We start from the raw sequence: 72,089 nt of genomic DNA, 5'->3' as shown, positions 1-72,089 counted from the left end.
CGACATCTCCCTTCGTGCTTTATACTCTTCCTCATCCAAACAATAGAACAATAACAACCCGGCAAGGGAAATCATCAATAACCAACCAAATTTCAATGTTAAATTTCACAATATAAATCTCAACTTGAGTCAATACTCAACCAATACCTAATTACAGGTAAACATGATATGATTTGTTTAAAATGAAGAATAGTCAGTTTAAGCATGAACAGTGCGAATAAAGAATACAACGGTCACACATATAGGACTCAGTCGCATGCTATGGCCCGACGACAATGTATAGGTACTCGTCACCTTACCTATACGTCGTACTCAACAGCCAAACACATAGCAAATAAGGCAACAACACCTAATCCCTCAAGCTAAGGTTATCCTCAACACTTACCTCGATTCCACGGCCAAAATCAAGCCTAAATCACTGCTTTTACTCTAGATTCCACCTCTGAACCACTCATATCTAGTCATAGTTAACTTAATAATATCAATTATTGCTAAAGAAATCAATTCTAATACAGAATTGTAGGTTTCCTAGCATTTCCCCAAAAAAGTGAAAAATTGACCCCAGGCTCACTTGGTCAAACTCAAAGTTCAGACAAAAACCTGATTACCCATTCATCCCCGAGCTCGGATACAGAATTTGTTTTGGAATCCGACCTCAATTTGAGGTCTAAATCCCCAAATTTCGAAATTCCTCAGTTCTACCCAAAAACACCCAATTCCACCATGAAAACCCTAGATTCTAGGATAAAATCTTGTAAAAATATGTAATAGATTGAAAGAAATGAGTTAAGAATCATTTACCTATGATTTGGGGAAGAACTAGCCTTTGGAAAATCGCCTCTTGAAGTTTAGGTTTTGAAAATTTGGGAAGTTAATCAAAAATCCCGTCTAAGTCCCTTTCACACAACTGCAGATGTCACATTTGTGACCTGAGCTTCGCAATTGCGAAGCTCACAAATGCGAAGAACCATCGCAAATGCGAAGTTCCCCACACTTCTACTACTTTAACAATTGTGAAGTTTTGGTCGCAATTCCGAACAAGAACCTCCACCGATGCGATAAATTGATCGCATTTGCGATCACTGCCCTTCCTAGATTTACTTTGCAATCGCGAAGACTGCCTGGCCCAATTTATGATCGCAATTGCAATAAAAGCCTCGCAAAAGCGGAACCTGCAGGGTTTGCAATTGCGATGTCTGATCTTGCAATTGCGAGGTCAGAGTCCTACAACATATTGAGTCATACCAGCAATTTTACCTAATTTTCAAATCACTCTGTAGCCTATCAAAAAATCACCCGAGTCCCCGGGGTTTCAAACCAATCATGCACACATGTCTTAAAATATCATATGAACTTGCTCGTGCGATCAAATTGCCAAAATAACATCTAAAACTATGGATTTAACACCAAAACCCGTGGAATCCTTAACAACACTTGACATTCCTATTTTCACAACCAGACGCCCGAATAATGTCAAATCAGTCCCGTTGCTCACCAAATTTCGTAGACATGACTTAAATGCCATATTCAACCTGTACCGGGCTCTGAAACCAAAATACGGGTCTGATACCAATAAGATCAAACATTATTCAATTTCTTTGAATTCTTAGATTTTTAGCTTGACAATTTTTAACAAAATTCGTTACTCGGGCTAGGGACCTCGGAATTCGATTCCGGGCATACACCCAAATCCCATATTTTACTACGAACTCTTCGAGACCATCAAAACATCGGTCCGGGTCCGTTCACTCAAAATGTTGACCAAAGTCAGCTAAAATCACTTTTAAAGGAAAAAAATATTATTTTCTCATATTTTCACATAAATACTTTCTGAAAATGCGCTTGAACTGTGCACGCAAATTGAGGAGAAGTAAGATGAGGTTTTGAAGGATTCAGAACCCCGAATTGGGTTCTAAAACATGAGATGACCTTTTGGGTCATCACATTCTCCACCTCTAAAATAATCATTCATCCTCGAACGAACATATAAAAGTACCTAAGCTAGGGAAAAGATGGGATATCTGCTCTGCATATCAGACTCGGACTCCAGGTAGCTGCCTCAACAGGCTGACCTCTCCACTGCACACGAACCGAAGAATGACTCTTCAATCTAACCTGTCGGTCTAGAATAGCCATCGGCTCCTCCACGTAGGTCAAATCCTTGTCCAACTCGACTGTACTGAAATCTAACACGTGAGATGGATCGCCGTGATACTTTCGAAGCATGGACACATGAAACACTGGGTGTACAACTGAAAAACCCGATGAACCTAAGGCTTAACTTGCCCTTCTTCCCAAACTGCATCACACCTTCATGGGTGACACCCGAAGTAATACTCTCTCTCCGACCATGAATGCCACATCACTAACCTTACGGTCGGCATAACTCTTCTGCCTGGACTAAGCTATACGAAGTCTATCCTGAATGATCTTAACCTTATCCAAGGCATCCTGTACTAAATATGCACCCAATAACCGAGCCTTTCCCGGATCAAAAAATTCAACCGATGATCAACACCGTCTACCATACAACGCCTCATAAGGATTCATCTGGATGCTCGACTGATAATTGTTGTTGTAGGCAAATTCTGCTAACAGCAAGAACTGATCCCAAGACCCTCCAAAGTCAATAACACAGGCACAGAGCATATCCTCCAAAATCTGAATAGTACGCTCGGGCTGTCCATCCGTCTAAGGATGAAATGTTGTGCTTAACTCGACATGAGTACCCAACCCACGCTGTACTGCCCTCCAGAAATGCGAGGTAAAATGCGTACCCTGATTAGAAATGATAGACATAGACACACCATGGAGATGAACGATCTCACAAATATAAATCTCTTCCAACCATTCCGAAGAATAGGAAACTACCACTGCAATGAAATGCGCTAACTTGGTCAGCCTATCCATAATAAACCTTACAGCATCGAACATCCTTTTAGTCCGTGGGAGTCCATCAAAGAAGTCCATAGTGATACGCTCCCACTTCCACTCAGGTATCTCAATCTTCTAAAGCAAACCCCCAGGTCTCTAATGCACGTACTTTACTTGATGACAATTCAAATGCCGAGCTACATATGCAACAATATCCTTCTTAATACTTCTCCACCAATAATGCTGCCACAAGTTCTGATACATCTTAGCGGCACCCAGATGAATGGAATACCAGAAACTATGAGCCTCCTCCAGAATCAACTCATGAAGCCCATCTATATTAGGCACACTAAGACGACCCTACATCCTCAAAACTCCATCATTTACAACTGTAACCTGCTTGGAATCTCTATGCCGCACTATGTCCCTAAGAATAAGAAAATGAGGATCATCATACTGTCACTCCCTGATACGCTCAAACAAGGAAGACCGAGCGTCTGTACAGGCTAGAACATGACTGGGCTCAGAAACATCCACCCTCACTAACTAATTGGCCAAAGCTTGAACATCTAAGGCAAGAGGTCTCTCACCGACTGGAATATACGTGAGACTACCCATACTAGCTGACTTCCTACTCAAAGCATTGGTCACCACATTAGCCTTCCCGGGGTGATATAAGATGGTGATATCATAGTCTTTCAATAGCTCCAACCACCTTCTCTACCTCAAATTGGGCTTCTTTTGCTTGAACAAGTACTGCAAACTCTTATGATCCGTGAACACCTCACATGACATGCCATATAGATAATGCCTCCAAAATCTTTAATGCGTGAACAATGGTTGCTAGCTCCAAGTCATGAACTGGATAATTCTTCTTGTGAATCTTCAACTGTCGTGAAGCATATGTAATAACCTTGCCACCCTAAATCAATACCGCACCAAGTCCAAGACGATATGTGTCACAATATACTATATATGGCCCTGAACCTGTGGGTAACACCAGCACCGGTGCCATAGTCAAAGCTGTCTTGAGCTTCTGAAAACTTGCCTCACACTCATCCGACCACCTGAACTAGGCACCCTTATGGGTCAACCTGGTCATTGGGGCTGCTATAGATGACCCCCCCCCCCACACACACACAAACTAGAAGTAAAATCTCACCAATCTTAAGAATCTGCAGATCTCTATAGCTGATGTGGGTTTAGGCCAGTCTTTGACTGCCTCAATCATTTTCGGATCCTTATGAATACCCTATGCTGATACAACGTGACCTAAGAAAGCAACTTAACTCAACCAAAATTCACATTTCAAGAACTTAGCATATAACTGGTTGTCTCTCAAAGTCTAAAGAATGATCTGGAAGATGCTGCTAATGCTCATCTCGACTGCAAGAGTAGATCAAGATATCATCAACAAAAACAATCACTAAGGAATCCAAATAGGGTTTGAACACTCGGCTCATCAAATCTATAAATGTTGCTGGGGCATTTGTCAACCCAGATGACATTATTAGAACTCATAATGCACATACCGAGTCCGAAAAGTTGTCTTAGGGACATCGAATGCCCTAATTCTCAACTGATGGTAGTCAGACCGCAAATCAATCTTTCAAAACACCTTGGCACCTTGAAGCTGATCAAATAAGTCATCAATCCTCGGCAATGAATACTTGTTCTTAATGGTGACTTTGTTCAAGTACCAATAGTCTATGCACATCCTTATCAATCCATCATTTTTTCTTTACAAACAACACCGAATCACCCCAAGGCGAGACACTGGGCCTAATAAAGCCCTTATGCAACAAGTATTTCAATTGTTCCTTCAATTCTTTCAACTCTAGCGGGGCCATATGATATGGCGGAATAGAAATAGGCCGAGTGCCCGGAGCCAAATCAATGAAAAAATCAATATCCCTGTCGGGTGGCATCCCTAGCAGGTCTGCAAGAAATACCTCTAGAAACTAACGAACAACTGGCATGGAATCCATGGAAGGAACATCCGCACTAGAATCACGAACATAAGCCAACTAAGCCAAACACCCCTTCTCAACCATATGCCAAGCCTTCATATAGGAAATAACCCTGCTGGTAGAATGACCAAGAGTCCCTCTCCACTCCAATCGAGGCAACCCTGGCAAAGCTAAAGTCACGGTCTTGGCATGACAGTCCAATATAGCATGATAAGGTGATAGCCAATCCATCCCAAAAATGACATCAAAGTCAACCATATCGAGAAGTAGGAGATCTATGCTAGTCTCAAGACCCCCAATAATAACCATACACGAGCGATAGACATGATCTACAATAATAGAATCACCCAGCGGTGTAGACACATACATGGGAGCACTCAAAGAATCATGAATCACAACCAAATATGAAGCAAAGTAAGATGATTCATACGAATAAGTAGATCCTGGGTCAAATAATGCTGAGGCATCCCTACTACAAACTGAAACTATACCTATGATAATGGCATTGGATACCTCAGCCTCAGGCCTGTATGGGCATAGCATATCATCGGGGCTGGGCCCCACCACTCTAAACTGCATCCCTAGGATGACCTCCTACTGGCTGGCCTCCACCTCTAGCGGTCTGACCTCCACCTCTAATACCTTTACCTCCACCTCTAACTGTCTGACCCCTACCTCTACCTGATTGAGCAGAGGGTGGAACACTCGATGTCGGAACTATGGCACAAGAACTCTAATGCTGAGAACTGCTCAATTCTCGAGGGCAATACCTGGAAATGTGCCTCGAATCACTGCAAGTATAACAAGACCTCGGATGCTGAGACTTCTAACCCTGAAACTGACCTTGACGGCCTGGGTAACGACTCCCAAAACTCTGGAGCACAAGTGCACTGATAGGAGCTGGTGGTGCACTGTAGGGTAGCTGATCAGAATATTGCATATGAGAGCCCCGGCCACCTGAAGCACTATGAGAAGCCTAAAGTGCTGAATAAAACAGCATGGGAGGATGGCCTCTACCAAAAGAATCTCCATCTCTAGATGAGGCACCACTAAACCTACTTGAATGATGAGGCCTCTTGTCAGACCCCTGGCCACTCCCCTGAGCTAAGACTATCTCAACTCTCCTGGCCACAGTAGCCATATCCTGGAGAGAAATCTCGCTCCCTGTATCCTAAGCCATCTGCAATCTAATAGGCTGAGCAAGGCCCTCAATAAATCTCCGCACCCTCTCTCAATCGGTAGGAAGTATAAGAAGACATGACGGGCCAAATCAACAAAGTTAGTAACGTACTGAGTTACAATTATAGAACCCAGCTAGAAAAGCTCGAAACGCGTACGATAGTCCTCTCTCTGAGTAACAGGAAGGAACTTCTTGAGAAATAGTTGAGAGAACTGGTCCTGAATCAAGGCAAGCGACCCAGTTGGTCTCCACCATCTCTTGGTGGACCCTATCATCTGGAATACAGCAAAGTCGACCCCATTGGTCTCCACTATCCCCATGTTCTGTAACACCTTATGGCAGCGGTCAATATAATCCTATGGGTCATTAGAACCTGCCCCACTATAGTGAACCGAGAAAAGCTTGGTGAACTTGTCCAACCTCGACAATGCCTTAGAAGACATGACCGATCCACCAGCGGCCTGTGCCGCAATAACTAGCTGAACTACTCCAACTGGATGAGCTATCGGAGTCTGAAACTGAGGATCCATCTGCTCCGGAATGTGGGTAGCGGGAGTCTGTGATCCTCCCCCAGCCTGAGAGAAGGCTGGTGCCATAGGAAATGTGCATGTCTGAGCTATGCTCTCCATAAGGCCGACTAGACGGACCAAAGCATCCTGAAGCACAGGGTGGCTTTGAACCCCTCTGGGACCTGAGTTAGTCCTGTTTGAACTGTCTGTGATGGAATCTCATCATCACACTCAACCAAAGGCTCTGCTACTGGTGCTGCTGCTCGAGCTCTAGGCTAAGACCAGCCTCTGCCTCGGTCTCTAGAATGGCCTCGGCCTCAACCTCTATCCCTCGCAGGAGCTGCCACTGGGGGCTCGGGTTGCTGATCAACTAATGAAGCGGTACGTGTTCTTGCCAACTACAAAAGAACAAGAGTAGAAAGTTTGATTAGTATTAAGAAATCAAATCGCACGATAGAGAAGAATGAAAGTGAGCTTTTTCCTAAACTCTGTAGCCTTTGGGGGATAAGCACAGACGTCTCCGTACAAATCCCTCAGACTCTACCTAGCTTGTTCGTGAATTGGGAGACCTAGGCAACCTAGGGCTCAGATACCAACTTGTCACGATCCGAATTTCCCACCGTCGGGATCGTGATGGAGCCTAACTTTTAGGATGCTAGGCAAGCCAACAGATAAAGATCTAATACGCTAATTGTTGCCCAAAATAATAAATAACAATAAATTTGAACCAAAACAAGGTAAAGAAGTGTGGAAATTTATAACAACCTAAACACTAACACACGACTACCGAAAATCTGGTGTCATAATCCACGAACATCTAAAAGTTACTACAAATAATGGTTTAAAGGAAATACAAGAAAACAGGGAAACTAGGATATATGGAAGGGGACTCCAGGGTCTGCGAATGCCGACAGATCTACCTTGGGTCTCCTGATGGACTGAAGGCAGCAACCCAACTTTGATCAACAACGTCCGATACAATCTGCATAGAAAGTGCAGAGTGCAGTATCAGTACAACCTACCCCATGTACTAAAAATTGTCGAGCCTAACCTCAGCGAAGTAGTGACGAGGCTAGGACACGACAATAACATGAACCTGTGCAGTTAAGTCATATACGAGAAAATAACAACAAACAGAAATGTAGCAGATAATAACGGGAAGGGGGAAAACATTCTCAGGGGAATATAAGATCCTGACAATTGTAGAGTAAAGGAACACAGTAAATATCATGCTTTGCGCCAATGAAAGTAATAACATAGTAACAATTGCACTACATCATCCTTCGTGCTTTTACTCTCATTCTCACGATAAGAAACAGTAGAAACGATATGACATTACCCTTCGTGCATTAACTCTCTCATAATATGGAACGACATCACCCTCCGTGCATTAACACACACAGAATATGGCATGACATCACCCTTCATGCATTATCGCTCACTCACAAAATATTGTACAACATCACCCTTCGTGCTTTACACTCTTCCTCACCCAAACAACAGAACAATAACAACCCGGCAAGGGAAATCATTAATAACCAACCTCGTTTCAATGTTAAATTTCACAATATAAATCTCAACTTGAGTCAATATTCATCCAATACCTAATTCCAGGACAAGATAAGATTTGTTTAACATGAAGAAAATTCAGTTTAAGAATGAACAGTACAAATAAAGAATACAACAGTCACAATTATGCGACTCACTCGCATGCTATGACCCAACGACAACATATAGGTACTCATCACCTCACCTATATGTTGTACTCAACAACCAAACACATAGTAATTAAGGCAACAACGCCTAATCCGTCAAGGTAAGGTTAGCCACAACACTTACCTCGATTCAATGGACAAAATCAAGCCCCAATCACCACTTTTCCTCTAGATTCCACCTCCAAACCACTCGTATCTAGTCATAGTTAACTTAATGACATCAATTATTTCAAAAGAAATCCATTCTAATAAACAATTATAGGTTTCCTAACATCTTCCCCAAAAAGTCAAAAATCGACTCCGGGCCCGCTTGGTTAAAACTCAAAGTTCGGATCAAAACTCGATTACTTATTCACCACGAGCCCTAATATACAATTGATTTTGGAATCCAACCTAAATTTGAGGCTAAATCCTCAAATTTCGAAATTCCTAAGTTCTACCAAAAAACACCCAATTCCACCATGAAAAACTCTAGATTCTAGGATTAGATCTTGGAAAAAGATGTAATAGATTGAAAGAAATGAGTTAAGCATCATTTACCTATGATTTGCGGAAGAACTAGCCTTTGCAAAATTGCTTCTTGATGTTTAGGTTTTGAAAAATTGGGAAATGAATGAAAAATTTCGTCTAAGTCCATTTTACATAGCTACAGATGTCACATTTGCGACATGAGCTTCGCAATTGAGAAGCTCGCAAATGCGAATAACCATTGCAAATGCGAAGTTCCCCACGCTTCTGCTACCTTCGCAATTGCGAACAGGAATCTCTGCAAATGCGATAAAATGATCGAATTTTCGATCACTGCCCTTCCGAGATTTACTTCGCAAATGCGAAGAAGTATTCGCAATTGTGAAGACTTCCTGGCCCAACTTATGATTGCAATTGCGATAAAAGCCTCGCAAAAGCGAAACCTGCAGAGTTTGTAATTGCGATGCCTGATCTCGCAATTGCGAGATCAGAGGCCTGCAACAACTTCAGTTGTACTAGCAATTTCTCCTAAGTTCCAAATCACTCTGACGCCTATCGAAAACTCACCCGAGCCCTTGGGGCTCCAAACCAATCTTGCACGCAAGTCTTAAAACATCCTACGAACTTGCTTGTGTGATCAAATCGCAAAAATAACGTCTAAAACTACGGATTTAAAACCAAAACCCATGAAATGCTTAAGAACACTTGAAATTCCTATTTTTACAACCAGACGTCCGAATCATGTCTAATCAGTCCCGTTTCTCACCAAATTTCACAGACATGACTTAAATACCATATTCAACCTGTACTGGGCTCCGGAACTAAAATACGGGTCTGATACCAACAAGACCAGACATTATTCAATTTCTTTGAATCCTTAGATTTTTAGGGATCTCGGAATTCTGTTCTGGGAATACGCTCAAGTCCCATATTTTACGACGGACCCTACGGGACTGTCAAAACATGGGTCTGAGTCCGTTCACTCAAAATGTTGACTGAAGTCAACCAAAATCGCTTTTAAAGGCAAAACTTATTATTTTCTCAAATTTTCACATAAAGGCTTTCTGAAAAAGCGCCCGAACTACACACGCAAATCGAGAAGGCGTAAGATGAGGTTTTGAAGGCCTCGAAACCCCAAATTGGATTCTAAATCACGAGATGACCTTTTGGGTCATCACATAAACCAAAACAGAAAAACTAGCAGCTTCAGCAATTCAATCAAATCCAAAAATGATCTGATTTCAATCCGACTCACGCCCGGGAACACCGGGACCCCGTCCGAATATAACAAAAAGTTCTAAGACACATAACAGACCTACCCGAGGCTAAAATTCACATCAAACAACATCAATTATGTGAATCACAACCCAATTCAAACTTACTGAAACTATGATCTTCTGAATTCCAAAACAACTCCAATTGACTTTAAATTTTGCACACAATTCATACATGACATGACGAACCTATTCCAACTTCTGGAATCGGGATCTGACCCCGATATAAATAATTCAACTCTCGTTCAAACTTCTCAACCTTCCAAACCTTCAATTTTTTAACTTTTCCAATTCAACCCGAAATGATCTACGGACCTCCGAATCAACATCCAAACATGCTCCTCAGTCCAAAATTACCGTACGGAGCTATTGGGACCAATAAAACTCCATTTCAGCGTCATCTACAAAAAAGTCAAAATACGGTCAACTCTTTCAAGTTAAGCCTCCAACTTAGAGACTATGTATCCCATTTCACTTCGAAAATCACCCGAAACCAAAACCAAACACCCCCGAAAAATCACATAACTATAATACAACATAGAGGATGCAATAAATAGGGAATCAAGGTTAAAATACTCAAAACGCCCAGTTGGGTCGTTATAGAAGCTCACTATTTGCTTGCCTAGAGGCGACGTTGGGCGGCATTACGACCTATAGTTCAACTTGGGTCGTGACATTAATTACAAGGTTACTTTTTAATTTCTTTCCTTTTTGTTTTTATTTTAATTATTTTCTTCATAACTTTTTATTTCCATTATTTTAATTTTTTAATTTTTCTTTGTACATTATTTTTCTTTTTGTCACGACCCTAAACATGGACCCGGTCATGATGGCGCCTCTCGTGAAGACAAGGCCAGCCGACACTTTCCCATTTTAGTTTTTAAGCAATTAAACAATAAGAATTTAAGTCTAGAACATGATAAATAATCCAAAAGTGAGCAGTTAACAGTACAATTGCATAAAATAAACCCAACACAGCCTGATACCGGTGTGTCACTAGCCATGAGCATCTATCAAATTCGGATAATTGTCGTGTCCCCTTTTTCTCGCGAAATCGGGTTTATGTCATTTGGGTGGACAACTCGTTCATTTTCGGGAATTGGGTTTGAAGTGAAGAGTCGCCACCTAATGATTTGAGTGCATTAGGACACTAGGGAAGGTTTGATTTGAACAACCAGAGATTGGGTAAGGGCTTAAAATTATCTCAAGGGGAAGGTGTTCGGCACCCCTCAAGATCCACTAGTGTGGTTCCCGGCCAAGCTATTATTGTGACTTTAGTGCAAATAACACATAGGAAAATAAAGGCTTCAAATAAGAGAGGATTTTCACGTAATGGTTACAAATAAACAAAAGTAAGAAAAAGGAACTAAAAGAGTTGATTTTCTTAAAAGAAATGGTTTAAAAAGATTTAAAAGAAACAAAGAAAACAAAGGAAAGAGGGGTCCTAGGTTTATTAATAATATGCATCACCCCACACAACATCCGATAATCACTCTTCAGTGAGGTGCTACATGTGATGTTATTGCGTGGTCATCATATCATTATCTACCCTTTCCCACCCTATTAGGGTATTAAAGTGCGGAATGGTCTCGTTTACTATTGCATGCTATTACCCGCCCCAATCCTATCAGTCCCGGAGGCATTTAGGAGTACTAATCCTAAAAGGGAGGTATGTTGGGATTATTTGTAGTTTCATAAGGTAAAAATACTAAGGAGACAAACAAAACATATATGGAAAGTATGAGGAAGCATATAAACAAATAAAAAAGCTCAAACAGACCTCCTTTAAGTAGAGAAAAAGCAAGTAGTTAGCATGACTTACACATACTGTTTAGGGTCTAATTGAACTTAAAGGATCGAGGCAGACTGTTTTATTACATAGTTCAGATAAGAATCCCGACTCAATCCTGCCTGCATATAAAATCTGATTCAGTTTATTAATTTTCACCCTATGGCTTGCCTAAGTGTTAGACGAAGAGCCTATAGGCATGATATCTACTGATTCCAGAAACAATGAAGTAAACATGAATACATACTGGTTTAAGAAAAAAAATCATTTGTTATTAAAGAAAGGTGAGTTTTAGCAAAATAGCACAAGTCATTTGTGACTGGTTTTAAACTTATAAGCAAATGAAGTGGTTCAGATTCGATTAAAGCTCCTATAGGCATGCTTTCTATGTGTTGTCGATTTTGGGCGCATTTACAGACATAGCAAGAGTGCAGAAATCCTATAGGCATGGCATCTAAATGTTGTATTTCGTTTAAGCCTATGAATATGATATCTATATGTAGTTAGTTATTTAAGCCCTATAAACAGGTTTCCCTAGTGACAGATGCATATGCAGGATTCGGATTTCCAGTTAACTATGAGCATGGTTTCTATATGAGAGATGCAGAAATTTAACTATAGGCAGGATATCCATATGAATGCAGAATTTCAGAAAACTATAGGCAGGACATCTATATGGGTGCAGAATTCCTTATAGGCTTAGTATCTGCATATGAAATTGCAGAATTTCTATAGGCAAGATATCTATGTGATATGCAGAGATCATAAATTCCCTATGAGTAGGATATCTACCCCTTTTACATACATAGTTATTTCCCCCTTTTTTCCCTAGCCATCCCCAATAGTTTATTACAAAGTTACTACAGTCCAGAAAAACTAAAGTAAAGAAAATACATTAGAAGTTGAAAATTACAACCAAGGTGAGCCTGATTCAGACTTCCTGTATGAAGTATGAAGTAAACCAACTCCAAAGATCATGCTTCAAAGCCTTTCTACCACTTGGGTGTGTCAGAGTTCCCTAAGAGTTTCATAAGAACTTCGGGCAGTGCTTACATCCAAATTTATCGCCATATTAAGCCAAAGTGCAGTGTGGAAGGGCCAGCCCTCAGGTGTCCAAGTTCAGAGGGAACTCAAGGTCCCAAGGCAAGGCTCACAAGAGGGGGGCAGAACTTATAGACTAGGAAAGAGTGCAAGTGCAAAATTCTGAAAGGGGAAAAAGGGAAGGGAAACAGTACACATAGGGATATACGGAATGAGGGATTGCGAGAGCATAAGAAGAGTAGGCTGATGGGCATACCGAGCAATAGGATATGTTGGCGCACCCTCCAGCCTGTTTAGAGGTTAAGACCCCATTGGTTCAAAGCTCAGTTCATGGACAACAACTCATATTGCCATGCCCTAAGCCACCAATTACAAACACATATGGGTAATAGGATAGGGAGCAAAGATTCACAACAGAAATAGGCAGTAGAACATAGGCATAATAAGCTAAATGTCGAACTCTAAAGAAAATAATAAAGTAGGCATGGATACAAAGATTGTAAGTAAACACGTTGGGGTGATGCTGAAACATAAATCAGGACATACCAGTTTCGAAGAAATAAGTAGAAAAAGCAGTAGTCTTGTAAAAGCCAAAGTGCAAACAGGAAGACAGAATACTATAAGTGTGAGTTCAGAAGAGATTGTGAAATTATAAAGTCTGAAGTGTGTTTGTGAAAAGGATCGTGCCTTTTATAGTGTAGAAAGCAGGAAGAAATAAAGTATGAAAATAGTTTGAAAATTGCTTTTCAGAAGGAAGTTTGCACTAATTGCAAATTTGAAAACTATTTAGAGGAAAATTCATCATATATAAGGAGTATGTGAGCATGAAAAAAGACTGTCGTGTAAATCAATAGAAAAAATCCAGTGTAGAAGAGTTTTGTAAAAAGTTCAGTATTGTATGAAAACAAAGATGTCCAAACTCAGTTCAGAGACTCAAAGTCAGTCTGAAAGAGTTAAGTGTTCTAAAATAAAACCCTAGTTCAATCAAACCTTGGCAGAACCCCCAAATTCTAGGGTTTCCACCTTGAATCAAGTAGAGAGATGAGGAGGCAAGTATTCGAATCGAAACATATTTAGAGGTTTCAGAAAAGAACTGAAACTTCTAACATGCTTCTTCCAGCAACAGAACTCATGAATAGCATGCAAATACAGTAGAATGGTTCAAGGCAAACAGAGTAAAGAAACTAATTCGAAACATGATGAGAAAAGACTGATAAGAATAGTAGAAGAAAGCATGCTTAAGAAGATCCTTTTAAAAGAAACTTAAACAAAGTTCAATAGAAGAAAAATAGTAAGAACAATTAAGAACACGGTAGAAGAATACAGTAGGCGAAACATACTAGAACGTAGTAGAAGAAAATAGTAGGACATAGTAGAAAAGCATACAAGAACATAGTATAGAAAGCACAGTAGAAGAACATACAAGAACGGTATATAGAAAGCACAGTAGAAGAACATACATAGTAGAAGGAAAGCATAGATCACAGTAGAGGCAAATACAAACAAAAGAAAAGGAAAAGAAAGTCAGAGAAAAACTTAATCATTTTCAGAAAACCCTAAATCATAAAAGAAAGACTTTGAAAAGTAATTTTCGAAAGAAAAGTTAGGGAGAACGTTTGATAACTCAAAGAGAGCACAGATACACAACAGATCTAAAGAGATCAGAGAAAACCTCGAAGGGTTAGGGTTTCAGAAGAACCCTAGAAATGAAAAAGGCTGTTTACAAATGACTCCTACTATTCATGAACGACCTTTACTGTTCATGATTATGACATATACTATTTACTTTATGACTCTTACTATTCATGAACGACCTTTACTGTTCATGATTATGACATATACTATTTACTTTATGACTCTTACTATTCATGAACGACCTTTACTGTTCATGAATGCGACTAGTACTATTTACTTTACATTATATGTTTCCAGTAGTTGTCTTCTTCTTTTGTCTTCTTGTTGATACCTTCATTCTAGTTGGACTTCTGGTACATAGTTATCATCTCCGTTGCACTTTGAACATATGTGGTCTGGATATTTGTGTCCTACTAGTTTGCAGTATCTTGTTAATAACTCGTTTGAAATAAATTCTTTTTTCAATGCTCTGGTAGTTGGTTGCATTTCTGGTTTTATTAATGATAAAATCCATTTCTGGACTTCATCCATATCTCCTTGTCGTAGTTCCTTCTAGTTGGCATATATCATCAACTGGTCTCTGGAATAGTAGCTCCAGATAGCATTTCCTTGTAGATAATTGTTAGCTAGTTCTTGAATAATAGTTGCTATACCAATTATTCTTTTATTAGCATAGAAACTTGGTATCTCCATTTTCTGTATCTCGGGTTGTTTCTCTATCTCTTCTGGTATTATCATATCTCGTGTTAGTCCTATCTTTATCACCTGTATTATGGGTTTTATTTCATCATATAGTATTTCCGCTGGTGCTGTATAGAATTTGATGAAGAATAGGTTGCCTTTTGTAATTCTCTTGAAGGTGACAAATGCTTTGTATAGCTCTGGTATTCCAATTATTTCTTCTCCATCATGGGTATATACTGTGCTAAGTAGTCCGTAGTTGTAACATGTTTTTACTAGGTTTGCTTTTGTTTTTGGCTGGGCTATAAGCCTATTATATCCCTGTAGTTTTTGGGTTACATAATCTTGTGTTGGATCTGTAGTAGTCGTTGATCTAGGGTTTAGGTTCAGAAATGTCTGGATTTTATATATATTCTCAATATATGTTTGAGTAATATGGTTATATACCTTTTTGTTGTGGTGTAGGCTATTAGCATAGGTTGAAGTTTGTGGGGCTATAACTATTGCTTCTCTTGGCTTTTTTGATGTAAATGGCTTATCAAATACGGTATTTAGGTTTACATTGATATGTGGTTTTTTGCTAACTTGTTTGCTTGTACCTGCAGCTGTATATAAAGCAACTGTGTTATGGGTTTTTTGGAGTTTCCCAACGTCTCCTTCTACCTCTGGAAGTTTAGAGTCTTCCGATCGACTTAGCTCCGCATTTTTATAGTCATGCTGCTGACTTTCTAGCTGTTGTAATCTTTTTCCCATACTCTCCATCTGTAAGGATAGAGTAGTAAGGATTGTAAATATGTCTTTTGATTCTTGGCTTTCATCTGTTTGGGTACCTTTGTCTTGATAGGTAGTCTGCAATAACATTCTTGTCAGTTCGTATTACTTCAATTGTAAATGTAAAATTTTGTATATTTAATACAAGTCTCCTTATTTCCTTTGTAGTTACTGAATCTTGTACTTTCCGAGTTATCCACCATTTTACTTGTGTATTATCTGTTCTTACTATAAATTTGTTATAAACAATATATGGCTCAAATGCTAACAAACATTTATATAATCCAAATAGTTCTTTCCTATTTATTTCCCATTTTAATTGTGGTTCCGTGTATGATCCGGAATAATATCTACAATGGTGTTCAATTTTTTCATTATCATATTTATATTTTAGAACTCCTCCGTAGTTGTGATCACTAGAATCAGTTTCTACAATATATGTAAATTGTTTCTTTTCATCTGGAAAATATAGTTTTGGTAATTTTTTACACATATTTTTTATCTTCTGTATATGTATTTTATCTTTTTCGTCAAAATGATATTCTATGTCCTTTTTTAATTTTTTCTGTAATGGTTTTAAGTTTTCTGCTAATTTAGGAATATATTCTCTTACTTGGTTAACCAATCCTAAAAATGATTGTAACTTCTTTTTTGTATCAAGTGTTTCATTCAAGTTAATTATTTTTTGTACTACATGGGTTTGCATTTTTATTCCGTTTTTATCTATTTGTATACCTAAAAATTCTATTTGATTTTTCATTACTTCTGCTTTCTTTTTACTTAAACTTATTCCTGATATTTCTACAATGTGTATAAATTTTTCTAGTAGTTTTATATGTTCGTTCTCTGTTCTAGAATATAGCAATATATCATCTATATATATTATACAATTTTCTAATTGGTTGAAGTAATTATCCATAAAATGTTGATACCTACCTGGTGCATTTTTATATCCAAAAGGTAATACGTTCCATTCGTAAAATCCTTGTGGTACTGTGAATGCTGTTAACTTTTTAGATTCATCTTCTAGTTTTAAATGGTAAAATCCTGATTTACAGTCAAATTTACTATAATAGTTATATCCTTGTATTTGTCTAATTTTTAGTATTTTATTTGGTATCGGATAATTATATGTTTTTGTTTTTGCATTTAAATTTCTATAATCTATAACCATACGGCTTTTTCCTCTTTTTTGTTCACTATGCTTATTTACTATAAATGTTGGGCTAGTATGTTTACTATTACTTTCTTGTATGTAGTTATTATCTAATAATTCTTTTATATGCATTTTAAATTCTGTTAAATCATTAAAATTGTATTTTAAAGGTTTTTGTGTTATTATGCTATTTTCATCTATTAGTTCAATCTTTATTTTTGTTTGATGTTTTTCCCATCCTTGGAGTGGATTATCATTATATAGTAATTCTAGTTTATCTTGTAGTGGTTTTATCTTATTTATTGAGAAAATGATTATCTCTATATTATGGTTACTTTGTATTACATTTTCTAATTTTTGGGTAATCTTTTCACTTCCTTTAATCCAGGGTGTTGTTTTTCTTACTTTATTATTTACTCTTTTTGCTCCTAATTTTTGTTTACACGGGGTAGTAAACCACCAATGTGTTTTTGTTATAATATGTGGGTATAATTTATCTAAAAATGGCATTCCTAATAATATATCTTTATTTGTGAATTCGTAACTATATATTTCTTCTATGGGTAATATTTTATCCCATATTTGTATTTTTATATTTCTTGCTTTATATGTTATCATACTTCCTTCATTATTAAATCCTGTTACTACTATGGGGGTTTTTAGCTTTTCCCATTTACTTTCTGGTAAACAATTATGTCTACACATATTAGCTTCTGCTCCTGTATCCACCATAGGTGTATAATATCTATTATAATATCCTTCTACTATTATTTTGGCAAGTATGTATATCTTTGGTATTATATCAAAGTTCTTTTTATTATTATTTTCTTATTTTCATAACTTATTGTTAATTGCCTATCTTCTAATTTATATGGTTTGACTTTTTCTAACCATTTTATCCCTAGTGTAATATTTTTATCTCCTTGATATATTTTAAAATTTATTAATATTGGTATTCCTTCAATAATTAATTCTTTTTCAGTTGTTTCTTCGTTTTTTCTTAACGCTTTTGGTAGTTCTGAATTTTGTTGTTCTATTGTTACTATCTCTTGTTCTGGTATTAGTTCTCTTATAACATAACTCTCTTCCTGCCCTGTATTTATTAGTATTAAATATTTTCTTTGGTCCATTATTCCTGTTATATAATAATGATGTGGGTTTATTTCTTCTATTTTTTGTTCTATTAATTTTTGTGGATTGGTATAATTTATTCTTTTTGATGTACTTCTTGATGTACTTCTTGATGACGTTTCTTGCATTTCATTATTTATTCGTTTTGATGTGCTTAATCTTTCTTTTACTATTTCTAAATCTTCATCCATGTCTATTTCTGTATAACTGTAATCATTGTTATCTATAACTGATACTATTCTTTCGAATGGATTTTCTATTTTTATTTTATTTATTTTATTTTTAGCTGTTATCTTATGTTTTGTTGTTAAGACATATAGATTTTTACATCTTGCTGTGAATATTTTAGTTCCTGGTGCTAATTCTATTCCAGACATTTTCCAGTATAATACTAATGATTTATCTATATTTTTATCATCTACCGCTACTGAATAGTTAGCACTTACTATAAATTTAAATTTTTGGTATATTACGTTACCTCTTACAACACTTATTATACTCTTTTCTATAGGTTGTACAATCCTATCATTTGCCAAGTATATTTCTATAGGGGTATCTATTCCTTCCCTAAAACATGCTTTTATTAGGATCTCCGTTCCTCCTAAGTGTACATATTTTATTGGATTTTTTTCTTTTATATCTTGTATTTCTTTATTTAGTAGTCTTTTATTTAAAATCGGTATTTGTGCTTTACCTTTGATGTATTTACAATCTATTATATGTTCTCTTTGGCTTACTACATAGTATTCTTCTTTTTGTCTTTTAAACCAATTCTTTATTGTTGGTACTTCTAATATTTTGTCTATACTTAGATCCAATTCTTTTCCTTTTATTTGTTCAAATATATTAGCGTCAAATATTATTTTTTGTTCTGAAGATTGTTCATCTTGGTGTTCTTCTTGTTGTATAATTTGTATATCTTTTTCAGTCATAATTTTCTTCATCTGACTCTTCTATATCCTTGTTTATTTCATTTTCAGAGAACTCATTTTCTGATATCTCATATATGCTGTCTTCACTGCTTAATTCATAATCTACATATTCTATTTGTGTATATTTATCATTATCAATTAGTATTTCGGTAATTTGTTTCTTCTTTGGGTTTTTTGGTAATTTACAATCTTTGGCTAAGTGTCCTAGCTTTCCACAATTATAGCAAGTACATTCTGTTAGTTTTTTCTTTTTCCTATATGGTTTTTTATGTTTATAATTTTTTACATAATATCTTCTTCTTGGTTTCCTATATTTATATTTTGAATATTTTGATTTAAATTTCTTTTTCTTTCCTTCTTTTTTGTAATATTTATCTGTGCAGCCAAATTGGGGTGCTATTCTACTTTTGCAACATGCCAAATTTTTTACTAATATTTTTTCCATTTTCATGTTTTCTTTATATTTTTCACATAATTCTATAAACCAGTTTTGTAGAAATTTTATCCTTGCTCCTAATGTATCTGCTAGTCCTGCTTCGTTCAAATTTTTTATTATTTTTGAGCTAAAGGGTTCTGATAATTTTGTAAAATATAATTTTCTTATCTCTTTACTTTCATCTGGACTATATGTTCCTTTATAATAATAGTCTCTAAATGCACAAGTATATTCATCTATATAACACATATTACATATTGCTAATTTTGTCATTAAATTCCTATTTGTAATTTTTTCTTTATTTTGTTCTTCTACTTCTGTTGTCATGCTACTAAATTCATTTCTTATTGCTATTTCATATTTATTTAATATATCTGTAACTGTTGTTGTAGTTGTACCGTCAAGTTTTTTATTACTCCTTAATGTGTCTAAGCTTTCACTTGATAAATTTTGTAACCATAATTTTACAGTTCCTATTAATGTTCTTTCTATATATCCTGGTGTTTCCGCTATTGTTATTTTATTATCTATTAGTTGTTTTGAGATATATCCTATCCATAATTGTATTGTTTTATTTATATCTGCTACACAATCTAGATCTAAAAAATTATATTGTTCAGTTATCTGTCTTGGTGCCCATTTCTTATTTAACCTTTTATCCCATAATGTTTTGTTTCTATCATATGCATCATAACTTACTCTGTAATAGGTTGGGTTTAATTGTTTTGGATTTTTTATTCCTGATATGCTTGGTTTATCTTCGTTCATATCTCCTGTATTTATTTCTGGGTTTATTTTTATCTTTTCTGTTTTTGCTATAAGTTCTGTGTATGTTTCACTTGTTTCTGAATAGTTTTCTCCTAGTTCTGTGTCTTTATCACTTTGGTCATTTATTTCATTTATACTTATTTTTGATGGACTCTCCTGTACTTCTTCTAACTGTAATTTGAATCTTTCTATCTCATTTGTTAGTTTTAGTTCTTCTTCTTCTTCTTTACGTTTTTCCTTTTCTTTTAGTTTATTTGCATACATCTGTTTTAGCGTCTCTAATTCTTTTTCTAATTCTGTTATTTTAGTGTTTTTTACTTCCTCTATCTGTTGTATTTTTTCTTTAGTTTGCTGTATTTCTTTAATCTCTCGTTTTTATCTATTTCTTCGTTTTCTTTTGTTATTCTAACCATGGCGGTTAAACTATCCTCTAGTTTTACAGTTTCTTTTTCTAACATTAAGTTTAGGTTATTTCCTATTTTTTATATCTTCTTCCTAAGTTGGAAAATATTATTGTTATTCTTAATCCTTCTGGATTCTCATACGTTTTCTCTTTTAATGCGAATTCTTCTTTATTCATCTTTTATCCTTCAGATAACAAACATATTTATATTCTGTTTTAGATATTATATCGATTAATTTGGACAGCCTAGCTTTGTTTATTTTTGTGATACTTAGGTATTCATATTCTATATATAGTTCTTTAGTTTCTTCCTAATTTTTTGCGATTTCTTAGTTATTTTGATTGTTTCACTATTTTGCGGGTTTGTACTATTCATGTCAGTGTTATTTTTCATAATTTGCTTCTTAATATAAATGTTTATTTTTCATAGCTCTGATACCATTTTGGGGGGGAGGGAGGGGTTGTTTGAGTTCATCTTATTTTTTCATAGGATCTATCTTATGTGGTTGGAGAATTAAATGTTTTTTCATGATTATCTGCAGCTAACGAAATTAACCCTGAAATTTCTATTATATTTTCAAGTGTGTATTCTAAGTATTTAATATATTTAGTTTTTTGATATTCTTCTATATTTTTTTCTAATATTACTTTTGACATATTTATATGTTTTAGATTTTCTAACCAGTACTTAAAATATTTGTAACTATCAATTTTTGATTTGTTCATATTAATACTGAGATGTATACCTGTTGATACATATATCCATGGTTTCTATATTTCTCAGTGTTATTTCTTTTCTGTGTTGATAACTTTCAAGTTTATCTTCATAAAATTCAATTTCATTTTCTATAGTTAATAAAGCTTTATTACGTAATTTATTATATCTAATAATATCTTTGCAGGTTTTAATAATGTATTTAACACAATCTATTTTTCTATTTATGTTACTGAGGTTTTTAAGAAGTTTCCATTTCTGGGTATTATAGAATCTTATATAATGAAAAGTGTTATGTTTCATTTATAAACAGATTTTATTAACTTGATATGTGATCATTAGTCTGAATATAAATCTAGTTCATATAGATCTAATATATCTATTTCATGTGATACAATTAGTTCCGTAAATGCTTGTTCCATTACATATATTATTTCAAAAGTAACTAAAATATCGTAAATTTTTCTTTTAACATCGTTATTAAGTCTCTTAAAAATATATAACATAAGTATTTTATAGTCAATATTTTCTTCTAATAAATACGTGTGGTTGTTCATTTATATTTATTATTTATCATGTGTTTACTAAACATATTCCCTCTAACCTCTTTGTTTATCATAGAGTTTATCATATTTTAATAAGTTATACTGAACAATCTTTTCTGGTCACTACCATGTTTTTCATGCTTCAATCATTTACCCTAACAGCGCCTCAACTCTGTGTACTCCCCTAAACGGCTTCCTTGCCTACTGGTTTCCACTTTAGGATGGCATAGTCTGGGCTTAACTACTCTCAGCATTATTAGACAGGCAAACTTTCTCAAGATGTTCTTTATAACAGTACTATAACATGATAAACAATTATGATATTTAAGAGATTATAAGGAATATAAGAGTTTAGTTAAACATGATTATAAATAAACTTACCTGGTTTTGTAACTCGTTTGAATGCTCCATAGCTGTTTTAGATACTTGTAAATAACTCAGATATTTCTTACAAGAGAGAAGATAAGAGAGAATATTAGAGAGAGAAGGTAAGGGTGAGGATGTCCTCCTTCCTCGGATTTACATTCTATATAAAGAAAATTAAAACGACTCTTTCTTCTATTTCTTTCTCTTTTGTTTCCCACTCTTTTTTCTCTCTCTCTTTTTTGTTTTTCCGCTCTTTTCTTTCTTTCTCTTTATTTTTGCTCCCTTCTTTTTGTCTCTCTCTCTTTCTTTGTTTCTTTTTTTTTCCTTTTCCCGTTTTACGATTACGGTCGAATCCTATGGAGATTGCCTACGTATCGTGACCCCGCACGAATCAGACCAAGCGTAGTTCGTGAAAATAAATGCAAAAATAAAGGGTGGAAATAAGAATATTTTTTTTTAAATTTTCAATTTTCATTACTAAAACAAACTATTACAAATTAAACACTTTTCGGAATGCAACTAACAGACGCAAATTAAAAGCAAACACAGACTTTATGACTGCAAACATACTTGACCTGAAAAGACAACGGACAGACAAAAGACAGACTCAAAAGGTAGAAAACTACAGACACGGACTATGCATACTCTAGTGCTTCAAACTTAGGTGTCCGCGGGGCATCGTTCGGCCTCGTCGCGGGCCTAGGATCCAAATCCCTTTCAAGATGCTCTAATTCATTCATGGTTCGCTTCACATAGATCATTACTGCTGAGACAAAAGTAGTATAGGTCATGTCTTCACAAACCCGACATCTCCTGAAAATGGCATGAGCAATGGCTCTAATCGTGTCTTTTGTTTGCTTCTTTTCTATAAGCAAGCATCTTATCTGATCGCTGCACGTCTTTAAAGCTCGAGAGTCCTACAGGTGTTGATCTTGCAACTGCTGCACTTCTACCTCCATTTGGGCCAACAAGTCGTAACAATGTCCACTTTCAATTCCAAAATCTCTAGCCTGCCTAACCGCTTTACCCTCAAGGGCAACCACTTTTCTCTTTAAATTGGCAACAATTTTCTCATGGTCCCTTTTCAACTGATTCAAGTACTGGCGACGCTCCTCTGTTCTTGTAGCCCACTGCGCTTTAAGCTCTGCCATGATATTCTCAGATTTTTCTAATTCATCCCGCCGTTCCCTGACTTCATTTTCCAGCCTTTTTATCAATTGCTCATCTGATCGGCTCCTTGGATGCTTATCGACGGTTATCCTCAATTGCCGGATTTGGGCCCTAAGCGCCTCGTTTTCTCGAGCCAGTCTGTTCTTCTCACCTTGATCTGCGGCAACCTGTACACTGTTCTCGAATTTCAAACTCTCAACTTGCTGCTTCAGCTTACCAATCTCAGCTCGATAGCCTTCTTCCTTTGCTAACCAGTCCCACTGCTCTTGGGACGATTCAGCGAAATCTTCGAGATGAGGTATTTTAGCCGATCTCCCGCACGCCATGTCACCTCTGAACCAATCATGATACCCCGGGGCAACTTCCCCTTTAGCCCTATCTGACACACAAGTGTTCGCCATCAAATGTTGACACTCACTCCAGATTTGGCGAACTTCTTCTTCGGGGAACCGACCGTCAGGACTAATTTCGACCACTTGGGTACTCAGATCTTCATCTCTCAGTACTACTTGATACCTCCCGAGTTGCCTCAGAACCCGATATGGCGCATAGGGCTGGATGCTTTTGAGTCCCATCAACAGAAAATGCGGCCTGGCCGCTGGCATATATATGACTTCTTCAACAGGCAACCATCCGAGCACCTACTATACCTGGCTGGCAGTGAGGGTCCGAAATAATGATGTCCAAGCCGTGACTCCTTCAGGTAGACTAGCCCCTTTGATTCTTGTGTAAAATTCTCCTATACAAGTTTTCTCAAACGAACCATAACTCAAGAGCTGAGAGCGGTGGCATAAATGCTCAGTCATCAACATTTGTAACAACAAGTTACATCCCTCAAAAAAATTGCCCCCAGCTTTGCAAGCAGTAAGAGCCCGGAAGATGTCAGCCACGATTATAGGTGCTAAAGTGCTTTTTTCCATGGTTTGCAAGGTACTGACGACCTCAGCTACTTTCAAATCAATATATCCATCTTCCCTTGGGAATACTATGAGGCCCAAAAAGGCTATCATAAAAGCCACTCGTCTGTGTTCCTCCCATTTTTGTCTGTTACTTCTATTGCATAGATTAAAGTCTGGATTATTGAACCCGCCCATGTGGCCATATCTATCATATATGAAGCGGAAAATGCAGAAACCCTTTGCAAAATCTGGATGGTGAACTGTTCGGGGTATTTTCAAGGAATCCAAAAACCAGTGTACGGTAACGGCCCTGGGAGCAATTAAGTATTTGAACCTCAATGGAGCTTGATCACTTCCGATGTACCCCGCTATTTCTTCCAATGTCGGGGTGAGATCAAAGTCCGAGAAATGAAATACATTATGTGTCAAATCCCAATAAGCGACCAATGCCCTGATAATATCCCCCCGAGGCTGAATGTCTAATAAATTCGGGAGATCTTTCAAATACTTTTTCACTTCGTCTTGCCCTTCTTTGCCTAAATCATTCCACCATAATCGCAACTCAAAAGGGATTTTGGTCATTATTGAAAAAGGCTCATTTCTCATCCTGCACATTTATTAAGGCGATTAAGCAAAAGAAAAACAGTTATTCGACTCAAGAAAAAAAACTATCTATATTTTTGACTCAAAATAAAATTACCTATATATTTTCAGATATTATAAATGAAGAACTCGATTCTCAAACGCGGCCTTTTAGCACTTCGGGAACAAAGATTTTAAGGCTGCGAAAGTCAACCGGTCAAAAATCAAAAATTGACCAAAATGGCTGTTTTGCAAAGTCAGCCTTCCAGCGTTCCTTTTGGGGACATTCGGCTATTTATGACAAGACGGCCCTACTTGACTTATTTACGACTCTCTACTTGTTTTTTTTTTCAAATTAAGATAAAAGACCCGGTATTGCAACACGGCCTTTCAACGCCTCGAGGACGAAAACTTAAGGCTGTGAGGGTCAAAAAATGAAAACATGACCAAAGGTGTCTATTTATGCAAGGTCAGCCTTCCGGCGTTCCGTTTGGGAACATTTGGCCATGTTTGACAAAACGGCATCACCCAACTTATTTACGACAAAAATAAAAATTTTGACATTTTTTTTGGCTATTTTTGCAAAGGAAAGGTTGGACCCGATGAGGGTTTCCTACGTATCCCACACCCTGTGAGAATCAAATCGGCGTAGTTCGGGCGAATTAACCGAACCATTTTAAAACAAGACTCTTTTTGATTTTCATTTTTCATGGCAAGACAAACTATTTTCCTTTTCTATTTTTGAAAACAAGACAAAATAACGACTTTTCTCTTCATTTTCAACAAACAATAAAACAACCTATTTTTCCAAACTAAAATAAAGACTCTTTTCCATTTTCTTTTTCAACAAACAACTGTCCGAAATTAAAAGACTCTTTTTTCCTATTTTCCCCTTTTTTCATTTTTCTCAAAATTTTGGCAGAGTTTCGATAGTACTTGGTTTTTCTGTTATTTCTCTCTTTTTCTTTTTTTTTCCTCGATTTTTCACCATTCCCGAGGTTTAGAAACCGTTCAACATGCAGGTTCGAAACAAATATATGTACAGAGCAAGTAGGATGCATCAGGATGGTCCTTTCATTTCAGGTTGCTAGCCCTAGACTGACCCAACCCCTGTGTTGAGTCCCCTAAGTCAAATGCAGCATGATGCAAATAATCGTTCCTACTAGAGATCTGGCATGAAGTCACGTTATTCTATATTCAAAAGCTGGGTCGGTGTTCTAGACTGTGTACCCGAGCGGACGACTCGAGTCGAGGAGGGGGCAACTTTCCGGGAACCAAAAGGCCATCCAGCTTAGTAACTTGTCTGGCCTCTTTCTTATTTCAAGGTGTGACACTAACAGAATAGGGAGTCTCAACCTGTAAGCACATCCCCGGAGGTGAAGAGAGAAGGGTGTCGGCACAGTTTATATATATTTCAGATAATATCAAAGCGGTAACATTTTGCACATTCAGCACAAAACATGTAGGAAAATCATATACAACCAAATACAACAATTTATCTAAGCTCGAATTATGAACCCTGAAACAGAGATTCTGGGTTCGGTCCCCAGCAGAGTCGCCAGAGCTATCACACCTCCTTTTGGCTACACCCTGCAAGGGCGCGTAAAGGAGTTTTTTCAATTAAAGGACAATCAGAACGAGATTTAATTATTAATTATTCAGAGTCGCCACTTGGGATATTAATGTTGTCCCAAGTCACCGGTTGAATCCCGAACCGAGGAAATTTATGACTCTGTTACAGTCTGCGAACCAAAAATCCGAGTAAGGAATTCTGTTAACCTGGGAGAAGGTGTTAGGCATTCCCGGGTTCCGTGGTTCTAGCATGGTCGCTTAACTGTTTCATTTGATTTTATCTGACTTTAATACATGCTAGCTTATGTGCCTTTTATTCGTAAACCGCCTTTTATCATTGTTTATTCTAAAATAATTGCGACGTCGTGAAAACGCGTTTCGAACCACGTCGCAATCAATGCACCCGTGGTTGTCGACACATTTCGACTTCGTCGAGATTTGGATTTGGGCCGCATCAATGCGCATCTGAATTTAAGCAAGTAATTTAATTAAATCGTGCCTAAAGATTCTAACGTATTATTATTTTGGGGAAGGCCGTGAAATTCACTAAACAGCCCTCCCAAATTTTAATTATTTTAATAACCATTCGTTGAGGGCCCCACAATTTATTTATTTATTTGGCGAGACTCATCTCATTTTATTTTAAAGGCAAACTTAGAAGCAACTATATTTTTCTACTTATTTGTCTCGAAAATAAACAAAGAAAACTCAATTAACTAAAATATTGGCCGGACGTATTAGCCAGAAATCAAGAGGGCCCAAACCTCCCACTGTGGTCTTTGAGGCCTCAAATCAATTAAGCTAAAAGGGAAGAGGGCTCCGCTACTTTTCAGCAGGCCATTGTTGGCCCAAACTTTCAATTCCAACCAATGTAAGTCAAGATTCAAAAAATATTCACAGTTAAACAAACTCAGAGAAAGCTGGTGATGATCATCAATTTAAACCACCAATAAATTGCTTATTAGTCCTAATTCGATTTCCAAAACAATTGTTAATTTGGACATAACTGACTTCTAGCAGTTCATCAAATAATGAGGCTTAAGAACAAATTCGAGGTGATTGGACCATTTGGACACAATTGCATCTCAACTATTTTGGTTCCTGATTCGAATTAACACACAATAATATGAACACCAATCATAATCAGTTTCCAATTATTAGTACAAATGAGGCTCGTGGCTTCCAAAATCACTTTTATATTCTAACTAGATTCTGATTTCAAAATTACGCTACAAAATGAAACTGAACTAAGAAGGCTAATGAATAATCGCTATCCCACCAGTCCAGTTAGTCCATTACACATTAACAGTCCAAACAGTCATTATAATAACGCAAAAAAACAAGTACTAAGCATTTAATTAACTAGCATCTATCGATAACATTTACATGAACTCGGATCTGGCAGGTGCTTCTATTTCAATTCGACTCAGAGGTACATCAGTTCTTCTATGGTTCATAGGAAATCAGAAGATGTACTTGGAGATACAAAATGCAATGGAGAAGAAGAGAAAGTTAGCAACAATCAATGTAACAGTAGCAGTTCAGGACAGCTTCACAACCCAGCAAAAATTGACCAACACAGCAGCAAAGATAACAATTCGATTCCAAAACAACTCCAGAACCCAGTAGAAGACTCAAACAACACAATCAAACACCGAAATTACTCGAATTCATGCAAACTAACTTGAAACTGACTGAAATGCTTCTGTATTTTTACTGGAATAGAACTCAACCAAGACCGGACAGAATGGTAAACCCAGCAGCAACAACAAAACACCCAAAACAGAAGGACTGAACTCAAAAACTACTCGAAATCAAACTAGAACACCTCTGGACTCTCAGCAATTAAAGAGAGATCAAGGGAGATGTGAATTAAAAACTATAACATCAAAATTAACATACAATTTCCAGTGAAACAGTGAGTTTTTTTTTATTTTCTAAAGTTTTTGTTTGTTTTTGGTTTTTGAAGTTTTGAATTTCAGTTCTCAGATCTAAAATGAAGAGAATGTTTGTGAGGGGTGATTTTTATGGCTAAAAAATAAAAATGAATCCCCCTCCCCAGGCATGAAAATGCCCATTTATAGGCAAAGATAAGGGCAACCCTTCAATTTTCTACTTCAAACTTAGTCCCTTATTTCCTAGCTTGTTCTCTAAGTAACTACCACCTATTTTTTGAATTTCCGTTTAGAACCCCATCTAGAAGGCCCTAGGGAGTTCCATTTTCAGTTACTAGCAGATTTCTTATGTTGAATTACCCATATTACCCTTCTTGTTTCTGAAAATTACTAACTAAATTCATCCTTTTTTACCCTAGATTATTAATCCTGGTTAACTAACTATGGTGAGCTAACACAATCTGAGAATTATTCAGCGAAAACCAAAACAGAACTCTTGAATCTGAATTAACTAAAGAACCCTAGATTTAAAACTATTGCTATCAGTTTAAGAAAATGAACAGAATCGCTATAACCAAAGAAATGACATGCTGGCAAACAAAGCAAATTCAAGAACAGGCAGAAATCCCAAGCCAAACTAATCGAAAGATAAAACTACAAAACTAGAACATTGCGATGATGCACGAATTATAGGAAACTAACTTTAAAGAATGCGAATAATAAAAGAAGGACAAGAGAACTCATCAATAACACAGGGCTCTGGCCAAAGGTTGTTGCGTCAAATCTTCCAAAATTTCTGACCCGTAATATCCTTAACCATGTGTTTTCATAAAAAATCCATGGTTAGGGTTATTACGGTCTGAAATCATAGAGATTTTGCCAGAGGGCTTTGGTCGGAAACCTTAAAATTAATATTCAAAACCGCTCTAGGAAGATTCGAGACAAACGGGTATGGGGATTGGGTAGAGGAGGTTCCGGCAGTCACAGAGTGTCATTTTGGGGTTGTTTGGCATAGGTGACGATCTGGCAGGAAAATTTAAAATCAATATTCGACGACCTTGGTTGTGATTCGAGGGAATCAACGACATGGTTAGAAAGAGGAGTTCATGGGGAATCTGTGGTGTAAGTTTGGGGGTGAACGGCGTATGTCGTGTTCGCCGGCGAGGGGGGGGGGGGGTTCCGGCGAGGCTTTGGAGATGGTACGAGGAAGAGGCTGTTTGTCTCTAGGGTTTGCCTTGGCTACAGACAGTTATAAGGAGATAGGGAAATGATTGTGGACCGTTGGATTATGATGAACGGACGACTCAGATCAAATGGGGGAAGGGAAACGACGCCGTTAAATTAAAAAGAAGGGGCGAACCGGGTTAGCATTTTTGGGCTCAAACTGGTCCGGATTTGTTTTGGGCTATGGAGACTAATGAATTGGGCCAAGCAATTTTGACCAAGAACAGCCCAGTTCTGGTTATTTGCCCAAGACACCCCTTTCCCTTGTAATTTCTTTTATTTTCCTTCTTCAATTATTTTCTCTCTTTATTTTGATTTTTCCCAATTAATTCCTCCTTATTTTCCATCTCATTTTTGTTACCAATTTTCTGATTTATAAAGATTGCAAAAATAAAAGATTAAACTAAACTAATTGATGCCTAAAATTACTTTAAAACTATTTTGTGACAATTTCACAATTAAAACAATAAAAATGCTAAAGTGAACTATTTTTGTCATTTTTTTCATATCTTATTCTAAATTAATACTAAAATGGGAAATTAAATGCAAGTGCAAATGTATTTTTTTCATATGAATTATCATGCACAAATAAAATGCAACACTCACCGGAAAATGACACAAAATTCAACAAAAATTGTAAAATAACAAGGAAATTGTTTTATTTGATTTTTTTGGGAATAATTCATATATAGGGCAAAAAAGCACGTGCTCACAACTACTACCAATGATCCGTCCATAAGAGATGGTATGCCGAATAAGCATATTGATCTGGTATGAAATATACATTCACATTAGGCCTACAACGGACCTTAAGCCGATTCTATTCATCTCTAAATGGGTCTGCAACCTCTAAAAGATCCACAGTGACCATATCTATGACACATCTGCTCAACTGTCAAATCAGGAACAAACTTCCATAGTCCGCAACCAAAGAAATAGAGCGTCTCTCAGACATAAACTCTCCCATCAGCAACAATGCTAGAATTTCCATACCGCTCACTACACGTATCATGCTACTATGTGATAGTGCACGAATTTCGTCATGATCTCCTAAACCACCAGTAGAATAAACATTTCCTCGACTCGAAACCTTTCACTTAGCACATTTCAGAAGAAGGATCTCCACACAAAACCAACTTTCCATACCCGCAAAGATGCAGAACTCAAGTCATGTTCTAAACTACCATAATTCTTCCAGAATCCATTTACACATAACAAAGCCATCAGAATAAAATTCCCTCAAATCAATCAAATTGCGTCGTTTATCAAACCCGCACGTACAACCACGAATCACATGTGTAGCCTTACCATACTGAGGGAACCGATTGTTTCCACTACCATGTCGATTCAAACCACTACTAACTGACTCAACTTCTTCCAATTTACTCTTGACTTGCCTTCAAAATAATAGCTCTATTAAAACACATAACATACCTCAAACAACACTCATCCCTAGTGACCCCAAATCAAGAGAACACATGTAACGATCCGACCAGTCGTTTAAGCTTTTGCATTTCGCTCGCTATTTCTCGGGCATGACTAGCCCCATGTGATGTATTATGACTTATGTAAATCATCAGTTTTTGTTTTCAGGATAATCAGAATAGATTTGGAAGAACAATTCTCAGTTTGAAGCATTAAATTTGAAAGGTTTCGCCAAGTTTTGACTTTTTAGTATTCGATCTCGGATTTGGATTTTTATGATTTTGTTAGCTATGCTAGGTGATTTTGGACTTGGGAGCGCATCTGGAATGTATTTTGGAGGTCCGTGGTAGATTTAGGCTTGAATTTGCTAAGTTGGAAATTTGGCATTTTTCGGTTGGCAATGGAAATTTTGATATCGGGGTTGGAATAGAATTACAGAAATTGGAGTAGGTCCATTGTTTCATTTCTGACATGTGTACAAAATTTCAGGTCATTCAGACGAGGTTGATAGACTTTTTGATCGAATTCACGTAAAGCCTAATAAAATTTTCTAAGTAATTTAAGATTTCGTGGTGCTAAGGTAGGCTAATTATTTTATCTCGCGTGCAAATGAGGAGTCATGATATAATGGATATCAATTGGATATGTTAATAAGCATATAAGTCATATTATAAGTGATTCGGGGTCTAAGGAGAGGCCTAAGTCTAAGCCAAGTTGGAAAATTTTATAATACACTAAAGTTGTAAATGAGTACACACAAGACCTTACTTTGGACAAGCATATCACCATTTATATAAAGTTTTGTGTGATGCACAACCTATCAAATTAAATCACTTTGAGTCTAGTTTCCAATGCATCAAACTATTTGTCATTTTGAGGTGTATACAGAAAGTTATGACCATTTTACCAGACCTGTGTCAGACGCACGTCCGCGGGAAAACTGAAAGTTTTTGCCTCCGAGCGCGTCTCGAGTGCGGTAGGAGCACGGCCACCATGTCCCAGGCGCGTTTTGACCACGGTCACGCACCTATCAGCCCTATAAATACCCCAAGACCGGGTATGGAGAGTCTCTAAGTCATTTTTTTGAGCTAGGGCTTGCTCTATCAAGGGGAATCCGTCCCATACTTCCCTTCTATGATCCAAGGTAATGTTTTTGGAGTATTTTGAGTTGATTACTACTCCTAAACACTTATATTAACAAGGATTGATCTTGAAAATCCATAGATTCCCATTCAAATCCCTAAATTGATCAAGAACACTACAAGTGGGGATTCTCAAGATTCTTACTACAAGAGGTATGTCTATCATCTCTAACTACTCTATGGTGATTATTTATGTATGATATATACGTTAGAACTCATGGGATGGTGATTGGAAGCCATAGGTGCCTAACCTGGGTTGTGTTGGTGTTGTAAAGATTGTGAGATGGGTTATTGAGGTATGATTCTTGGGTGTAATAGTATTATGTATACATGCATATACAAATTAGGTTTGTGGGAAGATTGTTGAACATAAATAAGTAAAGATATGGGTTGGGAAATGAAGGAAACCTTGTAAAAGATATTTGAAATCAAGATGATCAGCTAGTATTTGATAAAATGCTCAAATGTGTCGAAACCATGAATACCTTCCTAATTTGTTTTCAATTTTGTTATGTCTCAAGTAGATTGGGATTGCTAGAATTTCCAGAACGCCGTAGTAACTTAAGAAAATCTTAAACAAGGTATGTATGTCTAAAACCCCCTCCTTTTAGAAATTAAGCCTCCATGGTGCCCGTGCAAATGTTGTAAGCTCGGAATTCGATTGATGTGGTACTTGTTATGTCAAATAAATTGATGTTGTGAAAAATGTATGTGGAAGATGCTTCTCCATGTGTTTAGTGTATTATTCTTTGTAAATTGAGGATGTGTATAAAAACATGAGCTATGTGCTAAATGTGTAAATGTCAAGTCAAGGTGAGATTGTGTTTAACATGCCGGACTAGATAAATTTCTCTCTATGTTTATAACTTAAATTGCTTTTGTATGTGCCTATGATCCTAAATGGCTAGATAAATGTTGAAATGAGAATAATATGAAATGTGAGTTATGGAAAGTCGTAATTGTGGCCCCAAGTGCCGAGAAACTAATTTATGTGAATCCAAAGATTGAAGTGAGATGATTAACGGAAAAGGGTAACGTCTTGGTAAGACACCTTAGCCGATCAGGCCGTGATCGGACGCCATGTTATAGACACATGGTTGTACTGTATTGATAATTGAAACTGAAAAGTGAGAATGAAATAAGAGTAACGTCTTGGTAAGACGGCTTAGCCAATCGGGCCGTGATCGGACTCCTCTCAAGGAAGCGGTGGTAATGTGGATGATGATGCAACAATAAGGAATGCCCCAACCAAAATTTTTAGAAATTATGTGAACCTCTTATATTATTGATGTGATGCTTATTTGAAGCTTTGTTGTCCTTATGATTTCTTTTACTCTTGTATGGTTGTTCTTTCTAACTGGATGGCATTTAGTTATACATACTAGTACTATTCCATTGTACTAACGTCCCTTTTCCGGGGCACTACATTTTTTTAAATGAATGTAGGTGGCTCCATAGCGGATAGTGCCGATCGCGCATAGAGGAGCATCCTCCTCTCAAAGTCTTGGTGAGCCCCTTTCTCTTTCAAAGGGGTTGTGTTGTACATCTTTTGCTATAGATATCCACTTTTGAGGTATAGTCGGGGCCTTGTTGCCAGCATTGTCATACTTGTCTTTTGCATCCTTAGAGGCTTCATAGATATATGTGTGGGTTATGTACGGGTGTTGTATGGGTCTACGAACTATGTTGTAATTGTAGCTCTCGCTTCTCTAAAGTGTAATTGTATGGAACCTTGGAAACTTAACTACGGTTTAAGGTTGTGATATAAAATGAACTAACCGTGTTGAATGTACTATCTTTCCTATTGTCTATGTAAATGAAAGAATGGCTTCCTTATTCATATTGTGATGGGTAGAAAGTGTTTGATAAGGCTTTCTCAGTTGGGTTCAGTCGATTGAGCGCCAGTCGCGCCTTTCGAGATTAGGGCGTGACAAACCTGGTATCAGAGCCTAAGGTTCTAAGGTGTCCTAGGATGTCTCGGAGTCGTGCCTAGTAGAGTCCTTCTTGTCGTTGTGTAGTAGACCACATCTATAAGTTGGAGGCTACTTGGGCATTTAGGTATAACACCCGTCTTTGATATTCTGGATCGTGCGGTACAGCTTGTTATGAAACTATTCCCTCTTTAATTAGTGCATTGTTCTATCTTTCAGTAAATGGCACCTAAGAAGAAAGAGAGAACTGGCCAAGAAGCCAATGCCACCTCAAGAGTGGCTGACGATTCATTGCTTGACACTGCGGGTGAGGGTAGTCGCCCTGCTATCACCCTACCTGGTTCTTCTATTCCAAAGCAGACTATCCCAGTTCCTACACCTACGGAGGGTACTACTATCCCTCCCATTGATACTCCTATTCCACCTCCAGCCCCAGCTTTCGGTTCTGGTTTTTCTGATGGGGATCTTAGGGGAGCTATCCAAATGTTGACCCAGCTAGTGGCCTCTTAGGTCTAGAGGTCAAATGTTGCGCCTAGTTCATCTAGCCAGCAAGGGGATTCCACAAGTTCCAGGGTGAACAGGTTTCTTCAGTTAGACTCTCCAGTATTTACGGGTGCCAATCCAGAAGAAGACCCTCGGGATTTAATTGATAAGATACATAAGACAGTCAGGGTTATGCATGCAACTGAGATAGAGGGAGTAGAGTTGGCTGCCTACCATCTGAAACAAGTGGCCTATTCGTGGTTTGAGTTGTGGGAAGATTCCTATGAGGAAGGGAGCCCGCCGGCGAGGTGGAGCGAGTTTGCTGATGCCTTTATAAATCATTTCCTGCATGCGGAGACAAGGGCAACTCGTGCAGTAGAGTTTGAGAATCTGAAGCAGGGTAGAAGAAGTGTATGGGAGTACCATATGGAGTTTGCTCGCCTGTCTAAATATGCTATTCATATGTTGCCCAAAATGGGGGCTAGGGTGCATCGGTTTGTTCAAGTCTCAATCCTTTAACTATTAATGAGGCTTCTATAGCTGCATTGAATTCAGACATGAATTATGGGAAGATGGTGGCATTTGCTCAGGCCATAGAGAATCGTAAATTGAAGAACAGAATAGAGAGAGAGGGTAACAGAAAGACCCGGTCTACGGGCAACATGGGTTAGTCATTCGGTGGGGGAAGATCAGCATTCAGTGGAGGATCATCAGGGTTGTCCTAGTTTGTTGCACAGTCTTCAGCCAGTGCATCGCTATCAGGGCCCAGGCAGCAGCAGAAGTGGAGTCGTTTCAGGCCCAGTCAGGGAAACAAAGGATCCTATCAATGTGGTCGGTCGGGAGAGAGATCCCAGCAGCAGCAAAGGTCTCCGTGCCCCACATGCGGGAAAATGCACTCAGGGGTTTGCTACTTGGAGTTACCTGTATGTTATGGATGCGGGATGAGGGGCCACATTTAGAGGCATTGTCATACAGCCCGCCAGGGAGCGGGTAGGGGCACAACACAGTCATCCAATCCAACGGCTGCTACATCTTCAGCCCCCTCTCCAACTCGAGGTGCCCAAGCACCCATAGGGCGTGGTGTAGCTAGGGGTGGTGCTAAGAGTTCAGGAGGACCCAGCCGGTTCTATGCTATGAGTGGTCGCTAGACTGTAGAGGCTTCTCCAAATGTTGTTACAGGTATTCTGACTGTCCAATCTCATGATGTGTATGCACTTATTGACACATGTTCCACCTTGTCCTATGTTACCTCTGTTGTTGCTATGAAATTTGGGATAGAACCGGATTAGCTTCATGAGCCATTTTCGGTGTCTACTTCGGTGGGTGAGTCTATTACGGCTGCTCGAGTTTATAGAGGTTGTGTTGTTACGGTATGAGGTAGGGATACCATGACCGATTTTATTGAATTAGGGATGGTCAATTTTGATGTAATAATGGGAATTGATTGGCTTTATTCATGCTTTGACAAACTTGATTGTCGGACTAGAGCCATAAGGCTTGAATTTCCTAATGAGGCCGTTGTTGAATGGAAAGAAGATAATGTAGTGCCTAAAGGTCAGTTTATTTCTTACCTTAAGGCCGCGAAGATGATCAATAAGAGATGTATCTATCATTTAGTTGGGTTGCGGACACCAAAGCCAAGGCGCCTAGCCTTGAGTCTATTCCAGTTGTGAATGAGTTTCCCGATGTCTTTCCAGATGAACTCCCTGGAATTCCTCCAGATAGAGAGATTGATTTTGGGATCGATGTGATGCCAGGCACGGAGCCTATATCAATTCCACCTTACAGAATGGCACCGGCAAAATTGAAAGAGCTAAAGGAACAATTGAAGGATTTGCTAGAAAAGGGTTTCATCCGGCCGAGTGTGTCACCATAGGGCGCACCGGTCTTGTTTGTAAGGAAGAAAGGTGGGTCGCTACGAATGTGTATTGACTACCGGCAACTCAACAAGGTCACAATCAAAAATAAATATCCTCTGCCAAGGATAGATGACTTGTTTGATCAATTGCAAGGTGCTACATGTTACCCAAAAATTTACTTGCGGTCTGGGTATCATCAATTGAAGATAAGGGAACAGGATATTCCAAAATAGCTTTCAGGACTCGGTATGGGCACTTTGAATTTATGGTGATGTTTTTTGGTCTAACAAATGCACCGACAACTTTCATGGTTCTTATGAATCGAGTCTTCAAGCCTTTTCTAGACTCCTTTGTGATAGTATTCATTGACGATATTCTTGTATATTCCCGAAGTCGAGAAGATCATGCTAACCATCTCAGGGTAGTTCTATAGACTCTTCAGCAACATCAACTGTATGCAAAATTTTCGAAATGAGAATTTTGTTTGAATCCTTCACATTCTTAGGTCATGTCGTCTCCAAGGAAGGAATTATGGTTGATGCTCCAAAGATTGTAGCAGTGAGGAATTGGCCCAGACCTACCACTCCAACAGATATTCGCAGTTTCTTGGGTTTGGCTGGGTACTACAGGAGATTTTTGGAGGAGTTTTCTACTCTTGCCTCTCCATTGACTAAATTGACCCATAATGCAGTTAAATTCCAATGGTCTGATGCTTGTGAAAGGAGTTTCCAAGAATTAAAATCAAGACTGACTACAGCGCTGGTATTAACCCTACCATAGGGTACAGAGGGATTTGTGGTGTATTGCGATTCTTCAAGGATCGTGCTTGGGTGTGTGTTAATGCAACACGGCAAGGTTATAGCCTACGCTTCTAGGCAACTCAGGAACTATGAAAAGAACTATCCAACCCATGACATAGAGCTTGCGGTAGTGGTGTTTGCACTAAAGATTTGGCAACATTATTTGTATGGGGTGCATGTGGATGTATTTACGGACCACAAGAGCCTTCAATATATTTTCAAGCAGAAGGAGTTGAATCTGAGACAAAGAAGATAGCTAGAGTTACTTAAGGACTATGACATAGATATTGTCTATCACCCGGGAAAGGCTAATGTTGTAGCGGATGCTCTTAGTCGAAAATCTATGGGGAGCTTGGCTCATTTGGAGGCATATCAGAGGCCATTGGCCAGGGAGGTTCACCAGTTGGCTAGTTTGGGAGTTCGCCTGGCGGACTCTAATGAAGGAGGAGTGATTGTGCAGAATAGGGCTGAATCATCGCTTGTGACGGAAGTGAAAGAGAAGCAATTCAACGATTCATTGTTAGCACAACTGAAAGAGGGGATTCATAAATACAAGACCACAGCTTTTTCCCTTAGCATGGATGATGGTACCCTATAATACCAAGGCCTCCTATGTGTTCCGAATATTGACGGTCTTTGGGAAAGGATCATGGCAGAAGCTCACACTTCCAGGTATTCCATGCACCCAGGTTCTACGAAAATATATCATGATCTTAGAGAAGTTTATTGGTGGAATGACATGAAAAGGGATGTGGCAGACTTTGTAGCTAGATATCTGAACTGTCAGCAAGTGAAGGCCGAACATTAAAGACCTGGTGGATTGGCTCAAAGCAGAGAAATTCCAATATAAAAATGGGAGATGATCAACATGGATTTTGTGGTAGGGTTGCCGCGCACTCCGTGCAAGTTCTAGTCAATTTGGGTAATTGTGGATCGACTCACAAAATGAGCACACTTCTTGCCAGTTAAATCTACCGACACAGCGGAACAATATGCTCAATTGTATATCAAAGAAATAGTCAGATTGCATGGTTCACACAAATACTTCCCTCCTATGATCAAAGAACAGTATGCTCAATTGTATATCAAAGAATAGTATGCTCAATCATTTCAGATCGAAGGGCTCAGTTCACAGCTAACTTTTGGAAGAAATTTTAGTAGGGCTTGGCCACGCAGGTAAATCTCAGCACAATATTCCATCCTCAAACCGACGGGCAAGCAGCGCGGACTATTCAGAAGCTAGAGGACATATTGCGTGCTTGTACTCTTGATTTCAAAGGTAGTTGGGATGACCATTTGCCACTCATAGAATTTTCTTACAACAACAACTTCCATGCTAGTATCCAGATGGCACCATTCGAGGCACTGTATGGTAGGAGATGTAGGTCTCCCATTGGGTAGTTCGAGGTTGGAGAAGCAGAATTGATAGGGCCGGACCTTGTGCATCAGGCCATGGAGAAAGTCAAGATTATTAAGGAGAGGTTGAAAACTCCTCAAAGTCTCCAAAAGTCTTATTCGGACATTCGTCGCAGATATTTGGAGTTCAAATAGGATGATTGGGTGTTTTTGAAGGTTTCCCCCATGAAGGGAATCGTGCAATTTAGGAAGAAAGGGAAATTAAGTCCGAGGTATGTCGGACCATACAGAATTATTCAGAGGATTGGTTAGGTGGCATACAAGCTCGAGCTGCCATTCGAGATGTCATTGGTACATCCGGTCTTCCATGTGTCTATGTTGAAGAAGGTAGTGGGAGATCCGTCCGCTATTGTTCCAATTGAAGCTATTAAGGTTAATTAAGAACTATCTTATGAAAAAATTCCAGTTGCCATTCTTGATAGACAAGTCCGGAAATTGAGAAATAAGGAAATTGCCTCCGTAAAAGTTTTATGGCAGAACCAGCAGGTTGAGGAAGCCACGTGGGAAGCCGAGGAAGAAATGAGAAAGAAGTACCCACATTTGTTTGAATAGTCATGTAATATCTTTTATGCATTTGGTTCCTATGAACTCTTATCTTTTGATTTGATCTATGCTAAACTATTCCATTTTGGTTATATATGTTGCCTATACGGCCGTGGTTGGTGTTGTACAAGTTATGTTATGTCTATGGAACATGTATATGCTATTAGGATATGTATCTGGGGCCCTCTGACAGGTGGATAGGCCTAGTTACAAAGGAAACTCTAGCGAAATTTTCAGAAATTTAAGGAGTTAGCCAAATTTAGGGCTGTTGATATATTTCATGATGTGAAAAAGCTGAAGTTACATAAGGATAGCTAATGAATGAACCTTGATCCTCATTCAAGGATGAATGATCTTAAGCAGGGGAGAATGTAAAGCCCCAGAAAATTTTGCTAAGTAATTTAAGATTTCGTGGTGCCAAGGTAGGCTAATTGTTTTATATCGCGTGGAAATGAGGATTCATGATATAAGGGATATCAATTGGATATGTTAATAAGCGTATAAGTCATATTATAAGTGATTTGGGGTTTAAGGAGAGGCCTATGTCTAATCCAAGTTGGAAAATTTCATAATAGACTAAAGTTGTAAATGACTACGCATAAGACCTCACTTTGGACAACCATACCTCTATTTATATAAGGTGTTGTGCGATGAACAACATATCGAATTAAAGCTCCTTGAGTGTAGTTTCCAATGCATCAAACTGTTTGTCATTTGGAGGTGTACACGGACGATATGACCATTTTACCGGACCTATGTCAGACATGCGGCGCGGCCGCATTAAAACTGAAAGCGCCGGCCGCATTAAAACTGAAAATTTCTACCTTCGAGCATGGTACGAGCGCGGCCACCGTGTCTTGGGTGCATTTTGACTATGGTCGCGCACCTAGCCGCCCTAGCAATACCCCAAGACCGGGTATGGAGAGTCTCTAAGTCATTTTTTTGAGCTAGGGCTTGCTCTATCAAGGGGAATCCGTCCCATACTTCCCTCTTGTGATCCAAGGTAATATTTTTGTAGTATTTTGAGTTGATTACTACTCCTAAACACTTATATTAACAAGGATGGATCTTGAAAATCAATAGATTTCCATTCAAATCCCTAAATTGATCAAGAACACTACAAGTGGGGATTCTCAAGATTCTTACTACAAGAGGTATGTCTATCATCTCTAACTACTCTATGGTGATTATTTATGTATGATATATACGTTATAACTCATGGGATGGTGATTGGAAGACATAGGTGCCTAACCTAGGTTGTGTTGGTGTTGTAGAGATTGTGAGATGGACTATTGAGGTATGATTCTTGGGTGTAATAGTATTATGTATACATCCATGTACAAATTAGGTTTGTGGGGAGATTGTTGAACATAAATAAGTAAAGATTGGGTTGGGGAATGAAGGAAATCTTGTAAAAGAGATTTAAAATCAAGATGCTCAACTAGTATTTGATAAAATGCTCAAATGAGTTGAAACCATGAATATCTTCCTAATTTGTGTTCAATTTTGTTATGTCTCAAGTAGATTGGGATTGCTAGAATTTTTGGAATGTCGTAGTAACCTAAGGAAAGCTTAAACAAGGTATATATGGCTAAAACACCCTCCTTTTAGAAATTGAGCCTCTGCGGTGCCCGTGCAAATGTTGTAAGCCCAGAATTCGATTGATGTGGTACTTGTTATGTCAAATAAATTGATGTTTTGAAAATATATGTGAAAGATGCTTCTCCATGTGTTTAGTGTGTTATTCTTTTAATATTTAGGATGTGTGGAAAAACATGAGCTATGTGCTAAATGCCTAAATGTCAAGTCAATGTTATATTGTGATTAATATGCCAGACTAGATGAATTTCTCTCTATGTTAATAACTTAAATTGCTTTTGTATGTGCCTATGATCCTAAATGGCAAGATAAATGTTGAAAATGGGAATAGTGTGAAATGTTAGTTATGGAATGTGGTAATTGTGGCCCCAAGTGCCGAGAAACTAATTCATGTGAATCCAAAGATTGAAGTGAGATGATTAACGGAAAAAGGTAACGTCTTGATAAGACGGCTTAGCCGATCGGGTGGTAATGTGGATGATGATGCAACGATAAGGAATGCCCCAACCAAAAATTTCAGAAATTATGTGAAAACTATGTGAACCTCTTATATTATTGATGTGATGCTTACTTGAAGCTTTGTTGTCCTTATGATTTCTTTTACTGATTTATGATTTTGAGGCCGAGGGCCTGATTTGTTACGCTACGAGGAGGCTTGATTTGAGGCTGAGAGCCTGTTTGATTATGCCACGAGATGGCTTGCTATTGCACTTGGGCCATAAGGGGCCCCTCCTGGAGTCTGTACACCTCTAGTAAGCGCGGGTACCTAGTGTGAGTGATATGTTGTAGCCCAAGGGACTGTTATTATTTCATATTGTAGCCCGAGGGGATGTTATTAATCCATGTTTTGCCCGAGGGGCAGTTCTTGATTCATGTTATGCCTGAGGGGCTGATTACGAGTGAATGTTAGGTAGCCCGAGGGGCGGGTTCTGTTGATATTATGCTCGAGGGGCAGTTTATGGTACATGTTTTGCCCGAGGGGCTGTTTACATTTCTATCATTTTACTCACAATTTTATCACTCGTTGAAACTATTGAAGGTTGTTTTAAATGGTTTTACTGAAACTGAGCTTGATTTATGAAGTAAATGATTTCTGTACTGTTTTGGAAAGGTATTGCATTTGCTGTAGCATTATGACGTGGCTTACGTGTTTTCTTACTGCTCGGCTTTCATTTACTTTTATTACTTACTGAGTTGCCGTACTTACATTACTCCCTGCACCTTGTGTGTAAATTCAGGTATTTCTGAACCCGGTAGCGGGTGTTGATTGCTCAGTGGCAGAGTCATTGGAGTTAGCAAGAAAGTTGCACGACGTTCGCAACCCTGCACTTCTCCCTCTTGTATTCCTTAAATTATTTTTAGTATATTTTCAGATTCGTCGTTGTATTCAGACCTTAATAGATGCTGGTTACTTGTAACACCCCGATGTCGGGCTTGTGTATTATTTTCGCACTATTCATTTAGACTTACATTATGAAACAACTAATTAATTAAAGGCTTAAAAATAATTGTTATTGATTAAATGATTAATTCGGGAGTTGTGTTGGCTGGCCTAGTTTCATGATAGGCGCCATCACGACCGGGCCAGGTTAGGGTCGTGACAAGTTGGTATAAGAGACTAGGTTACATAGGTTTCACGAGTCATGAGCAGGTTTTGTATAGTCTCACGGATTTGTATGGAGACATCTGTACTTATCCTCGGGAGGTACAGAACCTTTAGGAAAAACTTCACATTCTTGAATTCTTATCCTGCGTCCTTGATTTAGCTTGAAATGTAACTCTTTTAATTCCTTCCATGCATTCGCATGCGCATATGAGCGCTCGGTATAAGCAATACATTGACGGTTTGTGATATCCTAATCGAGTGGTGAGGTGTGATTTCTGTGCGTTGATGTTGGGCCAGTCTGGAGGACTTGAGGCCGGGCCTTGCCTGTAGCTTGAGCCCTGAGCTATTGATTGCGCGAGTTCTTGCTTCTGGATTTATATGTTTGATAGTGTCCCTATTAATGGAAGTGATAACTGGATAGTTACGTGATGAGTGTGATGTGACTGCGATATGTGTTCATATGAATTGAATGAGATGAGAAAGGTTTGCTTGGGGGTAGCAATAACTATCTGGAACTTGATTTCCATCTTGATTGGATGTATGGCCCCGAGTTGTGGGTGTGTTGAAGGATTTATTCATGATTTCCTAGTTGGGAAGTGAAGTAGATTTCACGTTGTGATATGAGTCCAGACTCAGGAATATTAAGTGACTGAGTAATGTTTAAGGTGGTGGAAGGGTATAACGAGATGTTAGTTTGAGGCGAAGCAGGTGGGTTATCTCCTGCGGAGTGTTCTGAAGTTTGTGTGATCCTTATGTTTTTTGTTGGAAGATCTCTTTTACTAGTGAAATATATGTGTTGCAATTTGAATTTAGGTCGCTTAAGAGAGTGTGCTTGACTATTACGAGGGTCAATGCCAAATTTGTAGAAGATTTGAAGTACTAGGTGGTCTGTGTTGCACGAGCTTATGAAGGATTGAGTTTAGTATCACTATGGTATTATGGCAGTATTAGAGTATAAGCATTATGAGTTATTGTGTGTTTTGATCTATGGCTTTGAGCCAAGTGGGGGAGTCTACTATTGATTAGTTGATTGCATGGTTATGTGCTATGTTGGTTCGAGTTTGAGGCATACTGGTAAATCAATTATGGCTTACGGAGGTTGAGACCGAGGATGGCTCCAGTAAAGGAAATTTCAATAAAGGTTATATTATGCTTTATGGGCGTATGAGAATCATGGAATGACTTGAGTTCTTATTGGTAAAGGATGTGCGGTGCATAGAACAGGAAGTTGCCTGGTTGCATTAAGGTGAGGTTACATTCTGCGGTATCGGAGTGCTAATAGAGCACAGGTCGTCCGGTCCATTCGATCGGTCTAATTACGGTTTGAGTAGAGTAGATGACTCTTGAGAATGGTTCTAATGGGTTCAAGATTTTACATGTAATAATTGGAGATTTTCTGGTTGTATATTTGGCTAGAAACTGAGGTTTGCATTGGAGGATGTCAAGACTCGTGGTATTTCAATATCATTATGGATTCTACACATCAGTATCAAGAAGGTGAAGGTAATGGCTTTAGATTCGCAGGAACTCTCCTCGGGGAAATTATTTCGAATGTGGTGATTTTGGGGATATTTGAGAAAGTAGTCAACAACTTATGAACTGTAGGACGGTGTGGCTTTATGCTTGGGTCTCGTGTGGCGAGTCTGGATTGAGAATTGTGGTGTTATAGCAAGAAGAAAGTTGAAGGTAAATCATACAGAACTTGGATAGATGGGATAGCTTGGTAGTAGGCCGGATAGGCATGGTAAGGATATGTCTAGTTCTTTGGGTGCTTACGAGGTAATGAGTTTCTACAAGTGTTTCACGGAAATGCTCTTGGGTTTTAGTGGCCTGTGTAGCTTGGTTGAGTTAGAAGGATTCAATCCTGACGGTTTAGTTTTGTGCAAATAAAATTCGGAGAGTTCTTGATTGTTTCTCACGATTCGGTTCTGAAAGGAAGGTCATAAATTCTTAGACAACATGGGCAGTTTCAGATGACTAGATAAATGAGATCATTGATTGGTGTGGCTTGATGAGGGTATACATTTTAGAAAGGGCGATGTGTTTGAGTTGAGGATACTTCATTAGTATTGCGGCACTCTCTTATTGGATCGACTAGTGATACCCGAGTTTGCTTAGTGGCACAGAAGAATTATAGGAGTACCTATCGTGGAATGATTGGGTATTGGAGGTATGTTGTATATTCGAACGGTGGAGTTGGGATAAGATATGGTGATTCGCGTGCTGTATGGATTTGGAGACTGGGAGTCCTCATAAATAGGTTAGGTCGTGGTTGTGGACTGCATATATCGATCTTGTGTGGTAACTATTGGAGGTTTGGAGACCCGAGTGGATCCTTGTTGCTTAGTATGCTAGATTTTGGTGTGATATTAGGTATGGACTGGTTGTCTCCGTGTCATGGTATTCTGGACTGTTGCACTAAGGTGGCAGTGTTGGCTATGTCGGGGATGCCACGGATTGGGTGGCGAGGTTCGACAAGTTATGTTCACAGTAAGGTGATTTCGTTTTTGAAGACCCAGCAGATGGTTGGGAAGGGTTGTCTTTCTTATTTGGCATTCATGGATGTTAGTGCGGAGACTCCTATCATTGATTCAATTCCGGTGGTGAGGAATTTTCTGGATGTGTTTCCTGCTGCCGGGCATGTTGCCAGATAGGGTTGTTGATTTTGGTATTGATTTGGTGTCGGGCACCATATTGTATGGCACCGGCGGACTTAAAGGAGTTGAAGGAGCAGCTTCAGAAACTCTTTGATAAGGGGTTCATTGGTTGGCCAATATGGATGTATGTGCTACATCGAGTCGACTTGGTTGACTCCGAGTTGTATTGCTGAGGGAGGTGTTGATTCGATTGTTATTGAGCTTATTAGTGATCTGGGAAGATCTATGAGTTACCTTTCTGTGTTGCGAGGCATTAGGATTTGTTGGCTATAGGCACATGTGGTGCGGTTTTATTGAGATCTCTTAGTGGGATTCGAGCGGGAAGAGTATTGGGTATTGCTCGGTGGATGGCGTATCGGTTGTGTCTTTTCGGGCTTGTGTAATGTGATGTCAATTGCTTCACCGTGTTTATGATGATTTGCTTTGGTTCTAGACATCAAATTGCGCGTGGTTATCGATTTTGAGCATAGTGACTTGAGGTGTTTCATATGGACCAGTGTTTGGATAGGGTCGCGCATTGCAGCGAAGTTATGTGGAGGTATGACCTTTCGGGTTGGATTCGTGTGTTCTGTTTCTACGATGTGTGATGGGTTCTCAACATTGTGTTGGGGTGGTACTGGTAAGCTTACAGTACAACTCTTTCATTTGAGTCAATTTTCATGAATTAAGTATGTTCAGATTGTTGCTTATTGGTGTGCGGATTGCACGAGTTATGGCTTTAGATGGTATGTATGTGTCATGTCACCAAAGTAACTGTGTTGGATCAGATGGGATCGTCGGTATCTATTATTGGTATTCGGTTATTTTGAGCAACCGATGTGATTAAAAGTTATCACTGTGAGTGTTTGAGTATGTGATATATCACGCAATTGCATTTGAGGTTGCAGGAATGGTTTGTTACAGCTTGTTCGGGCTTATTCAGAGTATAAATGTGAGATTCTGATCTTGTAGATGATTTTAGAAGTGGAAATGTGGTTCTTAGGTTTATGGGCTAGGTTGAATTGCAAAAATTTAGTTACATTGTGTTATCAAACCTATATGAGATAGGGTGACGTGGGATCACCCCGGGTATGTGCATGATAAGTTTACACAGCGATTGGATGGGTTTCGGAACAACTCTGGGCACGTTCAAGGACAAACGTATGTTTAAGTGAGGGAGAATGTAATGACTCGACCAGTCGTTTGAGCTTTTGCATTTCGCTGGCTTGTTCTCGGGCATGACTAGCCCCATGTGTTGTATTATGACTTATGTAAATCAACAGTTTTGGTTTTCGGGATAATCAGAATAGTTTTGGAAGAACAATTCTCAGTTTGAAGCTTTAAATTTGAAAGGTTTGACCATGTTTTGGCTTTTTAGTATTCGATCTCAGATTTGGATTTTTATGATTTGGTTAGCTCCATTAGGTGATTTTGGACTTAGTAGCACGTCCAGAATTTATTTTGGAGGTCCGCGGTAGATTTAGACTTGAATTGGCGAAATTGGAAATTTGGCATTTTCCGGTCAGCAATGGAAATTTTGATATCGGGGTCGGAATGGAATTCTGGAATTGGAGTAGGTCCATTGTATAATTTGTGACATGTGTGCAAAATTTCATGTTATTCGGACGAGGTTTGATAGATTTTTTGATCAAATTCGAAATTAGGAAGTTTTGGAATTCTTAGGCTTGAAACCGAGGATGATTCGATGTTTTGATGTTGTTTTGAACGTTCCGAAGGTTGGAACAAGTTTGAATGATGTTGTGGGATATTTTGGTATGTTTGGTTGAGGTCCCGAGGGCCTCGAGTGAGTTTCAGTGTGGTTTCAGACCATTTCTAAGCCATTTCTAGTTGCTAGTTTTTTGCTTCAGTGGTGTACAGTACGTTAGCATAGATCTGACCGCGTTAGCATAGAGAAAATTTGGAGAAATGGAGTTGTGCTATGAGATCGCGTAAGTCCTCCTGCGATCGCATAGAGTAAAATCTCTGCTGCATTGACCCAACTTTGGAAGCTTATATCTCATAATATATAAGGAATTTGAAGATGATTTAAAAATAAAACTTGTAGCCCGTGATGTCTAGTTTTCAGAAAGTTAAACCAATCGTAATTAAAATTTCTGTACAAAATGTTATGACCATTAAACTAGAGGCTTTCCAGAAGAGTTGGAGAAGGCTGTTGGAAAAATTTGTTCTACGCGATCGAGGGGGAATGGCCGCGATCGCATAGCGTAAAAGAAGGGCTGGAAAATTTTGTGCTTTGCTATTGCATTAGTTTGTCTGCGATAGCATAGGGTAAATGTCTGGGCAGATTATAAGGTACACTATTTCGAAGATTTCGGCCATTTTAGCTTTTTGGAGCTGTGGAGCTCGGATTGAGGCAATTTTTAAAGGGATTTTCCGAGGATTGATTGGGGTAACTGTTCTTCACTCAAATTTGGTTAAATCTCATGATTATGTCTTGATTCTTATCATTTAATTTGGGAATTTAGGGTAAAAATGTGAAAAATGGAGGAAGGTTTGGAGAGTTGATTTTGGGGATTTGGATGGCCATTTTATGTCGGATTTTGGTGAATTTAATATGGGTAGACTCATGAACGAATGGGTTTTCCAGTTTTGTAATTTTTATCGAATTCCGAGACGTGGGCCTGGGGCCGGGTTTGAGCCAATTTCGGGATTTTGAGCTAATTTGATTATTTTCGCTTGGGCTTTGTTCCTTTAGCGTATATTGATAATACTATACTGATTTTGTTTAGATTTGGAGCATTTAGAGGCCGGTTCAAGAGGCAAAGGCATCGCGGGCTAGAGTTTGGACCGATTTGAGGTAAGTAATGATTGTAAATATTGTCCTGAGGGTATGAAACCCCGAATTTCACATCGTTGTGCTACTTTGAGGTGACGTACACGCTAGATGACGAGCTTGGGGTCGTGCACCGTTGGGATTGTGACTTGGTCCATCCCGTACGAGTGTTAAGTTGCGTATTTGATTGAAAACTGTTTGAAATTATTGTGTTTTGGAAAGTATTACTATGCTTGGGCTGAATGCCATATTTGGGCCTCGTGCCAACTGTTTTGGACCCTTAGGGGACTTTTGCTATTATTCTTCATTGTTTTGACTTCATATTTGTAGTCAGTCATGCTGTATTCTATAGTTTTTCATAACTCAGCTATATTTACTCGTTTTTGATATTTTAAATGATATTTTGGGCTGAGCATCATGTTCTACTATTGCCCGAGTGGCTTGAGAGATTTCAGACTGATCGAGGGCGAGGGTCTGTGTTGTGAGGATATTTTGGGATCGGGCTGTGCGCCGCAACAGTGTGGTACTGATTTATGATTATGAGGCCGAGAGCCTGGTTTGTTACAGCACGAGATGACTTGATATGAGGCTGAAAGCCTATTTGATTATGCCACGAGATAGCTTGTTAATGCGCTTGGGCCGTAAGGGGCCCTTCCCGAAGTCTGTACACCCCTAGTTAGTGCGGGTACCCAGTGTGAGTGATATGTTGTAGCCCGAGGGGCTGTTCTTGATCAATGTTTTGCCTGAGGGGCGGTTCTTGATTCATTCTATGCACGAGGGGATGATTACGAGTGATTGTGAGGTAGCCCGAGGGGCTGGTTCTATTGATATTATGCACGTGGGGCGATTTATGGTACATGTTTTGCCCGAGGGGCTATTTACATTTCGATCATTTTTACTCACTATTTTATCACTCGTTGAAACTATTGAAGGTTGTTTTAAAGGGTTTTACTGAAATTGAGCTTGATTTACGAAGTAAAAGATTTCTGTACTATTTTTGAAAGGTACTGCATTTGCTGTAGCGTTATGACGTGGCTTACGTGTTTTCTTACTGCTTAGCTTTCATTTACTTTTATTACTTACTGAGTTGGCGTACTCACATTACTCCCTGCACCTTGTGTGCAGATTCAGGTATTTTTGAACCCAATAGCGGGTGTTGATTGCTCAGTGGCAGAGTCATTGGAGCTAGCAAGGAAGCTACCCGACGTTCGCAGCCCTGCTCTTCTCCCTATTGTATTCCTTAAATTGTTTTTAGTATATTTTTAGACTCTTCGTTGTATTTAGACCTTAGTAGATGCTCATGACTTGTGACACCTCGATGTCGGACTTGTGTATTATTTCTGCACTATCATTTAGACTCACATTATGAAACATCTAATTAATTATAGATTTTGCCACTTTTCCATTTTGTACTTGATATTTGTAAAGCATGTTTGTAGATGGAGAGAGCGCCTTTTGCGTATGTAAATAAGAAAAAACTTGGAGTTTTATCCTTTTTGTATCTCTTTCTTCATTGCTTTCGACCAGGCAGGCTGGTTTCGATGTCTGTTGGGAGCCTCGTGGGTCCGAAGCTTACTTGATAGGCCCAAAGGCCCTTAGGTGCACCTTTTGATGTGAGTAGGCATCGAGGCCTCTGTGTTTTGCTCAACTATTTAGGCTTAGTCCCCGAGTTAGGCCCTGATTCGAGTTATCCTGACCTTCAATCCCCTGTGCCCACATGAGTGGATGATAATTGTCTTTATTTCTTGCCCTTGGGCATTTGTTGTGTCAGCTATTTTGGTTTCAGTCTCTGAGTCGCGTTGCGACTCGAGCTTTAATTGATCCTCAACCTTTTCCCTGCTTGCATGGGCGGATGGCGATGGCTTTTGTGCTTCAGGTCGAAGCGACCTTACAAGTGTGTGGCCCATAGGTTCATTTGGCTGGCAACAATGGCGTTTATGCCGTGCCCTTAGGCATATTGTAGTTAACTATTTTTGATCCGGTATCCGAATCAGGTTACGACTCGAGCTCATTTTAATCCTCAAGTTTCCTATTTTCGATCTGGCAATAGTGGCTCTTATGTTGTGTGGTCATTGAGACCTTTTAGTGTGTGGCCTGGAGGATTGTTTGGCTGGCGACAATGGCTCTTACGCTTTTGCCCGTGGGCTTTTTGTAGGCTTTTTTCCTCTCGTTAAGGTCTTTTTTTAAAAATTATTTTTCCTGACCCATCATTAGTTCTGGAAGAACCTCGATTTCAATTCATTAGCGGTGATGTTCGAGCACCTCGAAAGGTTCTTAGCTCGTAGGTTGAGTAGCTCAAAGCCTTGTGTTTTGGAGCTGACATGGTGAAGCTCATTTGCCTGTTAAAGGAAGCTTATTTTAAATGGTTCCTTTTGAAGTATATTCGAAGTAATGGCCTGCGATTTTGTTAGCGACAGTCGGACGTCGCCGAGTTGCATTAATTATACTGGAGCAACCATTTTGACCGTAGTCAGATGTGTTTTGCCGGAGCCATTTTTGATCTCGAGTGATAGTTTAGGCATCTACATTGAGGGTATTCCCTTTAGAGATTCTTACAAATGCGACCTATAGCCTAACCTTCGAGATTGAGTTTCATGCTTGTTGAGGTCTTATAGTTTGTCATGCTTGTTGAGGTCTTATAGTTTGTCATGCCTGTTGAGGTCTTACAATTTGCGTTGCTATGTAAAATAGATCAGGTTATACCGAGTCTGCTCGCTCGGGGTCTTACAGTTTCGAGTTTTCCAGTGTTTGGCGATTGGAGACAATCTTTGAGTCATCGAGTTTGCTTCGGCTCAAAGGTCGTTACTCGTGAGCTCGGAGTTACCTTGATATGTCTTTATGAGCCCAGAGTTCTGACCTTGGGGTCGTGCGGGTGCCAAATTATTGACACTAAGTCTCCGAGTATTTTGAAATGCATCTGGTGGGGAGATCCCCACCAAGATTATACTGAAATTTCCTTCTTTGGAGTATGAGATGCTGAAAGATATCCTTTTATTGCTTGGCATAAATACATATCGTTTCGTTGTTGTGAGCTCGGCCTGCGCGGGCGCGGCTCCTTGGACCGTTTGGTTCGGTACATGATTCCTTATTGAAACTCAGTCTGTCATTCCCGGTCCTTTTGAGTAGACATCGCATCCAGGGGGGTTGCCCTTTATAGTTAGATTGCAGAAGAAGGCCTATAATCATGTCGGATCCTCCTCAGGTGTACGTTGCTCCGCTAAGATTTTGCTGGCGATACCCTCTTTGGGACGGGAGTCCAGCCGTGGGGAAAGAGTGTGGTGGCTCCTGCTAAGGCCTTGAGGGCTCCGAGTAGAGTTAGATCCTTCGAACGCCCTGACCCGGTGTCTGCATACAGGTTAGTGAAAAATAACGAAGAAGTGAGGAAGTTTTTCTTTACCGTGGAATACGTAGGCGATGTTTCGAGGTTTGGTATATTCTCGTTGTTTCGGGGTATGGATTCTAGTACAGCCCTCCGCTGTGTTTAATCGGGCTTGGCCGACGATGTGGTTCGCTTACCTTTTGACTCTATCGAGAGTGGAGATGTTAATGCCGACAACGTGTCATGTGACGTGGGATTTCCCCTTGTTGCATATCGCTTCCTATCGATGGTTCTAATTCTGTCCTTTGTGTGGGATTTCGTCCTTTTGGTGAACCGGGGGCTGACCCATCCTCGGTGATGCGCCCGCGGTCATCTGGATAAGTCATTCGCGTCTTGCACCTCTTTTGATGATATGGATCTCGGCGTTCCGTCCTGGGCCAGTCATGCCGTACTGAGAAAACGGTCTTTCTCTTTGTAGCAATTGCCATTTGGAATTCGTCAAAGATATGGGAGGAGGTTGTGTTTTGACCCGGCGATCCGAGCCGCCCTATCGTCCTTGGCCTGTTAGTGCTGATCGAGCCACCTGCACTCATGTGTACATGTTTTTTTTTAAAATGGATCGAGTGAGGAAGGAGGTTACCAGTACGTCATTGCGATGTCGATATGAGGTCTCGGTACCCTCTTTGTTGAATGTAAGGGCGTCCTCGGGGGTATATCCCCGGGTCTGCCTTTCTCTGGTGCCGAGAAATTTTGCTCTCCTTTTTACAAGTTCTTGGAAAGGGTCGTCTTTCCTCTATCATCGCGGTGATGCGCTACGACACGCTTTCTTTATTACTCCTGGCTGCCTTCCATACTGGGGACTGATCTTGAATTTGGTCTCTAGTCAGTTCTCGGCAGTGATTTTTGCCAAGCAGCTTGGCGTCTTTCTTTTGAAGCTAGTGGCTACCTTCGGCCCCGCCGCCTCACTTGCTATGTAGTTCCTGTGCCAGGCTACGACGCCTTTAAGAGGAATTCGACCGAATTGGTCTGAGCCATTTGAGGTCCCCAGCTTTGCCTACGGCGAGCATGATGCTTGGTATAGCGATGTGGAAATTGTACTCTGGTGGGCGAGGCACTCTTGCTGGCCATGCGTCCTTATCGAATCTGGTTTTGTTAACGATCCCTCAAGGATTTTTCCCTCGGGCCATTCTTTGATCGTCGCGAGGTAGTTTGCATTTCAGGACGTTCCTCCTATCTACGGCGCACGGGGCAGTACCTCGCTCTGTTTGGCATTGGTTTCTTTGCCAAAAGCCTGTTTGGGTAAGTTGAGCCCGAGGGGGCTCCCAGGTGGTCATCCATGACCCTAGTTTGCGACTGATGCAGTGTACGGGTATCCGACCAGGTCTTGATAGTGTACCTGATTAAGCTTTGTTTGAACTTCCTTGAAATCGTTGGGCTCGGTTTGTTTAGGATTTGAGTGAAGACCTATATTGCCCAGTCATCTGAGACCGGGGGTGATCCCGTTTGTTCCATCGGGGAACGAGGTGCGAATCCTTGTAGCATTTCATTCTCCCTTTGCTCGACCGCGGATGCATCAGGCTTTCTTGTCATTGTTTCGATGGCGTTGGCGTATGTCTTTATGGAGGAGTCTGCCGGTACAATAGGTGAGTTTATGTGGTTGGGCACTAGGTTATGACGCCACATCATGGTTCCTTTCGAGAATGTTTCCCCGAGCCTCTCCAATAAGGCGGGCTCGATTCCATCATCTTTTAGGTCGTTGTCGTTTCCTGTGCATGTATAGGTGGTGATAAGATTGTTGGGATCTGAGGTCCCATTGTACTTAGGGAGTTCTGGCATTCTGGATTTTTTTTGAAATAGGTCCCGGGTCCGCTTCCTCGAGGAATGGTCGTTGCACGAACCTCCACGAGCCAGATTCGATGCTTTCGGTGAGATCCCCAAGCATCTTTGCTATTGCAGGGTCGGATATCGATCCGTCGTTGCTTGGTCTCTCGGGTAATTGCTCGGCGGGGGGAGCTGTTTCCGGCGCCGTTGTGCTGGGATTCCTCGGATGGCTTTGTAACTGAGCGATGGCCAACTGTTGTGCCTGCAACATTTCAAAAATAACATAAAGACTAACTTCCTATTCTTCCCGGGCTAGGGTTTTTTGGGTTTCCTGTCGGTCACTATGCCATATGCTTCTATCGATGTGTAAGGTTTCGACGACCTGTTGAGCGTCTTATGAATCTGCGTCCGCTGGAATTTGCACGGGCGTGTTATCAAGATTCTGTGGTGGCGCACTAACAGTCGGAATAGCCACACCGTTTTCCCTGTGGTTTTCAAGGTTGTCATTTTCGACTCTGCTTACCAAGCCAAATATTTTGACCTAAAATCAAAGATCTTGGACAAGAAAAAGTATGAAAGATAAATAGCGTTTGTGTAATGAAACTAACAAGAAAATAATCACTATTCTTTTTAGCCCCACGGTAGGCGCCAAACTATTTACCTTGAAAATGGTAACAACAATTAAATTTGTAAATGGGATTCTAAAAATATGTGATCTATTTTTATGCGAGTTGTTTGTTTACCGTGAAAATAGTAACAACAAATACATTTGTAAATGGGATTCTAAAAATACGTGATCTATTTTTATGCTAGTTGTTAGAGCAGATGGTGCTAGGGATATGAAGTTTAACGATGAAATGGAAGCTAAAACGAGGCAGTAATCAAACCGATGGGTTTACTGTCCTGGCTTCGAACTGGTCGATGGAGGACATCGGGGACGATACCTGGGCTCGATCTCGAGATATCGGGGGTAGCTGGGAATGGAATAACAGTTAAGATATGATTGAACAAGGCTCTATATGGCCAATACCAAGCAATAAATGAAGAACAATTGTGAGAGTAGTAAATGCCAAAGTGACCTCGAGCTAATAAGAACGAGCAAGTTAGATAAAATAAAAGAGAGAGAGAGGGAGATATTATTGATCTTGTGGAGAAATAGTTAGAGCAAGAGGAACCCAACTATAGTACAACATGTATAAATTGTAATGTATGGAGATAGGATGGCTAGACGCGACGCTTCAGCATGGACGCTGGATAGGCTGGCTCTGTCAGACTTAGATGTATGCCTTGGGAGCTTCCCCTTCTGTTCTGGCCTTGACCTCCGTCTTCTTCGAGTCGGGCCTCGACGAGCCCCGAGGGAGGGGACCCAGTCGTGGCTCCACATCCTCGGGGTCTCGAGGCATTCTTCCAAAATGACTTGATAGCGAGAAATTAAGTCCTCTGATTTTGCTGCATACAACAGCATTATTGGTGGTGGCAGAAGAAAGACATAATTGAGTGTGTAGCTAGGTGCCTAAATTTCTAGCAGGTTAAGTATTATCACCAGAGGCCTGGTGGCCTACTCCATCAGATGACTGTACCAGAGAGGAAATGGGAGCGCATCATTATGGACTTCGTAGTTGGGTGTCGCGAACCTTGCAAAAGTTTGATGCAGTTTGGGTCATTTTCGATAGGTTGACCAAGTCGGCACATTTCATTCCGGTTGTGACTATGTATACTTTAGAGAGGGTGGCTAAGGTTTATATTCAGGAGATAGTTCGATTGCATGGTTTGCTCGTTTCTATCATAACAGATAGAGGCCCTAAGTTTACTTGGCATTTCTGGAGATCCGTACAGAGTGAGTTGGGGACCCGTGTAAAGCTTAGCACCGCATTTCATTAGCAGACCAACGCGCAGTCGAAGCAGATAGTTCAGATCCTGGAGAACATGCTCAAAGCATGTGTGATTGACTTTGGAGGGCAATGGGATCAATTCTTACCTTTGGCCTAGTTTGCTTTCAACGGTTATCAGTCCAACATCGAGATGGCCCCATTTGAGGCTTTATATGGTCGGTGATATCGTTCTCCCATCGGATGGTTTGGGCCTAGCGAGGCTAAGTTATATTCTACTAATTTGGTGAAGGATGCCTTGGAAAAGGTAAAGTTGATTCAGGAACGACTTTGCATAGCACAGTCCAGACAGAAGAGTTATGTGGATCAGAAGGCGCGTGATGTATCATTTATGGTAGGCGATAAGGTTCTCTTGAAAGTCTCGTCGATGAAGGGTATTATGAGAATCGAGAAGAAGGGCAAGCTTAGCCCAAGGTTTATAGGCCCATTTGAGGTGTTGATGTGAGTTGGGGAGGTTGCTTATGAGCTTACTTTACCTCCCAGCCTATCAGGGGTTCATCGAGTTTTTCACTTGTCTATGCTCCAGATGTATCACACCGGCATGTCACATGTGTTAGACTTCAACACTATTCAGTTAGATGAGAGTTTGGGTTATGAGGAGGAGCCAATTGCCATTGTTGCTAGACAGGATTACCAATTGAGATCTAAGAGGATTTCCATGACAATGATTTAGTGGAGGGGCCAACCAGTCGAGGAGGCGACCTGGAGTCCGAGAAGGGCATGTGGAGCAGATATCGACACTTATTCAGCACTTCATGTATGAATCTTGAGGATGAACGTTTGTTTAAAAGGTAAAGAATGTAACGACCCGATTGGTCATTTTGCTTTCTAGAACCCTGTTCCCCTAAATAAAACTTCTCATATATGTTTTTACTGTTTTATGACTAGCGGGGATAGTTAGTTCGGGATTTGGAAGGGTTCGGTTTGAAATCAGAATACTTGGTTCCTTAAGGTTGGCTTAAAAGGCCAAGTTTGACTCCGCTCAACATTTTGAGTAAACGACGTCAGTATCGGGATTTGACTATTACAATAGGTTTGTATGATGATTTCAGACTTCAGCGTATGTTCGGATCAGGTTTTGGACGACCTAGGAGCGTTTTGGCGCTTAATAGTGAAAGTTTTTGGTTCTTTGAAGGTTTTAGATGTTCTTTAAATTTAGTTTGGAGCGGGTTTTGGTTATATCCAGGTCCAAACAGAATTCCGAGACTGGGAATTGTTTCATAATGTCAGTTAAGAGTTGCGCGCAAAATTTGGCGTCATTCCGAGTTAATTAGATAGGAATCTGACGTGCGGAAGTGTTTTTAGAAGTTCTTGAGTTCATCAGTAAATTAATGCATTATGGAGATCGATTCGTGGTTTTTGATGTTATTTCAGTGTTTTGATTGCACGAGCAAGTTCGCAATATGTTTTTAGAATTGTGTGGGTGTTTGGTATGGTGTCCTGAGGGCTCGTGTGAGTTTCGGACGTTCGAAAGGAATGAAAAACACACCAAATTTCTGGTGTTTCTTGGCATCAGTTGCAGGTCTTACAAATGCAAGAAATAGTTCGCAAATGCGAACCTCGCATTTGCGAGAAGAGCTTTGCAATTGCGAAGAACCTCAACTGGGGCATTGTTTGCATTTGCCACACCTGAGCCGCATTTGCGACCTCAGCAGGGATCACAGTTGCGGCCCTTCCGTCGCATTTGCGACCTTAGCAGCTGGAGCCAGGCTTCGCATTTACGAGAGTGTTGTCAGATTTGCGACCCTCGCATTTGCGAACTTGGTGTTGCAAATGCGACATCAGATGCATATGCTCTGCTCATTTAATGCGGGACTTAGGCCATTTATTTCATTTCACTTCATCTATTGGGCAAATTTTAAAACTTTTGTTAGAGGGTTTTCACCTAGCACTTTGAGGTAATTACTTTCTACACAACCTGAGTTACGTACATAGATTATGGGTAGATTAACATGTAAAAATTTGTGAAAATCAAGGGTTTACATGAAACCTAGGTTTTTGATAAAAATGAGATTTGACCACGAAATTGGTTATGGAACTTAGTAAAAATCATATATTTATGTTCCTAAGATTATGGGTAACAAATTTCTTCATAAATTTCCGAAATCCGTGCACGTGGGATCGGGGATAAATTTTAGAAATCTTGCATTTAGAGTTAGGTAATAATTTTAATAGTTGGGATATGAACTTTTGAGAATAAATTATATATATATATATCACAAATATATGGTACATTTGTTAACAATTATATCCAGACACCACCCAGGGTAGTACACTGAAAAGTTACCAGCAATAACTGAAAAATCTATACATTTTCAACTTCTTACCATTCTGCCTTCTCAGGTTCCATAAGTACTACCTCAACAAAACCCTCAAGTACTCCTTCTGGATCAGTTTCGACCAAACATGTGGATGACATGAATGCATATTATTGCTTTGATGCCGTGTTTGAATGGAGAGGGAGAAGGATCTATAATGAAACACATCAATACAATTAGAAAGTATATCTCTAAGCATCAATACCAAAAATTACAAGAGGATGCATAAAGTAATAAAAAGGCAACACTTTTACCTAGCATTTAGCATCAACAAATGGTACTACCTTACAACTGAATAATACTAAAAGGGAGCATCTATTAGATTACCATTTTTTGCAGTTAATCAATATTTATATTGACTGAATCATTTAAATAAGTAGTGCTATCTTTCCACCTATAGTGCAATTTAGTGTGCTGATTAAGGTACACCCTTAAGAATGTTGTATATGCAGCTATTTCGCTGCAAGAGACAGAAGAAAACAAGAGCAACAATTAGTGAAATTTGTAGTAATTTTAATACAATGTGCTTCTCTCAGACAAAAGCAACACTTAAGGGAAGTAAAGAAATGAAGCAGCGTCACATTAAGGAAAGAGAGAATTCTCAGATAGTAATCATAATATATCATGAATATTCAAAACAAAATACAAAGGAGGAGATAGTAAATACTTGTATCGTACTTCAAAATGCCCTTGATCATTTACATATGTCACGACCCAAACCGATGGGCTGCGACAGGTGCCTGAGTCCTACCTATCAAACACTCTAAGCATGCGTCTAAGATATGAACCTGAATAACATCTGGTGCATTACAAAAATAACATACATGAAGGAAACCTTCCATCAAGGCATATGTACCTATACATGCAGAATACAGTGGGCAAGCCGGTAAGGCTGCTATACACAACTATATGTTGATACCAAATTTTTCTTCAAACTATTTTTAAATTTGCATATATACCTTCAAAATCACTTTTTATAATAATTGGTATTTTTCCATAATTTTCCATATTATATCAAATTATTTTCTAATTTATTCAGTACTTTATATCCAATAATTATTCATAAATTATATTACAAATAATTTTAAAGTATTTCTTAGCTCAATATAGCATTTTTAATCCTATTAGGATTTAGTTATTTAACAAATTAGCCAATTTGGAATTGTTTGGGTATAATTACAATAATTTTGCAATTATAGCCTAATTGTACACTTTATACTATTTTAATTTAATAACCAGTTATTTTATATTTTAAATATTAGTTAATTACCTTAATTTCACCTATTTGTCTTAATTTCATTTTATCCAATTATTAGCTAATTTTATTAATTATTTATCTTATTTTAATTAGGTATTTAACAACTAGCCAATTCCATTTTCAATTCTAGCCTAATTGAATCAAATCCCAACCCAATTAAATAATCCACCAGACCCAATCCCAAACCCAAACCATACCCGACCCAATCCCTGGTCCAATCTGGACCGTTGATAAATTCTAATCAACGGTCCAGATTCCCCCATACCATATTAAACCCTAATGACTACCCCCCATATCTCATTTCCCCCTCTCATTCTCTCTCAACTGCTCTCTCTATCTCTCTCTCTATCTCTAGTTCTCTCTAGAACTTTCTCCTCTCCCCTCCTTTCCGATGGACCTTGTCCACCTTCTCGGGCCACCTCCTTCATTGGAAACTATGGCCTCTCATCATCTCCTGGCCTCTGCTTCACCCCACACCGGTTTGACACTACCCTAAGGTCCTTAGGTAAACCTGGAGCGGTTCAACTCCTACCCATGGTCCATCATGCCATTTTTCGGCCACCTCAGGCCTTTCGAGTAAGATCTATGACTTTTCCGGCTAAAACCGGTAACACTTTAAGGTTGTCTCATCTTCTCTGGGTTCTCTGAAACCCAAACTCTTGAGATTTGCCGATTTCTTTTAGATCTGTCTTAGATCTGTGTATATTATGAGCTTTTGTTATTATCCTCAACGGTTTTCCGATTTTTCTAAAGTAACTCTTCATCTTCGAACTAGGGTTCTTAAACACCTTTTCAAAAATGCTTCATTCTTCTGATTTTTGTATTAATTTGCGAGTCTCAATGTTTAAAATGTTTGTTTAAGCTTTCTCCTCTATTTGAGTTATTCTGCTAAAAACCCTAATTTCGTCTCTTAAACTACTTAGATTTGTACATATCTAAGAAGGATCGAACTTATTTTTACTTAATTTTATTCAAAATCTCCTGATTTTCGAGTGGCTTGTCATCTTCCTAAACTAGAGTTTCTGAAAATCCTTTTATTCGAAATGCTTTCTAGTTTTAAGTGCTTAATCCCCTATGTCTATGTGTTTTGACTGATTTTGTTGAGTTCTTCCTTGACCCTAACTAGCCTATGTCAAAAACCCTAATTTTTTGGGTTCTGCGTTTGGTTTCTGTGTATTAGCATGACCTACTGATTCTCATGTTTCTTTTTAGTTCTTGTGATTTCTTGTGACTGCCTTGCCCTGATATGCTTCTATTGAGTTCCTCAGCCTAGATTCACACCAATTCTATGTGTTTGTGTTTGTCTTGATTGTTCGCATCAAGACTTGCATCTTTCCCGCTGATTCAGTATCGTTTGATCTTCATGTTTTGCTAGAGTTGTGTGCCAATTCTTGACTACCCATGTCTTACTCTATTTATATGTTAAACATGCTGACCATTTTCCATGACTTTCTCTTTGATTGATTCTGAATTCCTTATTACTTGATGTGATTTGAACATTTTCCTTTGGACCCCCCCCCCCCCCCCCGACTCCTACCTTTCCACTTAATTTGATTAGTTGTTTGCCTTAATTAATTTTTCCTTACCTTGTCTGCATTGCTACTTAATTCTTACTGATTGTTTCCTTAGTTTGAAAACTTTCTGAACCTAGCCTTAATTACCTGTTATATACTGGTACTATTTTGAAATCTTTCCTTATTTGTTATACTCCAGCCGTGTATGATTTCTTTCCTTACTTGTCACCTGCACTTTACCATTTACACTGACTCCCTTAAGTAAAAGGAAATTCAAACCAATTTTTATGCTGAGTTCTATAATTACTGAAAAATTGATTCTTGGCTTATTTTAACCAGTTTTCAAATTACTATATAAATGACTCTCTTCTACAGTATCGACAGACGAACAAAAATTGGTTCAACTCTCTCTCACATAACTAAAAACTCTCTATTCTTTCTTCTGTGCTACTTGCTACTATCCTAAGCTAACCAGCTGCAAGCCAAGGCTAGCTAATGTGCCTCTCCTATTTCTGCTTTGTGTTTTGCTTTCTTCACTTCACTGGTATGTTCTAATTCAGATTTCAGTCCTCAAACCAACATGTTCCTATTAATGTTACAATTCCTTGTATTTCTGATATGCTTTTATTTACTATCTTTGTTGTTCAACATGTAATTAGGATCCTGAATTCCCTCTACATGTTAAGTTATGCCTTACTTGTCAATGACCAGCATGTTTCTGCATAATCAGTACATGTTTCTTATGTGAATCCCCATGATTGGTACACGGTCTTAGTTGTTTGATGTTGATATAATCCAATACCCAACTGTCCCCCTAATCCTCTAAACCTGTAGGAGTTTCTGATTATGTGCTTGTATATGTTCCTACCTGCTACATGTTTGCCCTTACATGCTCCATATTTGTCCCTCTAATCCCATTCCTTTGCTTGTGTTTGTTGGACTATTCTTGGTACTTGGTATGATACTGACTTTATTTTGTTCTGAGATTGGTATGTGTGCTCCTTCAAATTGTTTTCATCAGTTAAACTTTGTCATAAAACTATTCCAATTAAGTCTCTATTTTCAAAACTATTTCTCACTTACCCTTTATTCAAAACTGTTTCCTTACATAAATCTTTTCAACACTATGTCAAACACTCTCACTTTACTCTTAGACTACTAAGTTCTGCCCCTTTTGTGTGAGCCTTGCTTTGGGACCCTTGAGCTCCCTCTGAACTTGGACACATGAAAGCTAGCCTTTCCACACTACACATACTCTATCTTGGCTATGAAATCTGGGTGTGAGCACTACCCGGGATCCCTTGAGGTCCTTAGGTAACTCTGACACACCCAGATATGAGAAAGGCTATGGAACAATCTTGACATATGAGGTGATTTATTACATAACTCAGAGAGGAAGTCTTAATCAGGTGTTGAGGAGCTTGGCCTATTTTCAGGCTCTTTATAGTGTAACTTTTTATTTTTCTTTTCTACTCATTTTAGTATTGGTCTGTAATAATCTGTTGTAAACATGTATTGGGGTTGGCTAGTGAAAAAGGAAGGGTAGTTATATATGCTAGCACCATCAATGGGTAGAAACCATGTCTTAGGTTTACATTTCCTATATGTGCATTAGAATCCATGTGTAAGATCAACCCATTCAAAGCATGTCATGCATTAGATACCATGTTCTTAGGTTTACTGTTTCAACATCTTATTTGGCATCGTTTTACCACTTAGAAATCCTGCTTTAGGCTAAATAACAGCATCAACATAAAACTGTTACTCCTTCACTTCTTGAAATCATGTTGTAACTCTTTGGGCACTTAGAAACCATGCTCTAGGAATTCTGCATATTCTGCAATCATTCTACATTTTCATATGTGCGTATTAGATACCCTGTTTTAGGATCTCGTTCACACTCGCTCATTCACTCCTAGTTAAACCAATAATGCATGAAAAGGGACATAAAATAGTCTCATGTATGATTATCTTTTTTAAGTGAAACTGGTCACAATCCCTGCATGTTTTTGCAACACTTAGAATAGCATGCTTAGGTAAAATAACTATTTTAAGATTCTTGTAACTGCTGCATATTATTTTATGCCTAGGCAAGCCTTAGGTAATAAACTTAAAATAAAAACCAAAACTGTCTTTGTTTAACTGTTAGCATGTTAAAATCAGTAGGCAAGCCTTATTAGGATTTCCTATTTGAGTTATGTTATAAATATGACTCTGCTGTTATCACTTAGACACCATGCTTAGAATCTAAATTTAGACCTTAATTGTGTATGAGTAATGCTGTTTATGTGTACTATGTGTGGAGGTATATCTGAGCCCTTCATTTGTCTTCCATGCTCCCCTTAATTGAAGTCCTACTTGTTTATTATATGTCGCTTTAGTATTTTACCTTTAAACTTGATGGTCTACCTACACCCCCCCTTTTATAGGATAGGAGTCCTAAATTCCTCTGAGACTGATAGGAAGGGACGGGTAACAACATGCAATAAGGGTCGAGACCAACCCTCGCTTTAATTACCTTCACGTGGCGGGAAAGGATAGATATATATATATATATGATGACCAGTGTGTTAATACCATGTGTAGCCCCTCTTTGAGGAGTGTCATACCGGGTATTACATTGTTGTGATCCATATTATAAACAAACCTAGGACATCCCTTTACATTCACAAATATGCTTAGATTGTAATTCTTTTCAAAATCTCGCTTTTCATTAATTGTTTTTCAAACACTTTTGTATTTACACTTAAATTCCCTATTATTTGAGCCATACTTGTTTATTTGCTACTTTTACAAATTCACAAAAATTGTTTGGCCGGGAACGACAGTAGTGGATCCTGAGGGGTGCCTAACACTTTTCCCTTAGGATAATTTCAAGCCCTTACCCTGTCTCTGCTTACCAAACGTAGTTATAAATGAACCCTATAGGTGCCCTAACGCACCATAAATCATTAGGTGGCGACTCACCAAAAATGCAAACCCCATTTCCGAAAGGAAAGAGTTGTCCCAACCAAAAATTTCATAAACCCGATTTCGCGAGAAAAAAGGGGGCGCAACAACGTGGCGACTCTGCTGGGGATATTTAGACTTTTACCATTTCATATCGTTTTTGTGAATTTGTACCCTTCCCTATGTTCAATTATTTGTTTAATTCCTTTAAGCATTTAATTTCTTCAGAAGCAAAACTGACATATCTTTCTTGTTTCCTTCCTTTATAACTGCTTTAAATTATAAAACTGTTGTATTTATCATTTTCTTAACGTGCAAATACATGTCAACATGCTTTTAGTTATTGCATAATCATGCTCAACATCATACTCCACCCGTGCCAAACAAATACTATTGCAACGCTTGATGAGTGGTTGCGCCCTTCCTAATTCATTACCCCCTAAATTCAGAAAGGCTTATTTGCGGTAAAACTAGTCGATCAGCGGTGTAGTCGACAGTTCCATGACTTCCCCCTTGAGTTGTCTGCTCAACGGTAAATCATGCATGCATCATGGTCAAACCTAGTTGGGTCAGTTATGTTGTCCACATAATGATCCTTTAAGATAGCCTTGTCCAAAGTCTACTGGGTTTCCCTAAACCCAAATGGACATCATCACGTTCTATGCATTTATTTGGAGAACTAGATGCTTCATGCTAATTGTTGATATTAAATAGTCGAGTCTGGTAGGAGTAAGGGACTAACCTTGTTTAACTTACAGAAATATGAGGCACGAAGTCCCCAGATTCGGCATGATCACCAATATCCACCCAAGATTGCTTTATTGGTGGGAAGATCTACCTTCTAGTGACAAAACCCTCTTCAGAAAATATCTAGGCAATCTACCATCCCTCCTGGAGATCCATCCTAACAACATGATAAAAGAAGCTGCTACCGTATTTTAGGATTGTGAAAGGGCCGTGTTCCAATTTAGGGATATAGAAATGACACCTTTGCTAGAAGAGATAGGAGAACTAGCCGGTCTAGTGTGGGAAACTCTGGGTTTGATAATGCCTGAGAACCGCACAGGCAAGGGTTTCCTAAAAATGATGGGTTTGAAAAAGTATGAAGAATTGGTATGTCTAAAGGAATCGTACATCCCTTTTGATTATTTGTATGAAATGTACGGTCATAGAAAATTATACCGTACCTACCATGACGAGTTTGCCATCACGTCCTTGGGACATATCCATTGTAGGGTATTCGTTTTCATGTTTTACTTCCTGGGTCTGATCATGTTTGCAATGAAGAAAGGGAGAATCCATACTAGGATGGCTATGGTAACCAATACCCTAAGGGAGGGGATTGGTGGGCATACATTCAGTGTAATACCCATGATCATCGCAGACATATATTGATCCTTAGAGAAGTGTCAATGAGGAGCGAGACACTTCGAAGGCTACAATCTACTACTTCAGCTTTGGTTCATGGAACATCTCCAAAAGGGTGAATACCGACAAGAAATTTAGCGAAGGGCCTGGGATGATCACATCGCTTTTCACCATCCAAAGCAAATATATTACATCCCCAACATGTTTGCTCAGCCTGAGAATGCCAAAGAATGGGTTGAGCTCTATGATAATTTGATTGAAGGGCATGTTTAATGGATGTTCGAGTGGTTTCCGACAGAGGAGTTCATCGCCCGATCTAGACATGCACCTTTCCTGATACTGGTTGGTCTAAGAGGGACATACCCTTATGTCCCTCCTTGAGTTATGAGGCAAGCAGGTAGGAAGCAAGTCATACCTAGTGTCGACAAGGTGAGCCATCTTCGAGCTGACTTCCAAAATGATGATAGTCCCCACAAGTGCCAAGCACAACACATGTGGCACTGCAAGATCGTAATAGAGATAGATACCATCGAGCCAGACAAATATCATGCTGGTTGTACCCATTTCTATTCAGGTTGGTTGGAAGAATATTAGGATGGTCTGGGCCAGCCAGGGTTCGTTCGAGGTCACAGACTTATAGATGAAAAAGTCGAGGCGCAAGTAAAGTACAACCAGTTGTGCAAAAGAATCCGTAAATGCGAGAGCGAACACCGCGAGATAGAAGAGTCCAACAAGAAGAGAATTGAGGAATGGAAAGACATGGCTATCAGTGCCATCAAAAGGGTAGGATACTTGGAGCGAGGCATAGTAGAACTAGAGGGAAAATTTCTCAAAAAGGTTGAAGACTGTCAAAAGGCTGAAGGGACCGATGATGGACATCTAGCAAGAGCATACGTACTGCTGGGACTTCGTGAATTGGGGAAGCTGTTCAACGGAGCCAATGATGTCAAATCTGGGGAAGGTCCTTCTGGGACCAAATAGATAGGAATTTACTTTTTCGCTTTATGAATGTAATAAGGCCAATGGACATCAGTGACTTTTATTTCTTGCTTATTTAGTGGCATTTTGGGATACACCTATCTTTACCAATAAAATGAGGCATTTAGCTTTAAAAGTTCTCCAAGTCTATTTGTCGCTAAGCCTACCTCGGGCACAAAGAGGTTGCCAAATTAGTACACGCTTTACATTCCCGCACTATGTGTATAAATACTGCAGTACTTTTTATAATCTTCACTGACTTGATTACCTTTTGTTTTATTTTGTTTTTATTATTCCCCTCCCCAAAGGTTAGTTCGTGCACTCTGGCATCATCATCTTATTTCACAAGATCCAAAGGCCCTCCACCCACTCTTCCTCTTAGTCCCACTAAAGGCAAGAACAAAGGCAAAATGGAAGGTTTAAACAACATTAGGAAAGAGAACACAACTGAACGGGTAGAGGCCAGTGATGGCCAGGGTATTCAGGTTCCCAACGAGAATGTGTCACAACTTGAATAGAACCTGTTAAATTCTAGGAAGAGCTCGATCAGGTTTGAAATCTAGCAAACCTGTCATTTTCCCTCAACACCCCAGATATCAACTTCCCCAACGCTCAAAACCCTATACCTTCTCAAAGTATCCTAAAATAGCAGAATCATCCCACGCCTCATCATCACATCGCTCCACCAAAAAACCAATGCAACACCTACCATACCCCAAACAACACTCCACTACTCATCCCAGAACCTCAGAACTCCACAAATGACCATTTCCACACCCATACACCAGGCCACCATAACACTCCTATCTACGTGGAGACCATGCCACACTCCACCCAACCTATCTCATGCAAACCTGAGTCTGATGAAAAGGATCTACTTATCAGGAACTTGGCCGAGGAATTTAAGAAACTGACCATCCGAATTCAGGATGTTGAGGGAAGCAAAGGAATCGAGGGGCTGAACTATGAGGACCTTCGCATACAGCCTGATGTCGAATTGCCTGAGGGGTACAAACCTCCTAAGTTCGAAATGTTTGATGGTACGGGTGAACCAATGGTCCATTTGAGGACATATTACGACAAGCTGTTTGGAGTAGGGAAGGATGAAAGGATCCATATGAAGCTGGTCATGAAGAGTTTGAAGGGAGATACATTATCTTGGTACATCAGCCAAGATCCCAAGAACTGGTCAAGCCGGGTAGGCATGGCATCCGACTTTATGGACAGATTCAGGTTTAATACAGAGAACGCACCAGACTGTTCTATATTCAGAATTTGAAGAAGAAGCCTGCAGAGACGTTTCGCGAGTATGCTACTCGCTGGAGGTCCGAAGCTGTTAAGGTCAGACCCGCCTTAGAAGAGTAGCAAATGAACAAGTTCTTTGTCCGGGCTCAAAACCCACAGTACTATGAACAGTTGATGATAATTGAGAACCACAAGTTCTACGACATTATCAAATTAGGTGAAAAAATTGAAGAAGGTATTAAAAGTGGTATGGTTACAAATTTCGAAGCCTTGCAAGCTACGAATAAGGCTTTACAATCCGGTGGTATGTCCAAGAAAAATGACGTAGGGGCTGTGATGGTTGAACAAAGGACCAAGTCTCCCCTTAAATACCAAGCTTACCCAACACCTCCACTCACATACTAGCCAACCCCAAATTACCAAGCACCCTCATACCAAGCTCTGCCACAAACTTATCAGTCATTTCCACCTCCTACATATCAACCTTCTTCACCCAGATACTCCCAACCCGCTCATGTTTACCAAACATATAATGCTCAACCATCCCACTATCAATCACCCCCTGATCCCGACTTAGTTTTGATCGTAGACCTCAAAAACAATATACAACCATCGTTGAACCCATCGACCAGTTGTATGAGAGGCTCAAAGCTGCTGGATATGTCACCCCCATCCTTGCTGCGACCCCTGAGAATTCTTCTCAGTGGGTTAACCCGAACAAGTCATGTGCATACTACTCCAGCATAAAAGGGCATACCATCGATGAATGTCGCTCCTTGAAAGACTGGATACAGTCTTTGATAGATAACAAGATCATTGTGGCAAAGGAACCCGCTCCAAACGTCCGAAACAACCCTCTACCAAACCATAAGGGTGGAGGTATCCACATGATTAAAGTAGAACACTGGGATCACGAGGGATCAATTGGGTTGATCGCAGAAGGTGATGACCCGAAAAAACCGACAATTACTCTCAATCCAATCATAGTCCAGATCCAACCATCCGAGGATGCTGAGGTGAATATGTTTATACCTCTTGTGTTTGAAGAAGTGCCATCCGTAAAGACACCAGTACCAATTGAGGTTGAATTTGCATCTCCAGCAAATGCACCCGCACCATTTGAGGTTGCAGTCTTGCAACCCAAGGCACAGGTACCATTTGAAGTGAGGATAGCCACGCCAATCCCAATGGCGATGTCAACCATGCCATCATTATATACAAATGTTGTACCATAGGACTATACATCCGAGGTGAGAAGGAAGGGCAAGGTCAGGATTGAAGAAGCTGTCGCATCACAAGGTATGACAAGAACTGGTAGAGTCTATACACCTGAACATCTAGCTGAATCAAGCAAGCAGGCCTCCAATCAGCCGCCACTCATTGAGACAGGTCCGGACGACCTTTGGAGGAAAATGAAGGCTAAGGAATATTCAGTCATCGACCAGTTAAACAAGATGACAACACAAATATCCATTCTCTCTTTGCTGCAGAATTCTGAAACGCACAAGAATGCTCTATTAAAGGTGCTAAATGAAGAATACATATCAAGTAACATCACTAGCGAGGAAGTGGCTAATATGGTAGGACAAGTGCTGGAAAGCCATAAGATCACCTTTTATAAGGACGAGCTGCCACCTGAAGAGCTGGGCCGCAACAAAGCACTGCACATCACTGTGCAATGCAAAGATTATTTCATCACAATAATCCTGATCGATGGAGGTTCTATCCTTAACATTTGTCCGCTGGTAACACTCAAGAAATTGGGTAAAGGGCTGCATAAGATAAAGGATGGAGCAATCAATGTGAAAGACTTTGATAGTTCTCAGAGGTCCACCATTGGTGAGATTAGTCTATGCCTGTAGATGGGACCAACCTGGTTCGAGGTCGATTTCAAAGTAATAGATGTACCAGCATCTTACAACTTGCTGCTGGGACGACCATGGATTCATACTGCTGGGTCCTTAGCATCAACGTTGCATCAGGCAGTAAAGTTCAAATGGAATCACCATGAAGTGATCATTCAAAGCGACGGTAGAAACCCTATATACAGTCGCCAAACCATTTCGACAATCAAGGTAAAAAGGAAACTGGGTGGAGAAACTTTCCACCATATTGAGCAGGTCAATGCTATCGACAAAGACAAATGGTGGGATAGCAAAGTTGAGAGTATACTATGTTGTAATGGGTACGAGCCTGGCAAAGGGCTCGGCAAGAACCTCCAAGGAATCTCTAAGCCCATAAAACTCAAGAAACCTGGCACTACCTTCGATTTGGGATATGAATACACTTGGGAAGAATTCAATAATTGGTCGCCACCATGGCCCGGTCCTTACTATCCACTAGAGCAGCCAATACCACATCTGGAGCAGACCTTCCAATAGGCCAACTTTATTTATGGGTCAGATGAAGAAGAAGCACTTGCAGCAGTGAAGAACTTATTTTTAGAGGACAGTGATATGTAGTGTTGCGTTATTCTCGAGGAGGATGGGGAGGAAGGCCCTTCCATACAGGCTGTGAGTAGAGGGGTACATCTCAAGAATTGGACCATCAGGACAACCAAATCTCGACGTGCCTCGGGGTAGCAAGGCTAAAACAAGCATTATTCACTATTTTTACTAAATGATTTTCTTTCTGCATTTTTCAATTCATGCAATAAGATCTTCGATGTTCAAAACAATATTCAATTTATCAAAAGCATTTTTTTATTTTTCTTATGAATTAATATTTATTGTTATCGTTTTTCTCGTTGCTTTACTAATATAGCACTACTATTACTTGTCTTGATGAACCAATGATTGTGACATACAATGAGACAATGCAACAAGTAGACATAGATTCAGAAGAAGATGACATACCTGACGAGATTGTCAAAGAAGTAGAGAACTTTGAGAAAAGACCTAAGTCCAACCTGGACGAGACCGAGATTGTCAACCAGGGAGAAGCAAAAAACATCAAGGAAACGCGAATCAGTATTCACCTATCGCCATCGAAGAAGAAAGAATACAAAAAAGTTTGAAAGGAGTATGAGGACATATTCGCCTGGTAGTATGATGACATAACTGGTCTGAGTACGTCTATTGTTGCTCATAAACTGCCAACCGATCCAATGTGTCCACCGGTAAAACAAAAGCTCAGAAATTTCAAGCCTGATATGAGTTTGAAAATCAAGGAAGAAGTCACCAAGCAGATCAACACTAAGGTTCTCAAGGTATTAGAATACCCGACATGGTTATCCAACATTGTGCCAGTGCCAAAGAAGGATGGGAAGGTCAGAGTCTGTGTTGACTACCGGGATCTCAACTGGGCCAGTCCGAAAGACGACTTCACTTTGCCAAATATACACATCCTGATTGACAATTGCGCCAAGCATGAGCTACAGTCATTCGTAGATTGCTTCGCTGGTTATCATCAGATCTGGGTGGATGTGGAAGATGCTGAGAAAACGACTTTCATTACGTCGTGGGGAGTGTACTGTTACAAGATGATGCCATTCATCCTGAAGAATGCAGGGGCCACCTACATGAGGGCCATGACTTCCATATTCCATGATATGATACACAAGGAGATAGAGGTATATGTGTATGATGTTTTATCAAATCCAAGAAGGCCATTGTCCACATAGAAGATCTGAGGAAACTCTTCAATAGACTGTGGAGATACAACTTGAAACTAATCCCTGCAAAGTGCGCATTTGAGGTTCCTGCTGGGAAATTGCTTGGGTTTATTGTGAGCCGCCAATGAATAGAACTGGATCCTTCGAAAGTCAAAGCCATTCAAGAGCTACCACCGCCAAAAAAAAATAAGGATGTGATGAGTTTCTTGGGAAGGCTTAACTACATCAGCTGATTCATAGCATAGTCTATAGTTATCTGTGAGCTGATCTTTAAGATATGGAAGAAGGACACCTCCACCAAATGGACCAATGATTGCCAAAGGACTTCGACAAATTCAAAGAGTACCTTTCAACACCACCAGTCTTAATCCTTCTCGAGCCAGGTAGATGCTTAATATTCAACCTTGCAGTGTTAGATGGAGCTTTTGGCTCATTCTGGGGAAGCACGATGAAACAAAGAGTAAGGATCAAGCCATTTATTATCTCAGTAAGAAGTTCACCCCGTACGAGGACCAGTATTCTCTACTGGAATGCACTTGTTGTGCTTTGACTTGGGTAGCTCAGAAGCTGAGACATTACTTCTGTGCCTATACTACATATGTCATATCGAGAATGGATCCCTTGAAGTATATTTTTCAGAAGCCCATGCCCACCGGCAAGCTAGCTAAGTGGCAAATCCTGTTGAGTGAGTTCGACATTATTTACGTAACTCAGAAAGCGGTCAAGGGACAAGCACTGGCAGACCACCTTGCTGAAAACCCCTTGGATGGAGGATACGAACCCCTGAAGACGTATTTTCCTGATGAAGAGGCATCATTCATAGGAGAAGACATTGCAGAATTATGTCGGTTAGAGAATGTTCTTCGATGGAGTAGCAAACTTCAAAAGAGTTGGCATAGGAGCAGTCCTAATATTAGAAACTAGTCAGCATTATCCAGTGTCTGCCAAACTCAGGTTCCCCTGCACCAACAATATGGCCAAGTATGAAGCATGCATTTTAGGACTCAAAATGGCCATTGGCATAAACATTCAAAAGATGCTAGTGCTTCGAGATTCAGACTTGCTTATACATCAGGTACAAGGAAAATGGATGACCAAGTGTCGCGCCCCCTTTTTTCCCTCTTTGTATCGGAAAATCGAGTTTATGACATCTTGGGTATAAGACAACTCATTCCTTTTGGGAGCGGAGTTTTGCAATTTTGAAAAGTCGCCACCTAATGATTTAAGGTGCATTAGGACACTAATGGAGTTCAATTCTAAGTTTCATTTGAATAACCAAAGATAGGGTGGGCTTAAAATTATCCCAAGGGGAAGGTGTTAGGCACCCCTCGAGAACCACTAGTGTGATTCCCGGCCAGACAGTTTATTGTGAATTTAGCAAATAGAAAAGTATGGGCTCAAATATTAGGGGATTTAAACGCATAAAAAGAAAGAACAATTAAAAGAAGAGTTTTAAAAGGAGTTTGCAAATAAAGGGAAAGGGAGTCCTAGGTTTATATTTAATGTGGATCACATCAATGCGATACCCGGTATGAAACTCTTCAAAAAAGGGATATACGTGGTATTAGCGCACCGGTCATCATATCCATATCTACCCTTCCCACCCCGTTAAGGTATTAAAGCATGGATTGGTCTCGATTACTATTGCATGCTATTACCCGTCCCATTCTTATCAGCCCTAGAGGAGCTTAGGACTACTATTCCTAAAGGGGAGGGATATTAGGATGATTGGTTTCAAAGGGTAAAAATCTAAGGTGACATACAAAACACATACTGCATGTTGTGGAAAACATATAAATAGATAAATGCCCATATACACCTCCTTAAATAAAAGCACAAAACTAGCATGACTTGCATATACTTTTTAGGTCTGATTAAAATA

This window comes from Nicotiana tabacum, chromosome 8 (assembly GCF_000715075.1).
Source record: "Nicotiana tabacum cultivar K326 chromosome 8, ASM71507v2, whole genome shotgun sequence".
Classification (NCBI taxonomy): domain Eukaryota; kingdom Viridiplantae; phylum Streptophyta; class Magnoliopsida; order Solanales; family Solanaceae; genus Nicotiana; species Nicotiana tabacum.
This window is presented reverse-complemented; position numbering follows the sequence as displayed.